The sequence below is a fragment of the Henckelia pumila genome, chromosome 4 (assembly GCF_033568475.1).
Source record: "Henckelia pumila isolate YLH828 chromosome 4, ASM3356847v2, whole genome shotgun sequence".
NCBI classification, from domain to species: domain Eukaryota; kingdom Viridiplantae; phylum Streptophyta; class Magnoliopsida; order Lamiales; family Gesneriaceae; genus Henckelia; species Henckelia pumila.
In genome coordinates, this window is record NC_133123.1 from 184,782,898 (window position 1) to 184,843,845 (window position 60,948).

General features: G+C 39.7%; 1 protein-coding gene across 1 annotated transcript; it reads left to right on the forward strand.

Annotated features, from left to right (window-relative positions):
• Positions 1 to 53,513: 53,513 nt before the first annotated feature.
• LOC140864560 (cyclin-H1-1) lies at positions 53,514 to 60,418 on the forward strand. Its single transcript, XM_073268818.1, has 13 exons — positions 53,514 to 53,640; positions 53,777 to 53,827; positions 55,461 to 55,539; positions 55,651 to 55,769; positions 55,856 to 55,929; positions 56,198 to 56,318; positions 56,397 to 56,465; positions 58,421 to 58,462; positions 59,265 to 59,342; positions 59,604 to 59,662; positions 59,750 to 59,834; positions 59,969 to 60,057; positions 60,142 to 60,418. The coding sequence occupies exons 1-13, from the start codon at positions 53,581 to 53,583 to the stop codon at positions 60,182 to 60,184; spliced, it is 969 nt and encodes a 322-aa protein (XP_073124919.1). The 5' UTR covers positions 53,514 to 53,580; the 3' UTR covers positions 60,185 to 60,418.
• The last annotated feature ends 530 nt before the right edge of the window (positions 60,419 to 60,948 follow it).

The window sequence follows — 60,948 nt, forward strand, 5'->3', positions numbered from 1 at the left end:
TAGCATTTGCGATGCGGAGTACCACGTTTCATTTGTAGGGAACATAGAGATGTTCGAAGCATGCAAATGGATATTCATAGGATGAATAATCGAACTACCCTATCCGGACTTTCCAAGTGGTTATCACTTATCGAGTGGATAAAGTCCGCGGTTTTGGTTGTACACCATTAGTCCTTACTACTTGAAACATCATGGAGACTCTATATGCTAGTACTGTGCTTTGACTCGTTTACCGACTCTATGGGGGTCATCAGGTGTCGAGATTGGGTACAGTTACGACACATATAGGAGTCGATGCATTGTTGTCAAGGATTCACCACATACTTGCGAGTGTGGATATCCTATGCGATCTAAGGAGATATTAGTGTGACAAATCTCTGGCCAGAGTACTTGATGTGATTTAAGAAATGGTTTCTTAGTAGCACATGCGATGTCACTAATTTGATCTTCAAGATGTATTGCATAGTTATCGAATCTTGAGCGACTCTCGATATACCAATGGTTGTTGATTCGATCGGGATATATGGATGAAGGGACCGTACTGTACGCTAACCAAAATCTACTGGTTCTTGTAGGCACTATCAGTGATACCTAGGGAATCATGGGGCGATGTTGCTAGGCGCTTTACCATGATTCGTTGGGCAAGTCGGAAAGTGTTGTTCCGAGTCACAAGGAGTTGTGAGCCCACGGCTAGCTGTATCCCTGAACCATTGAGGGTCACACAGTGTAATGGAGTTTTAATCCCCGTTGAGATAGTTAAATTTAAAGAGTTAAATTTAATGAATAAAGAAGTTGGACTTCTTAATTAAGAGTAAGGGAGTAGGATTTCCTAAAATGACATAGGGATGGGCATTTTTGGAAACCACTGAATTCGGATTCAGGAAAATTTATTTTGACTTTAAAATGTGCAGAAATGGTTTCTGTGCACATTGGTGAAATCGGTTCATCAATCGGAGTCACGATGAATTTTATATTAATTTCTGAACGTGCGGGCTTTGCTTGTCGGGCCCTAACTTATGACTAATGGGCCCTAAGGTGTTAGTGGCCTGCATTATAAATAAGTTATTGCAGTACAGAAATTACACACAATAGGTCATAATTTTGAGAGACAAAAAAAATCGAACCCTAGCTCTCTAAAAGAATTTTCGGCCGTCCCCCTCCTGCTCTGCCCGAGAAAATTTCGGTCTGTGATTTTGAATCGCAGTCAGGAATAACGAATCAGATTCGTTTAATCTCTTCGCAGAAAACTTCTGACAGATTTTCTAGTGCAATCTGTCAGAGGGATTTAAACCTCATTCGTGGACCTGATTGAAGGAGTTCATCAGTTCCTGGGAGATACAAGAAGCGCAGAGAAATCTGTGTGGTGTCCATTAATCTCGCTTTGAGATTGAAGGTAAAATTTAATTAATTGTTATTTGAATTTTACACACTTATAATTTAATCGTTGAACGGTTGATACCCACACTATGGAATTGTTCCATAACAAAATTTTTAAACTTCCGCTGCACCGGGTATCAATCGTGATTGATCTGACCGCCAGTTTTCCAACAGCTTCTTTTCAAGCACATACGCAATCCTCTCAGAGTTTACAACAATCTTTAGATTTCTTAGCCAGTCTTGATAATTAGGTCCGGTTAGCTTGTTTTGTTCGAGAATAGCAGAAAGTGGATTGCGTGTCGACATCTTAAACATACTGAAATTGAAAACAGATAATCGTTACTAATTATTTTAAAATAATTATAAGATATAAAATATGGACTTTGATTTTATAAATTTCCTCCCACTATTTTGACATTTTCACCACTCTCTGATGAAAAACGGGAAATCGTATTTCCTTAGTGAGCACGTAGAGTCCAATCTAGACAACTATGATCCCGAATAATATCAGCCAATCATAATTTCTAAAAGGTAGAGCCCAATTGCATCCCCATGCAACCTCTACGTGTTTCGTCTCACTCTTGATAAGGACCCAATAATATGACGTAGTTTATCTTCGAGTGTCAAGCCGACCCATCAATGTTGAATCGTAGTAGACGGTCGCCATGAGTTCCCTCAATAATATGAGCTGAAGTCATGGGAGTTCCACCCAATTCACATCACCTATGTCAGTGGAAGTCACAGCTTTCCGGCATCTAGGTCTCCCCAATAATATGAGCCAGACACTGACCACGGGTAGCGTTCAACATGCAACCACCGTTGATGGAAGACAAGAATAAATTAAACTCTTTTAATTTTTACTTTTATGGCTTGATATAAATTTTGAATCATATTCAAAATGAGGGATTTTAATTTTGAAATTGTCTCATCATTTTATTTAAAATCGCGTGCCATGAGTTTGTATGTTTGCCGGATTCATGCAACTATATTATCGAATAATATACATACATGCATATTACTATATATCGCATATATCATAATATGACAATTAAATAAGGATGATCGATTGTCAATACTATTTGATCCATGCGAGCCAAGCATGGATCAAGGTCCAAATCCTAGGTAAATGCAGGGATGCAAATGCAACTTATTACATAAGCTTCCAATATTTTACATGTCGCATCTTGATCATCGGGTCCACCATCTTCCAATCTTGATCTCCCATTATTACAAATATTTACATTTGAATAGCCATGGCACATAAGGGATACATATCAAGGGATGGGAACGAGCCATAAACCAGGCTCACTTTAATTTTATCAAATAAAATTATACAAGTTGAGACATGAAAAATATCCTAACATACACCTAGCACATTGGTCATGGCTCTCAATCATCCTTCATGCATATAATATCACATATTATATAATTCATCAATTTCATGTATCTTGTAATTTTATCACTAACCGCCACAATTATTAAATGAATTAACAAATTAAATAAACTCTTTTATTTAATTTCTAATTAATTCAATAATAATTGATTTTCTTGTAAAACTCCTTTTACTATAAATAATTAAAATCACATTCTAATTATTTATTTAATAAAAAAATATTTTATAAAATCGCATCGGATCCGAAACTCTTTTCGAAAAATATGTATATGTGTAAGGCTGCCGGAAACATTTTCAGACTCACCCCTACACCTACTGATCGAACACTGCCCGAATTAAATTCGGGCAGTCAGCCCAATTGTTGTTTCGGCAATCATGCTTTGCATTTAATGCAAAGCATGATTACTATTATTATATTATATATATATATATATCTATATATATAAACATAATAATATATATAATAACAATAATGCATATATATATATATATATATATATATATATATGTATATATATCGTAATAAATATATACATATATCTATACATATATATGATAATAATAATATATATCCTTATATATATTATTATAATATATATCTATATACGTATATATATATAGATACCGTAATATATATATATACATACATATATCTATATATTTTATAATATATATATTTATATTTGTACATATATATATCGTAATATATATATACATACATATATCTATATACGTATTTTAAATTCTATAAAAATAAATTTTATGGTGTAGCGATATTGAAATATTTTCTTATGCGGTTAGAAATTAAAAATACTCAACATGAAATAAACCATACGATATAGAGAACCTGACTCTGATACCACTGTTGGATCTCGGATCTCTATCGTGCCCAAAACGCAGCGAAAGTTTAAATTTAATTTTGACGTTCAAAATTTTCTCGGACACTCGTATAGTTTAAATAAATGTTCACGTAGGGTGTTTCAAGAATTTATACCTATCAATCTTAAAAGATTGACGATGGCTCCAACTATTTCGAAAAAACGAAAATAGCTCTTGTTGTATATCCCTACGAACAATCAACTGGATTTTTCCTTCTTTTTTCAAATCAGGTCCACGACCGGATTTCCTGTTCCTCTTCTAAATTGCACTTAAAAGAAGAAAAAATTTATCGAGGAGAAAAAGATGACTGGAGAAGAGAGCTTGCAGAGAGCTTCGATCAGAGAGAACAAAAACTTTTCTGTGCATCTAATGCACTGCTTTTCTCCATTTTCAATCCCTTCAATCAATTGATTGAAGGGAATAAATGAGTTGTCGGCAATAACAGCCGACAACTCATTTAAACTTTTTTTTTTTAATATTATAATAATATAATATATATATATATATATATATATATATATATATATATATACATTTATATATATATTGAGTGAGTCCTTAAATCCGAGTCCAATTCGGAAAAAATTAATTAAACCCTTTTAATTAATTTTGCTCTCAAAATTTCTATAAGCTTTTATAAACCATTTATAAAGCTTATCTATCGATCCAGTCAAATTTGTTTATCATAAATTCTGTAGTAGCCCGTAACCAAAAATCAGTAATTAAGGAATTAATCATAATTACTTGGGTAGAGTTCGGAAGCTTCGAAGGTGAGTTCGGAAGCTCCGATCAGGATCGGAAGCTTCGAACAGGATCGGAAGCTCCGATCGGTATTACGTCAGGCATGACGTGTGGCAAGATCGGAAGCTCCGATCAGGACCGGAAGCTCCGATCACCCCTATCCGGAGTCAACAAGTGATATTTTGACACGTGGCAGATCAGGATCTTCGGAAGCTCCGATGGCAGGATCGGACGTTCCGATCGAGGTTCGGACGTTCCGATCAAGGATCGGAAGTTCCGATCGTTGTCTATAAATAGAAGGCCGAGGCTTCACTTTCATTTGCCAATTCCGAGTTCTCCTTTCCATTCTAGTCCTTTTGGAGCTGTTCTAGTCTTCTTAGGCTTGGTCCGGAGGTCAGCGAGGCGTTCGGTAGTCGTAGCGGAGTTGTGCCCAAGTTCTGGAGGCATCGACATCAAAGGGCTAACGACGGACGAAGGTATAGCTTTTGCTTCCTATAAATATTTGGGAGTATGCAATAGCTTAGTTAAGGCTTTTAGAGCACTTTAATGATAGTAGTATCATTTGGCAGTGTAGAGCAGACTATAGGCGTGGACCTAGAGTTGGTAGATCTTGCTCTGTTTTGAGGTACGAAAGTACTGTTCGAGATATCCTGACTGAGTATACATGTATTATGTGACTGCATGATTTATATGTCATGATATTATGCTGCATTCATTTGCATCTTGCTGTATCTCTTTCGAGATGTCTGTTAGTAGGGTTGTACCCTATCCTGTTAGTGGATGGACTTCCATCGATTTGGGTCCGGCGTATCCACGGTTATCTCGGTATGGGAGCCACCTCCTGAAGCGACGGCACAGCATGCTACATACCAGGGCCCGGTCTGTCTCTGTTATCTGATCCTTGACCTCGAGTCTATAGGGAGTTCACTTTGCATGCATGTATACTCATACTCTTGCGCTGAGCGTTTTATGCTCACGTCTCGTACTCTGTATTTTCTGGACACCCTATTCCATGGGGCATGTTTGCGATTGGACGAGGAGGGTGGATCCAGGAGGGGCTAGTCAGTGGTTGGCCAGCTGGAGCTTCGCTTAGTTTTTATTACTGTTGTTTTGGGTTTTTACAGCTATTCGATTTGGTTGAATATTATTGGATAAATTACAGATTTCTTTACTTGGGATTGTATAATGTTTATGGATTCCGCAGTTTTATTCTGATATCTATTTTATTAAGTTAATTGCATGCCTAAGTTCTGTTTAGTAGGTGATCCGGGTAAGGGTCACTACATTTATGGTATCAGAGCATGCAAAAGAATTCTTGGGATTTAGTCTCATCTTGAGGTATTTTTGTAGATGTCAAATCGTGACGACCAGAGTTCTCATGGCAGTGTTGGTGGGCGTTGGGGTGATGCCGACCGGGAGCCTCGTCGAGAACGGCGTCATCGTCACCATGACGACGAGCGTTTCACTGTGCGTCGATTCTTAGCTATGGGTCCTAAGCCCTTAGTTGGAGGTGAGTCTCCGGAGGATGCGGAGAACTGGTTAGACCGCATGGAGACGACTTTTCAGACTTTCCAATGCACCGAGGAGCAGAAGGTGGAGACCCTTGGCTATCTTCTAGATGGGCGTGCGCGCAGGTGGTGGAGGTTTACTTCTGCACCTTTTGTTGCGGCGAGAGGAGTGGCCACCTGGGCCGAGTTCCGCACAGCTTTCCAAAAGCGGTATTTTCCTCCTGCACTCCGTCAGTCAAAGGCAGGCGAGCTACTGAGTCTGCGACAGGGAGCCATGTCTATCGATGAGTATCAGCAGAGGTTCTTTGATCTGCTATCCTATTGCCCCGAGATTGCTGATAGCTCAGAGATGAAGTATAATCTGTTCCTTCAGGGCCTTAACCCTGAGATCCATGACCGTGTGGCGGTTGGCGACGACATGTCCTACGAGGGTTTGGTGAGCCATTGTCACCAGGCGGAGGACAGCATTCGACGGAACAAGTCTTTCTCTCAGTCAAGACCTGCTAGTTCTTTGGGTCCTCGTGCCCAAACTTTCAAGAAGTCTGGATCTTCTTCTTCCTCTGGTTCTGGAGGTGTTGTCCGTTACGGTAAGAAGGACAAGTGTGATCACTGTGGGAAGAACCATCCATCCGACAAGTGTCGTAGAGCTTCTGGAGCTTGTTTCCGTTGTGGAGAGACTGGTCATATCCGGAGGGATTGTCCACTGTCTGGGGGAGGCGGTTCTGGTATTGGTTCAGGATCGGGTTTTTAGGCCACCGTACAGCAGAGGTCGCAGGGACAGTCTGCTGGGAGTTCTCATTTGAGGCCACGAGCTTCTGGCCAGGTGTTTGCCCTGAGACATGATCAGGCTGTGGAGGAGAATGAGAAAGTCATCGCAGGTACATTTCTGCTTTATGGTATACCTACTCTTGTACTTATTGACACTGGTGCATCTCATTCCTTCATTTCTGCACGTTTTGTTAAGAGGCATAAGTTACCATGCATTGCACTAGACGTAGTGATGTCTGTTTCTACCCCGACGGGCCAATCTGCTTTGGCTAAGCGTCTAGTGATGGGTTGCCCTTTAGAGTTCGAAGGGAACATTCTGTTAGCGAATCTCATGGTCCTGGCGATGGACGACTTTGATTGCATTATGGGAATAGATATGTTGACTACCTATCGAGCTTCAGTGGACTGCTATCAGAGATTAGTACGCTTTCATCCGGAGGAGAGTGAGAGCTGGTTTTTCTATGGTGAGGGAGCGCGACCCCCGATGCCTTTGGTATCAGCTTTGAGAGCCTGTCGAGCTCTAGAGTCTGGCGGGGAAGGCTACCATATCTATGCAGTTGATTTGTCCGCTAAGAGTATTGGGATAGAGAGCATTCCTGTTGTGGATGAATTTCCAGATGTGTTTCCTGATGAGATTCCGGGTTTTCCTCCTGCTAGGGAAGTCGAGTTTGGCATAGAGTTGATGCCGGGTACTTCGCCTATTTCTAGAGCACCGTATCGTCTGGCTCCGTCAGAGATGCGTGAGTTAAAGAATCAGCTACAGGATCTTTTGGACAAGGGGTACATTCGTCCTAGTGTGTCTCCTTGGGGAGCTCCTGTTCTCTTCGTAAAGAAGAAGGATGGGTCGATGCGGCTGTGCATTGACTATCGGCAGCTGAATCGAGTCACTGTGAAGAACAAGTATCCGTTGCCTCGTATTGATGACTTGTTCGATCAGCTGCAGGGCCCGTCAGTTTACTCCAAGATTGACTTGAGATCTGGGTATCATCAGTTGAGAGTCCGTGATCAGGACGTAGCCAAGACTGCATTTCGTACTCGCTATGGGCATTACGAGTTCCTAGTGATGCCATTTGGTTTGACTAATGCGCCGGCTATATTCATGGATTTGATGAACCGTGTCTTCAGGGAGTACTTGGACAAGTTTGTCGTGGTCTTCATTGACGACATCTTGGTGTATTCACATAATACGGAAGAGCATGTTTCTCACTTGCGGTTGGTACTGCAGACTCTTCGAGATGAACAGTTGTACGCCAAGCTGAGCAAGTGTGAGTTCTGGATGGATAGAGTGGTCTTTCTTGGCCATATCATATCCAGGGAGGGGATTTCTGTTGATCCAAGCAAGATTGAAGCGGTACTTAATTGGTCGCGTCCGACGACAGTTGCTGAGATCCGTAGTTTTCTGGGTCTAGCAGGGTATTATCGTCACTTCATTCTGAATTTCTCTCAGTTAGCTCGACCGTTGACGTAGCTTACCCGCAAGGGTGTGGATTTCGAGTGGTCCTCCGAGTGCGAGGAGAATTTTCGTGAGCTTCGACGGCGGTTGACTTCTGCGCCGGTATTGGCATTACCGTCAGGATCTGGAGGGTATGTAGTTTACACGGATGCTTCTCTTCAGGGGTTAGGCTGTGTCCTGACTCAGAATGGGCATGTGATCGCATACGCTTCTAGACAGCTGAAGCTTCACGAGGACAACTATCCAGTCCATGATTTGGAGTTAGCAGCCATTGTGTTCGCTTTGAAGATCTGGCATCATTATCTGTATGGCGAGAAATTTGAGATCTTCACCGACCATAAGAGTCTCAATTATTTGTTCACTCAGGCAGAGTTGAACATGAGGCAGAGACGTTGGATGGATTTGCTTAAGGACTATGATTGCGAGATTAAGTACCATCCGGGAGCTGCTAATCTCACCGCTGATGCTTTGAGTCGCAAGGTGCGACTATCCGCACTTCAGCCTTGTTCGATGTCTAGTGCGATCAGTGACTGTTGTACTTCAGGTTATAACTTCAAGCATAAGAAAGGTATGCAGAGTATCCAGATGTTTGCGATATTATTTGAGCCAGCCTTGTATTCGCGGATCCGAGATGCTCAGATGTCTGATTCGAAGACCCAGCGTTTAGCCCGTCTAGCTAACGAGGGTAGCTCGTCTGGATTTCATTATCAGTCAGATGGCTTTCTGTGTTTGTCTGGTAGGCTTGTGATTCCGCAGGATGAAGAGTTGCGAGAGGAGATTTTGTCTCAGGCTCATCGCACTAAGTTGAGTATTCATCCTGGGAGCAACAAGATGTACAAGGATCTACGTACTCGTTTCTGGTGGAAGGGAATGAAACGCAGTGTTTATCAGTTTGTTTCGAGATGTTTGGTGTGTCAACAGGTCAAGGCAGAGCACCGACGACCTGGAGGATTGCTTCACAGTCTGCCTATTCCTGAATGGAAATGGGAGTTTATCACTATGGACTTTGTGACCCATTTGCCGGTATCCCCGAGGAACTGTGATGCTATCTGGGTTGTGGTGGACCGACTCACCAAGTCAACACATTTCATTGCTTATAGCCGAGAGTACTCTGTGGATCGCATGGCACGGATGTACATTCAGGAGATCGTTCGACTTCATGGAGTGCCTGTGAGCATTGTCAGCGATCGGGACCCCAGGTTTACTTCTAGATTCTGGGGGAGTGTTCAGCGTGCGATGGGTACTACTCTCAGTTTGAGTACTGCCTATCATCCGGAGACTGATGGTCAGTCAGAGCGCACTATCCGTACGTTAGAGGATATGCTTAGAGCGTGCGTCATGGATTTTGGTTCAGCCTGGCAGGATCATTTGCCGTTGATCGAGTTCGCTTACAACAACAGCTATCACACTAGTATTGGGATGGCACCTTTTGAGGCGTTGTATGGGCGACATTGTCATACTCCACTCTTCTGGGAAGAAGTGGGGGAGAGACAGGCTGAGGGACCGGAGTTTATCCAGCAGGCGATAGATATTGTTGATCAAATCAAGAAACGGATTAAGACTGTACAGGATCGTCAGGCCAGCTATGCTAATATCAAGCGTAGGCCTTTGCAGTTCGAGGTCGGGGAGAAAGTGTTTCTGAGAGTGTCACCTTTCCGCAAGATTTTCAGATTTGGCCTTAAGGGCAAGTTGTCTCCCAGATTTATCGGTCCGTTTGAGATCTTGGAGAGCATTGGCGATTTGGCTTATCGACTAGCTTTGCCACCGCATCTGTCCAGTATTCACGACGTGTTCCACGTATCTCTGTTGCGATGGTATGTGGCGGATGAATCTCATATTCTGCAGCGGTCTGAGGTTCAGATAGACAAGGAATTGACTTATGTTGAGAAACCTCTTCGTATCCTGGATTATAAGGATAAGGTTTTACGGAACAAAGTCATTCCTTTGGTTTTAGTTCAGTGGCAGCGCCGAGTCACTGAGGAAGCTACTTGGGAGCTCGAGGAAAGGATGCGTAAAGACCATCCTGAGTTGTTTTGATTTCATTCTTTAAGATGTATTCAGTTGCAAACTCTGTAAACATTTGATTTGAATAAAGAATGTTTCTGATTCCTGTATTTGCATTCGGTACTTAAGATCTGATTTCGAGGACGAAATATCTTAAGTGAGGGAGAATGTAGTAGCCCGTAACCAAAAATCAGTAATTAAGGAATTAATCATAATTACTTGGGTAGAGTTCGGAAGCTCCGAAGGTGAGTTCGGAAGCTCCGATCAGGATCGGAAGCTCCGAACAGGATTGGAAGCTCCGATCGGTATTACGTCAGGCATGACGTGTGGCAAGATCGGAAGCTCCGATCAGGACCGGAAGCTCCGATCACCCCTATCCGGAGTCAACAAGTGATATTTTGACACGTGGCAGATCAGGATCTTCGGAAGCTCCGATGGCAGGATCAGACGTTCCGATCGAGGTTCGGACATTCCGATCGAGGTTCGGACGTTCCGATCAAGGATCGGAAGTTCCGATCGTTGTCTATAAATAGAAGGCCGAGGCTTCACTTTCATTTGCCAATTCCGAGTTCTCCTTGCCATTCTAGTCCTTTTGGAGCTGTTCTAGTCTTCTTAGGCTTGGTCCGGAGGTCAGCGAGGCGTTCGGTAGTCATAGCGGAGTTGTGCCCAAGTTCTGGAGGCATCGACATCAAAGGGCTAACGACGGACGAAGGTATAGCTTTTGCTTTCTATAAATATTTGGGAGTATGCAATAGCTTAGTTAAGGCTTTTAGAGCACTTTAATGATAGTAGTATCATTTGGCAGTGTAGAGCAGACTATAGGCGTGGACCTAGAGTTGGTAGATCTTGCTCTATTTTGAGGTACGAAAGTACTGTTCGAGATATCCTGACTGAGTATACATGTATTATGTGACTGCATGATTTATATGTCATGATATTATGCTGCATTCATTTGCATCTTGCTGTATCTCTTTCGAGATGTCTGTTAGTAGGGTTGTACCCTATCCTGTTAGTGGATGGACTTCCATCGATTTGGGTCCGGCGTATCCACGGTTATCTCGGTATGGGAGCCACCTCCTGAAGCGACGGCACAGCATGCTACATACCAGGGCCCGGTCTGTCTCTGTTATCTGATCCTTGACCTCGAGTCTATAGGGAGTTCACTTTGCATGCATGTATACTCATACTCTCGCACTGAGCGTTTTATGCTCACGTCTCGTACTCTGTATTTTCTGGACACCCTATTCCATGGGGCAGGTTTGCGATTGGACGAGGAGGGTGGATCCAGGAGGGGCTAGTCAGTGGTTGGCCAGCTGGAGCTTCGCTTAGTTTTTATTACTGTTGTTTTGGGTTTTTACAGCTATTCGATTTGGTTGTATATTATTGGATAAATTACAGATTTCTTTACTTGGGATTGTATAATGTTTATGGATTCCGCAGTTTTATTCTGATATCTGTTTTATTAAGTTAATTGCATGCCTAAGTTCTGTTTAGTAGGTGATCCGGGTAAGGGTCACTACAAATTCAACTCTTTGAATTTATTATCTCAACGGGAACAAGAAAACCAGTACTTGTGTAACCCTCAATGGTTCAGGGATACAGCTAGCTGTGGGTCCAGGCTTACCCTTATTAGCCTCATTCTATGAATCAACTCCTTGATCATAAAATTTCAGAACTCATTTCTGATTTAACCCATCGAATCATGGTAAGAGCGTTAAGTAGCACCTCCCCACGATTCCCTAGGTATCACTGATAGTGCCTGCAAGAACCAGTCGATTATGGTTAACGTACAGTACAGTCCCTTCATCTCATATATCCCGATCGAAACTGCAACCATTGGTTCATCGAGGGTTGCACGTGAATTTCGATAACGATGTGATGTCTTTGAGAATACATAGTGGCATCGCATGTGTAACTTGGTAAACACTTTACTCTACTACACATCTTACACTCTGGCCAGAGATTCCATGCACTATTATCTCATTTTATCACATAGGATATCCACACCCGTAGGTGAGCGGTGAATTCCCGACTACAATGCACTGGCTCCTACATGTGTCGCAACTGTACCCAACCTCGCCACCTGATGACCCTCATGGAGTCGGTAAACGAGCCAAAGTAAAGTCCTAGCATGTAGAGCCTCAGTGTTGTCCCAGGTCATAAGGACTAATGGTGTACAACCATAACCACGGACTTATCTACTCGATGAATGATAACCACTTGGGAAGTCCGAGGGAGGGTAGTTCAGTGAACTCATCGTATGAGCACCAATCTGTATGATTGAACATCTCTATGTCCATACCAATGAAACGTGGTACACATCATCACAGATTTTAGTCTCGAGCTCGAGCGATCCTTATCCTTATTTCGGACGTATCAATCGACTAGGAACTTGATTTAGAATATACAGTAATTAGTAATATGTGTTTCATGATTGCCATCACATGTACAACCTCATATCTTACTATAGTATATTCAAGGTCACTATCTATGCAACTTCAATGGGTATACAGATAAAGAAAATGCCAGATAAAAGATTAATTATATTAAAATAAAGATTGTTATTACACTTGAGTCAATAAAATCTCTGACCAACATTTGGCTTGCAGGGCATCTACTCTAACAGGTTTGTATTGATTATAGAAAGCTGAATGCCGGAACCCGAAAGGACCACTTTCCTTTACCCTTTGTTGATCAAATGATTGAATGTTTATCATGTCACCCTTATTACTGTTTTCTTGATGGATATTCTGGTTATTTTCAGATTGCTATTGCGCCAGAGGATCAGAAAAAGACGACATTCACTTGCCCGTTTGGCACCTTTTCATATCGACGAATGCCTTTTGGACTTTGCAATGCACCGGCCACTTTTCAACGGTGTATGGTTAGTATCTCTTCAGATTTCATTGAGCATATCTTAGAAGTTTTTATGGATAATTTTACTGTCTATGGTGATTCATTCGAAAACTATCTGTCTAACCTTGCGCTTGTCCTTAAGAGTTGTGTCGAAACCAACTTGGTCTTAAATTCTGAAAAATGTCACTTTATGATTGGGCAAGGTGTTGTATTGGGGAATGTCGTTTCATCTAAGGGAATAGAGGTAGATAAGGCTAAAATTGATATTATTCAGTCTCTCCCTTATCCCACATGTGTGCTGGAAGTGCGTTCTTTTCTTGGACATGCAGGTTTCTACAGGAGGTACATTCAGGATTTCGCCAAGATCGCATCCCCCATGTGCAAATTGTTGCAAAACGATGTCCCGTTTGAGTTTGATGAACCATGAAAAACATCTTTTGACAAACTCAAAGAATCATTGACATCTGCACCAATAATCCAACCACCGGATTGGAGCAAGTCATTTGAGATCATGTGTGATGCCAGTGACTATGCAGTTGGCGCTGTTTTAGGCCAAAAAGTTGGGAAAGCATCGCATGCTATATACTATGCTTCGCGTATTCTGAACGATGCCCAACGGAACTACTCCACCACTAAAAAGGAGCTTTTAGCTGTAGTTTTTGCATTAGAAAAATTTTGCTCTTATTTACTTGGTGCTAAAGTCATTGTTTATTCTGATCATGCAGCTCTTCGCTTTCTGATGGCGAAGAAGGAGGCAAAACCAAGGCTGATAAGATGGATATTACTTTTGAGCGAATTTGATGTGGAAATCAAGGACAAAAGAGGGACCGAGAATCGAGTTGCTGACCACTTGAGTCACCTAGTTCATGTTGATGAGGAGCTGAATTTGCGAGAAGAATTTCCTGATGAGCAATTATTTTCAGCAAGCGCCGAATTACCCTGGTACGCAAATATTGTTAATTATTTAGTGACTAAAGGGTTTCCTTCTGAATTTTCTAAGGCGCAAAGGGACAAAGTGCGGAGCGATGCAAAGTATTATGTATGGGATGATCCATAATTGTGGAAACACTGCGCTGATCAAGTTATACATCGATGTGTACCCGCGAGCGAGATAATCCCTATCCTCACATTTTGTCATTCGTATGCATGTGCTGGCCATTTTGGAGCGAAAAGGACAGCAAAAAAAGTGTTAGATTGCGGATTTTTCTGGCCATCTTTATTTCGAGACGACCATTGAACCAGGGGAGTTTCGTTTTACATTTTCGCATAGAATTTTGTTTAAGTTGTTTTGTTTGTGTTTTGTGTTGGAATGCATTGGGGACAATGCTTAGTTTAAGTGTGGGGGGGTTGCATTGCATGCATTTTGTTTCCTTTGTTTGTATTGCATTTTTCTTGTTTTGTTTTTGCATAGTGTTGTTGTTGTTGTCGTTTGTATGATTGTGTCTTGTATGCATGTGTTGAGGATGAAATTGTTAGCCTATGACGAGGTAGTTGAAAAATTATGAATTTTTGAAAAATTTTAACTCTTGATCGGATTTGAGAAACCGTAGGTTGTTTGTTGAATATTCTTAAGCACGCATGTTTAAACCGGTAAAGTGTAGCGATGTATTAGATATCGTGGATGTCTGTTGGACCATTGCACGATAATAGGTATTTGTGGAACTTGATAGTGCTTGAATCTTGATGATTTTTTTGATATGGCATACACTTTCTTGGGCGCACCTAAAATATTTTGTTTTGAAAAAAAAAGAAAAAAACAATTTTTGGAAACCAATTAACTCCATCCGGGTTGCAAGAAAGATGTTTGAAATCCTATTCATCTTGTTTGTGGCTAAGTTTACGGACCAAATGAGATTGTAGTTCCATCCGGGCTATAGATGTAACACCCGGTATTTTTAATACGTAAATTCGCATGCATAATTAGGAAATTTATTTATTTGAAATTTTAGATTATGGGTTAAATATTTATGTGAATTATTTGTGCATGATTTAATTGATTTTCAAGAATTTAACCCATAATTAGAGATTTTCATGATTTATGGTAATTGAATTATTTTATCGCGTTGACGGGACCGTGGACGGACGAGATGACAACTTTCTATCCAATTTATTTCATGAGCATTTTAGAGCCCAAAAATATTATTTTGATTTTTATTTCCTCAAAATTATTAGTATTTAATTTTATATAATTTTAGGAGTCCATTTTTATTCAAAATAAGCCAAAATAATAAATTTTTATTATCTTTAAAATTCCCTTAATTATTTATTTCGGGATTTTTAAATTAGTTATCAGATTTTAATTATTAGTTAGAGCTTTTAAGTTATATATTTCATAATTAAAAAACTTTATTAATATTTTATTATCCTAAAAACCTATTTTTAATTAAAACCTTACCCTAAACCTACCCAACCCTCACGCCTCCAAGCTCTCAGCCGACACCTCCACCTCTCCTTCATCTTCTTCATTGATCAGCAGGCTCTAGGACTCCATAGCCGATTTTCTTCGAAGCTTCAAGGTTGCTCGTCGTCCCGTCGTCTCGGATTCGTTCTACACGCTCCTATCTCTTCTTTTAACGGTGCAAGGCATGATTTCTTCCCTATTTTTCATACCTATCAGATATTATGATGTGTGTATTATTGTGTATGCATCGAAAACTTTCAAGATTTTCAGAAAAATGTTTCGGCTTTCATGGAGATTGTGACTTGTCGTGTGTTTTTGATTGTCATGCTCATGTTTCTTAGCCATGGTTGCGTGTGACTGCTGGTAGATGTTCAGAGGGTGTGTGTGAGTGTCCTGGACTCGAATGGCTCGAGTGGTTCGAGCCAAACGAGCCCAGGAAAGCCACAAAGTCGGACTGCCTTCCATGGTGCGCAGAATAGGGTTCACGGGAAGGGCTTGGTTCGGCTAGGGGCTGGGCTGCATGATTTGGGTTCAGGGGCTAGGTTCGAACCGCCCAGACATGGGCTACGTCTGGGCGGCGGCGCTCCGGCCAGGGGCGGCCGAAGCTGGCCAGCAGCAGCCAAGGAGCGGCTGCTGCTCTCGGCCGCAGCAGAAACGGGAGTAGGGTGGATCGGGCTAGGGTTCCAGGGTGGTTTCCGGGTCGGGTTGGTGGTCCGGGTCATGTCAGTGGGTCATGGGTTAAGTTAGTTGGGTTCGGGTCCGGGTTAAGTTAGTTGGGCTCGGGTATTTTATTTTTTTAAGTTAATTAATAATTTTAAGTGTTTTAATTGGGCTAATTAGATTAATTAAATTAATGGGCTACATTTAATTTTCTTAATGGGCTTAGATAATTAATTTAAGTTAGTCCAATAATTTTCATGGGCTTTAGAGCCCATGGAAGTTATTGGGCCAGTCTTTAGGCTTTTGGGCCCATTGGGCCGGAATAGAATGTTATTGGGCCAGGATTATTTTAATGGGATTTAATTAATTATTTGGGCTTAGAATAATTAATTATTGGGCTTAAGTATATTAATGGGCCAGTCTCAGGATTAATGGGCCAGATTTAAGAAAATGGGCTTGAGAGTTAGGGCCAGCAGTTCAGTACAACCCATGAGAAATTGCAAGTGTCCTGAATATATATTTAATTATTTTTATGCATGGAAGTTATTTTTAATATTTATATGTTAGTATGAATAAATTAAATATATATGAAGGACACATATTTTATTTAAGTACATGCATTCATGAAATAATTTTTATGCATGATTTAATGTTTAAGGTTGAGCAAAAGAAAATAATTTTTATGTTGAAAGTTGAAGTAGTGTGACAATTTAAGGGGGATTCGTCCCCATATGTGAACTATTGAAGGGCAGTTTACTGCCAATTTAAGAGGTGATTCGTCACCGCCACGTACGTTGGTTTACCACGCTGATCAGTATTTAATGTATGTATGGTTACACTATGGAGACGACCTTTCGATGTTAGAAAATACTTTGCTCAACAATGTTTATGTATTATTATGATATTTAATTTTATGTTATGTTCATGATATTTTTAAGCATGCTCATTCATGTATATGTTATGTATTAGTATTAAAGTGATTTAAATTATTTTAAACCCTTGTTATGTTAGCATGTTGGGCCTCTAGGCTCACTACACTGATATGGTGCAGGTGAGTACGTAGAGGAGGATGTAGTACCCACTGGCGGCGAGGACCTATGAGCGGATATGCAGTAACCCCGTGACCGTTTTGTGAGTCTATATGCATGTTTTGAATATTTTTATCATGTCATACATTTTATTTATTTTCAGTGGTGGATATTATTACTCGTCTTATTTAAATATTTTCAGTGCATGCAAATTTTATTTATTTTGCATATGTCAGTATTTTAGTAAATGTTAGACTCAGATATTTAATTTATTAAAGGTTGCATTTTTATTTAAGTTATTTGTTTTTAAATCTATTTATTCTGTGCATATATGTATGGGCATGTATGTACATATTATTATTTAGTAAGTATATAAAAAAAAATTTCCGCATATTTATTTATATTTAGAGAGTTAGGGTCGTTTCAGTTGGTATCAAAGCCAGGTTCCTTGGAGGGGTCATTACTGCTATGCGAGCTCAGAAATCCACGCTACCGGTCTGTAAGTTTTAAGTGTTTATAGCATGATTTACTTTTAAGAATTTAAGTTAGCATTAATGTTAAAACACTTAGTTGTGCTTGGCGATTTACGTAAAGAAATATGTGGTGGTGCAGAATGCCTCCGAGACCTATGAACAGACGTGGGGAATCTCCACCTCCGTAGAACCCACTTGCAGCATTGGAGCAGGCCAATGCTAATATGATGGCAGGGATTACTGCTCTGCTGGAGCAGCAGGCTTCACGTCCTAGACTGTCCCACGAGGAGGACGTAGCTGAGCGGTTCCAGAAGAAGGGGCCGAAGGAGTTCACTGGTACCACCGATCCATTGGTGGCTGAGGGGTGGATACGCTCTTTGGAGTCCATCTTTGCATACATGGGGATTACTGACGTGGACAGGGTGAACTGTGCGACTTATATGATGAGGGGAGATGCAGCTCTTTGGTGGGAGGGTGCTGCCAGGGGAGTACATCTTCCTACATTGAATTGGGCGGAGTTTAGGCGTATCTTCTACGCCAAGTATTTCCCGGAGGATGTGCGCAGTCGCATGATCCGGGAGTTTATGAGTCTCCAACAGGGGGACAGGTCAGTGGTTGAGTATGTGAGACAGTTCGAGAGGGGCTGTCATTTTGTGCCTCTGATTTCAGATAGTCCACTGGAGAAGATGAGGCAGTTTGTTGAGGGACTGAAGGTGGATATCAAGCATGACGTACGTATGATGGACGTCGCTACATATGAGGCGGCAGTTAGTAGAGCACTAAGGTCAGAGAGGGTAGGAGAGAGATACAGCGAGAGCAGCAGGGGAAGAGACAGATTCAGTCTGGATTTCAGCGACCATCTTCGCAGCCTCCTGCGAAGAAGCAGTATACTGGGCCGTCTAAGGGCCCGAACCAGCAGCAGAGGCCACAGCAGCCGAGGGGCGGGGCCCCTAATACTGGAGGTTTTCCTACTTGCCCGAAGTGTCAGAAGATGCATTCGGGACCTTGTCTTCTGGGAGCAGGAGTTTGTTTCCACTGTAGAGAGCCAGGGCACCAGATAGCTAATTGCCCGAGGAAGAAGAAAACTGCTGGTAGAGTGTTCGTTATGCAGGCAGAGGAGGCAGACCCAGACACCTCCTTGATCACCGGTATATCTTACCTCTAGTATTTTATAATTTCATCCTTTGGTTAAGAATTTTGATTTTTCATTGTGAAATAATTTATATTTGGGATTTTTCTATCTGCATGTTAGAATAAGAAGCATGTTTACTTGTGATTAGAATTAAGGGTTATTAGTGACTTATCTTTGGGGGAAATTTTAGTAGTGGTATGAAATTGTTGGGATTCTTCTGCGTGCAGGGAGAATTTTAGTTGGAGGCAACTCCACGTTTGCGTTGCTAGATTCAGGGGCTACGCATTCGTTTATCTCCCTGGAGTTTATCAGACGGATAGGCATCACACCTGAGATTGTTGACAGTGGTTATGATGTCACTATGCCGTCAGGACAGATTATTTCTACCTCTAGTGTCATTCGAGAACTGGAGTTGGAGCTTCAGGGGCACTCCATTCGCGCAGATGTGGTGGTTTTGCCGTTGAATAGATTTGATTTGATATTGGGTATGGACTGGTTGACAGTCAATGGAGCTTCGATTGATTTTCGTCGGAGGACAATGTCAGTGAAACCGCCGAGAGGCGACCCATTTACTTTCCATGCATCTCAGAGCAGTGATATTCCTCAGGTGATATCTCTTATTCAGGCGAGGAAGCTGTTGAAACGGGGTTGCCAAGGTTTTCTAGCAAGTATTGTCACGGCCTCAGAACCATCTAGCAGATCATTATCAGAGATAGAGGTGGTTCGTGACTTCTTGGACGTCTTTCCGGAGGATGTTGCAGGAATTCCACCAGTGAGAGATGTGGAGTTCAGCATCAACTTAGTGCCAGACACCGTGCCTATCTCTAAGGCACCATACAGACTTGCTCCTACCGAGATAAAAGAGTTGAAGGAGCAGATACAGGAGTTATTAGAGAAAGGCTTTGTTCGTCCTAGCTTTTCTCCATGGGGAGCTCCAGTGTTGTTTGTGAAGAAGAAGGATGGCAGTATGAGACTGTGCATCGATTATCGAGAGCTCAACAGGGTCACAGTGAAGAATAAGTACCCATTGCCGAGGATAGAGGACTTATTTGATCAGTTTCAGGGAGCTTCAGTGTTCTTGTAGCGACCCATCCCGGATCCACTACCTAATCAGAGTTAAGAGCATAATTAAGCATGCATATAAATAAAATCGCTGCGAAAGACTTAAATACAAGCAGACCGGCAGATTACAACCGGCTAACAAACTCGATTTATACAACCCAATCGAATTATCTTAGATAAAAACCTACAGCTAAATACTGTTGTCTTCAAGGTCGCTGGCTCCTCCAGGCTCCTGGTGCTCAATCCTGCACCTACACCTGGCCCATCGAAATAGGGTATCCAGATACACAGAAAATACTGGACGTGAGCTCTAAGCTCAATACAAAAGCACGGATAAACATACAAATATGATGCATGCAAATGACAGGGTATCCGTATCTGGGATAACTGTATACGAACTGCTCAGACTGGCGCATGGGATATAAGCTCGTCACATCGGGGTAGCTAACCACTGTGTGCGACCACTCATTCCCGAATCAAGGATGCGGACCACGGAGTCCTCGAGGTATCAGTACCTAAGGGTACTCGATATCAAACGTCCTAATAGGGCTAAGCAACCCTAACTGGCTCATCTCGAAAGATATACAGATGTATAGGCACAAGATGATATGCACATGCCGCATAACAATAATAACATGCAAACACATAAATGCAACATATAAGCATGCATATCCTCTGGCAATCTCAGTCAGTACTTATGTACCTTTCTAAGGCAGTCCTAGTAGTCCCACTCTAGGTTCCAAGTCTATCATCAAGTCTACAATGCAAATACTCATGCATCATTCAATAAGCGCTAAAAGCCTTAACTAAGCTATTGCATACTCCTAAATAATTTAAGGAGAACATAGCTATACCTGCGTCCGTCGTCAGCCCACTGATGGCGACTATCCCGCAACTAGGGCACTCCCCTGCTGCAAATCCACAGCCTCGAACACGGCTCTACGACACGAGCACTGCTCCGCTACTATGTCAGACACTGTCTGACTATACTAAAACAAATATCCTACTCCAACTCTAAAATAAGAGTACCCAAAGCCCTAAAATAGAGCCACGAGTGCGAAGGAGAGAATTCGGAATTGGCAAGAAATGAATGCCTCGGACCTTATATTTATAGGCATCGATCGGAACCTCCGATCCTCGATCGGAACTTCCGATCCTTGATCGGAACGTCCGATCCTGCCATCGGAGCTTCCGAACATCCTTATTTGCCACATGTCAAAATCTCACTGGTTGACTTCGGATAGGGGTGATCGGAACTTCCGATCCTGTTCGGAGCTTTCGATCAACCACACGTCATGGATGACATAATTCCATCGGAGCTTCTGATCGTTCATCGGAGCTTCCGATCACCTTCGGAGCATCCGATCCTAACTTCGGAGCTTCCGATCTCTCTGACCCTCCGGACCATTTCTGATCATTTTGGGTCTATTTCCGGGCTCCATTAATCCATTTAGAATTCTCCTTAATCATGTTTTACTAAATCTAACATGATCACACGATAATCAATCATTATCGTTAATTCTGGATATGGGCCACTACATTCCCACCACCTTAAAAGGATTTCGTCCTCGAAATCTAAGGTAAACCTCGGGACTATAGTATAAAATCTATCTGTATAGCTCACCCCTTGCAATTTAATTAGGACAAGGTCTTGTCTTGCCCAAAAACTTTATTTATTCTCATTGGAGAAAGACTCTCCCGCGCCATTCGTCCAATTCATTAGTAGTTCCGGTTCAAAACATCTGGTCAAATAACCTTCGACAATACCAAACCTCGCTAAACCTGCAGGGTCTGTTCATTCACTGAATCACATCAGAACATAAACTCGATTTATAATTCGCTCTGATTTCAAACTCGCACGCTTTTAACGATCACTCTGAAAATCACTGCCTTCTTATCAGCAATCCTGCGAGAATCAAGTAACACTACTGACTATCGTCAGTTATCCATCGATAACCGCAACAACACGGCACCTTCGGTCCAAATTGCCGACTGTATCAGTCACACTGCCTACAAATCTTAGCGATGACACTCCTGCTAAGATTGTAACTAGCCATCAGCTATTGTCTAGACATGCACGAACTCCATCGCTGCCCACGATAAAACCAGATACAACACATTGTATTTCACTGGTCTAACGGTAACATCGCATCCCTTGACGTTATCGCAAAGTTCTAAACAAATTGATCTAGATTTGACTTTCGGTCAAATCCTAGATATCCTTCTTCCAAGAACTCATGTGAGTTACTCTTTATCACTAAGGATAAAATATTTCTTCCCAAAAAAGTACCTTATGCGAATAGAAATGGCAACTACCGGCCACCAGTTTGCAAAGCAATCGCATCACTGCCACCACTCTAACCATCTGAAATCCTTAGACTGATTGCGATAAACCTTGATCTGAATCCCGCTATCGTAGATAGCATCTACTCAATCGTATTAGTCATCCTTCCATGGATAACAACAAAATCCTGACAATTCCTGGCGTCATAGTACGTACTTTCAGTACTCACTCTGCCCGATGAATGTTTTCCAAAGAACACCAACTAAGTAACCAGATGACAAAATCTTTATACACAATTTCTTGTCTAAATGTATCCTTCGAGGTCATCGCCTCGAAATTCACTATCATCCTGCTGAAACTCCCAGATGGACTAACACCATTCTCAGCAGTAGTCTTATATCAGATGCTTACTTCTATCTCGGAACTAGAGATAGTATCGACGAAAACGATTCCAATTATCCTGTTCCAGATAACCAAACCTTTGGCTCACTAGCGGGGATAACCAAACTGATTCACCTTGATCCCGCACAGAATCTATCAATACTAGTGGCAATTACGTTATCTAATCCTTTCAATGACACAGCATATCAAAACGCACTGGGATATCAGTGACAACAATCCTGCCAGACTCAGAAACACAAGTCTCAGCTGCTGTCTCGTCCCATGAAACAACTAATGCTAACCTGTTAATGTTCATTGAAATCCATGAGCACTTGTCGAATCGCCTCTCAACAACAAATCTTGAGAAATCTGCTGGAAGCACCCCAAGCAAAACACTCTGACTAACAGTCTTCAAAATTCGTCCACTGACAAACCTGGGACGATCACTGAATCATATTTCCGTAAATTGAATAATTCATTGCTAACACCAAGCAATGCTCAGATCAAAATCCGTCACTGGTAGCCAAAGCAACGTTACCAACATCTACGATCACAAGAGCCAACTAATGATCACTTTCGTGATTCGCAGAATCCAAAAAGTCTCGATTCCCGCATTCCTGGAGATCCCTTAGCGACTAAAGAATTTCCTAAATGCACGTGAATCGTTATATCAAAGCATACCATACTTAAAGTACCATTCCCAGTACTTCTTGATTCACTATATCCCATCTGTACCGATTGGAATAATCTGATCAATCAAATCGATATACTGTAGCTCTCGCCATGCCTGATGATATCAACCCTAATCAGACAATCACTGATCAATGAAACTCTCATGGCTCGATCAATATCGATGATCTCACTGCCACACGTCTGCATATCCCAAATACTTGGAATAAAAAGAATCACAGCTGATTCAATCACTCATCTTTGACAGAGTCAGACAACAGTTACAAGTAGTCACTAGCGCTAAACATGCACCAGTCTAGACATACTATCACTGTCTATCTTCATCCAAGATGATCATAAGGACTTGTTCAATCCAAGCCGCAATACAAGTCCGAAAAGATTTCAACTATCGTTGAACATGCTCCTAATAACTATATCCCTTGCTAAGACTGCAACAAATCGAGACTGAGGTTACTTGTCGCGGTGTCCCACCTGAAAAAACCACCAAGTGTACACTGGCATAAATCACGCTATCCTCACGCCTCAAATAGTCATGTGCAATCCTTAGCATCGGATATAATCTATCACTGAAGGAAACCATTAATGCTGAAAACTACTCATCCCCGAGTCAAATGTTTCAGGAATTTCACAAACCCATCTCCTGGATAGCCCCTATCACAAGAGCATCCAAACCCCAACTAGATCCACCAGTCTAGCAGTTTCCAATAGCTTAAAACTATCTGCTCAGAGTACGCACTCGTCAAGGAAAATCCCTTCCAAGACTGGTCCTTATGACAAAACTACAAACCAATATCTCTGACGACAGTCAGTCGATATCTAAACCGCTGATACCTAACCAGGCATCTAATCCAATTTCATACCCCGTCGTGACTGTTACCAAAACTCTAGACTAGGTAGCCTTCCTACCGCCAATCCTGAAGCACGAAGGCTTCCAGGTATTCTCCGAAGTACAAAAGACTCCCAGAGTAACACTGGCATAGGGTCGCGCTCCATTATGTCTATTCATGATCATAGTCCACAACTTTCGATATGTACTCAACTGGTTCCTGATGAAATCCTATCATCACGAATTCCCAACCTATGAAGGTCAATCAGGCTGCTGTTCTACGGAAACAACCTAGAACGAGACTCAAAATTTCAAACAAGATCAAAATTCTCATGCCCCCAGATGAATTACCTCGTCACTGGAATTAACCCAGTTAAACAACTTATTAGGTCAGCCCTAGGAAGACACCTAGACTAGCCCTATGTCAATTCGTTACCACTGGCTTACCCAAAATCCATGAGTTAACATAGTTGATCACCAATCAACTAATTCCAAGCCAAACTTAGTAAAATTACTTGTAATCAAACACGAATCTTTGAATAAGTAAAACATGTATCATTACTTTCAATTTATGTACAATTTCCTTTATTACAATCCCATGTAATACATACAGTATTCAAAATACAACAAAATGTACCTCCAATAACTTGAACTGATACAACCAAATTCTGATGATTCATTACAACTGAAATACTGTTTACAAATACATCAATACAGTATTTAAAATCGTCGAACTTGTCTTCACTCCTTGAGCATGAAGCTTCCAATCGACACACGCATCGATACAAGCATACTTCCGTCCAAGTCTCTCTACATATCCTCCAGCGAAGAACTCCGGAGAAATGGCACGTGATAGCTAACCAGCTATGCTCTGCGTCAGTGCATGTCAGTCGACTTCTTCTGCTCATGATCTACCATCGGCGTTCTTCTTGTATCCAAATCATGCTTTTGAACATGAAGTTTTCCGTATGCCTACCAAAAGCATCGATACAAGCATACCGGCAAAACCATGTTATGCATGAGTTTACAGACCTTACGTTTGAAACCTGTCATGCCTTAGGCACTCAAGGTATCTCCTGTGAAGGTCTATCTGACAATCTCTCCAGCTACGAGTGGAGAATCTTCAAGGACTGGAACCACATGGATTACTAAACACCATTCGTTCCAAAAAGCCCTCAGATGTATCTGACGCGATATACTCGATCTTCCCTTCCAATCTTCCCTGGTTGCAATCCATATATTTTTCGATCAACATCCCAATGCATCAAATGATGAACCATCCACAGCAGTCAGTCTATCTATTGATATGCTACTATTGGTGTTCTCATCACTGCTGCATTCCTTATAGTAAAGACTTATGCCGCAAACCTCGGCAATGAAAAACCAAATCTTCTTTCGCTAGGCCTCAATCAATCCTACAAGGATAATCATGAAGTCTTATTATCAATTTCCTAAGTCCCTTGCATGCAGCTCTGATACCAATAAATGTAGCGACCCATCCCGGATCCACTATCTAATCAGAGTTAAGAGCATAATTAAGCATGCATATAAATAAAATCGTTGCGAAAGACTTAAATACAAGCAGACCGGCAGAATACAACCGGCTAACAAACTTGATTTATACAACCCAATCGAATTATCTTAGATAAAAACCTACAGATAAATACTGCTGTCTTCAAGGTCGCTGGCTCCTCCAGGCTCCTGGTGCTCAATCCTGCACCTACACCTGCCCCGTCGAAATAGGGTATCCAGATACACAGAAAATACTAGACGTGAGCTCTAAGATCAATACGAAAGCACGGATACATACAAATATGATGCATGCAAATGACAGGGTATCCGTATCTGGGATAACTGTATACGAACTGCTCAGACTGGCGCCTGGGATATAAGCTTGTCACATCGGGGTAGCTAACCACTGTGTGCGACCACTCATTCCCGAATCAAGGACGTGGACCACCGAGTCCTCGAGGTATCAGTACCTAAGGGTACTCGATATCAAACGTCCTAATAGGGCTGAGCAACCCTAACTGGCTCATCTCGAAAGATATACAGATGTATAGGCACAAGATGATATGCACATGCCGCATAACAATAATAACATGCAAACACATAAATGCAACATATAAGCATGCATATCCGCTGGCAATCTCAGTCAGTACTTACGTACCTTTCTAAGGCAGTCCTAGTAGTCCCACTCTAGGTTCCAAGTCTATCATCAAGTCTACAATGCAAATACTCATGCATCATTCAATAAGCGCTAAAAGCCTTAACTAAGCTATTGCATACTCCTAAATAATTTAAGGAGAACATAGCTATACATGCGTCCGTCGTCAGCCCACTGATGGCGACTATCCCGCAACTAGGGCACTCCCCTGCTGCAAATCCACAGCCTCGAACACGGCTCTACGACACGAGCACTGCTCTGCTACTATGTCAGACACTGTCTGACTATACTAAAACAAATATCCTACTCCAACTCTAAAATAAGAGTACCCAAAGCCCTAAAATAGAGCCACGAGGGCGAAGGAGAGAATTCGGAATTGGCAAGAAATGAATGCCTCGGACCTTATATTTATAGGCATCGATCGGAACCTCCGATCCTCGATCGGAATGTCCAATCCTGCCATCGGAGCTTCCGAACATCCTTATCTGCCACATGTCAAAATCTCACTGGTTGACTTCGGATAGGGGTGATTGGAGCTTCCGATCCTGTTCGGAGCTTTCGATCAACCACACGTCATGGATGACGTAATTCGATCGGAGCTTCTGATCGTTCATCGGAGCTTCCGATCACCTTCGGAGCATCCGATCCTAACTTCGGAGCTTCCGATCTCTCTGACCCTCCGGACCATTTCTGATCATTTTGGGTCTATTTCCGGGATCCGTTAATCCATTTAGAATTCTCCTTAATCATGTTTTACTAAATCTAACATGATCACACGATAATCACTCATTATCGTTAATTCTGGATATGGGCCACTACAGTTCTCCAAGATCGACCTGCGATCTGGTTATCATCAGCTGCGAGTTAGAGATGCAAATGTGTCCAAGACAGCTTTCCGGACACGTTATGGGCATTACGAGTTCTTAGTGATGCCATTTGGGATGACCAATGCTCCAGCGGTTTTCATGGATCTCATGAACCGGGTTTTTCAGTCGTATCTTGATCAGTTCATCATAGTCTTCATTGATGATATCTTGATCTACTCTAGGAGCGTTGAGGAGCATAGGCAGCATCTACAGACAGCCTTGCAGACTTTGAGAGAGCATCGTTTGTATGCCAAGTTCAGCAAGTGCGAGTTTTGGCTCAAGCAGGTGGCATTTCTTGGCCACATTATTTCGAGAGATGGGATTTCAGTGGATCAGTCGAAGGTTGAGGCAGTGCAAAAATGGGGTATTCCGAGGAATGCTTCGGAGATTCGCAGTTTCTTGGGTTTGGCAGGATATTATAGGAAGTTCATCAAGGGTTTTTCCTCTATTGCAGTACCCTTGACTTCCTTAACCAAGAAGAACGCGAAGTTTATTTGGAGTTCAGACTGTCAGAGGGGCTTCGATCAGCTGAAGGAAGAACTCACTACTGCACCGGTTTTAGCGATGATAGTACCACACGAGGAGTTAGTGGTGTACACCAACGCGTCTAAGCTAGGTTTAGGTGCAGTACTTATGCAGTGTGGTAAGGTTATTGCTTATGCGTCGAGGCAGTTGAAGATTCATGAGCAGAACTACCCGACACATGACTTGGAGTTAGCAGCAGTGGTCTTCGCTTTGAAAATCTGGAGGCACTATCTGTATGGCGAGAAGTGCAAGCTTTTCACGAATCATAAGAGCCTCAAGTACTTCTTCACTCAGAAGGAGTTGAACATGAGGCAACGGAGGTGGTTGGAGTTAGTGAAGGATTACGACTGCGACATTAGCTACCATCCAGGTAAGGCTAATGTAGTGGCCGATGCTTTGAGTCGGAAGTCGACAGTGGTATCGTGTTTGACAGTGTAGTTACCACTGCAGAGCGAGATTCATAGGTTTGATTTGGAGTTTTAATCGAGTGGTCATGCACCGAGCTTGTCAGTGTTGACGGTGCAACCGATTCTACGAGATCGGATCAGAGTTGGACAGACTACTGATGAGGAGTTGCAGCGTTGGATACAGAGGGATGAGGCCAAGGGTGGTCTTCTATATACAGTTGTGGATGACATTGTTCAGTACCGTGGTAGGATGTGGGTACCGAACGTCGATCAGTTGAGAACTGAGATTCTAGCAGAGGCTCACACATCTCCGTACTCCATTCACCCCGGAAGTACGAAGATGTACCGAGATTTGCAGCTATTGTATTGGTGGCCCGGGATGAAGAGAGTCATCGGGAGAGTTGTGTCAGAGTGCTTGACTTGTCAGCAGGTCAAGGCCGAGCATCAGCGTCCAGCAGGTCAAGGCCGAGCATCAGCGTCCAGCAGGACTTCTTAGACCTCTTCCTATTCCGGAATGGAAATGGGAGAATATTACGATGGACTTTGTAGTTGGCTTATCAAGGAGTGCCAGAGGTTGCATAGTTATTTGGGTGATCGTGGATAGACTCACCAAGTCAGCTCATTTCTTACCGGTGAGGACTACTTACTCGTTGACACAGTATGCAGAGCTTTACATCAAGGAGATTGTTAGACTGCATGGCATACCAGTGTCGATAGTATTAGACAGAGATCCGAGATTTACATCTGCGTTTTGGAAGAGTTTGCACACTGCATTGGGGACTAGACTTTTGTTCAGTACAGCGTTCCATCCCCAGACAGATGGTCAGTCTAAGAGAGTGATCCAGGTTCTCGAGGATCTACTGAGGGCTTGTGTCATCGACTTACAGGGCTCGTGGGAGACTAGACTGCCATTAGTGGAGTTTACCTATAACAACAGTTTTCAGTCGTCTATAGGTATGGCTCCTTATGAAGCTTTGTACGGGAGGAGATGCAGATCTCCTGTGCATTGGGATGAGGTTGGCGAGAGGATTTTACTTGGTCCTGAGATTGTGCAGCAGACAGCTGACATTGTGACTCAGATTCGGGATCGAATGAGGACTGCTCAGAGTCGTCAGAAGAGTTATGCAGATACTCGACGACGAGATTTGGAGTTCGCAGTAGGTGATCACGTGTTTCTGAGAGTGTCACCTATGAAGGGAGTGGTACGATTTGGCCGGAGAGGGAAGCTTAATCCGAGGTATATAGGGCCATTCGAGATCTTAAAGAGAGTTGGCACGTTGGCCTACCATTTAGCTCTACCGCCAGGGCTTGCAGCAATGCACAGCATTTTTCATGTATCCATGCTTCGGAGATATGTCTCTAACCCGTCGCATGTGTTGGATTTCGAGCCCTTACAGTTGCCACCTGATCTAGTTTATGAGGAGAGGCCAGCGCGGATCTTGGCTAGGGAGGAGCGGAGACTTAGGATGCGAGTCAAACCGATGGTCAGAGTCCAGTGGCTGAATCACTCAGAGGAGGAAGCTATTTGGGAGACCGAGGCAGAGATGAGGACTCGTTTCCCGGAGTTGTTCGGGTAAGTACTTTAATTTCGAGGACGAAATCCAATTTAAGGGGGGGAGAATTGTAACACCCGGTATTTTTAATACGTAAATTCGCATGCATAATTAGGAAATTTATTTATTTGAAATTTTAGATTATGGGTTAAATATTTATGTGAATTATTTGTGCATGATTTAATTGATTTTCAAGCATTTAACCCATAATTAAAGATTTTCATGATTTATGGTAATTGAATTATTTTATAGCGTTGACGGGATCGTGGACGGACGAGATGAAAACTTTCTATCCAATTTATTTCATGAGCATTTTAGAGCCCAAAAATATTATTTTGAGTTTTATTTCCTCAAAATTATTAGTATTTAATTTTATATAATTTTAGGAGTCCATTTTTATTCAAAATAAGCCAAAATAATGACTTTTTATTATCTTTAAAATTCCCTTAATTATTTATTTCGGGATTTTTAAATTAGTTATCAGATTTTAATTATTAGTTAGAGCTTTTAAGTTATATATTTCATAATTAAAAATCCTTATTAATATTTTATTATCCTAAAAACCTATTTTTAATTAAAACCTTACCCTAAACCTACCCAACCCTCACGGCCTCCAAGCTCTCAGCCGACACCTCCACCTCTCCTTCATATTCTTCATCGATCAGCAGGCTCTAGGACTTCATAGCCGATTTTCTTCGAAGCTTCAAGGTTGCTCGTCGTCCCGTCGTCCCGGATTCGTTCTACACGCTCCTATCACTTCTTTTAACAGTGCAAGGCATGATTTCTTCCCTATTTTTCATATCTATCAGATATTATGATGTGTTTGTTATTGTGTATGCATCGAAAACTTTCAAGATTTTCAGAAAAATGTTTCGGCTTTCATGGAGATTGTGACTTGTCGTGTGTTTTTTATTGTCATGCTCATGTTTCTTAGCCATGGTTGCGTGTGACTGCTGGTAGATGTTCAGAGGGTGTGTGTGAGTGGCCTGGACTCGAAAGGCTCGAGTGGTTCGAGCCAAACGAGCCCAGGAAAGCCACAAAGTCGAACTGCCTTCCATGGTGCGCAGAATAGGGTTCACGGGAAGGGCTTGGTTCGGCTAGGGGTTGGGCTGCATGGTTTGGGTTCAGGGGCTAGGTTCGAACCGCCCAGACGTGGGCTACGTTTTGATGGCGGCGCTCTTGCCAGGGGCGGCCGGAGCTGGCCAGCAGCAACCAAGGAGCGGCTGCTGCTCTCGGCCGCAGCAGAAACGGGAGTAGGGTGGATCGGGCTAGGGTTCCAGGGTGGTTTTCGGGTCGGGTTGGTGGTCCGGGTCATGTCAGTGGGTCATGGGTTAAGTTAGTTGGGTTCGGGTCCGGGTTAAGTTAGTTGGGCTCGGGTATTTTATTTTTTTAAGTTAATTAATAAATTTAAGTGTTTTAATTGGGCTAATTAGATTAATTAAATTAATGGGCTACATTTAATTTTCTTAATGGGCTTAGATAATTAATTTAAGTTAGTCCAATAATTTTCATGGGCTTTAGAGCCCTGACCAGTCTTTGGGATTTTGGGCCCATTGGGCCGGAATAGAATGTTATTGGGCCAGGATTGTTTTAATGGGCTTTAATTAATTATTTGGGCTTAGAATAATTAATTATTGGGCTTAAGTATATTAATGGACCAGTCTCAGGATTAATGGGCCAAATTTAAGAAAATGGGCTTGAGAGTTAGGGACAGCAGTTCAGTACAACCCATGAAAAATTGCATGTGTCCTGAATATATATTTAATTATTTTTATGCATGGAAGTTATTTTTAATATTTATATGTTAGTATGAAATTAAATTAAATATATATGAAGGACACACATTTTATTTAAGTACATGCATTCATGAAATAATTTTTATGCATGATTTAATGTTTAAGGTTGAGCAAAAGAAAATAATTTTTATGTTGGAAGTTGAAGTAGTGTGACAATTTAAGGGGGATTCGTCCCCATATGTGAACTATTGAAGGGCAGTTTACTGCCAATTTAAGAGGTGATTCGTCACCGCCACGTACGTTGGTTTACCACACTGATCAGTATTTAATGTATGTATGGTTACACTATGGAGACGACCTTTCGATGTTAGAAAATACTTTGCTCAACAATGTTTATGTATTATTATGATATTTAAGTTTATGTTATGTTCATGATATTTTTAAGCATGCTCATTCATGTATATGTTATGTATTAGTATTAAAGTGATTTAAATTATTTTAAACCCTTGTTATGTTAGCATGTTGGGCCTCTAGGCTCACTACACTGATATGGTGCAGGTGAGTACGTAGAGGAGGATGTAGTACCCACCGGCGGCGAGGACCTATGAGCGGACATGCAGTAACCCCGTGACCGTTGTCTGAGTCTATATGCATGTTTTGAATATTTTTATCATGTCATACATTTTATTTATTTTCAGTGGTGGATATTATTACTCGTCTTATTTAAATATTTTCAGTGCATGCAAATTTTATTTATTTTGCTTATGTCAGTATTTTAGTAAATGTTAGACTCAGATATTTAATTTATTAAAGGTTGCATTTTTATTTAAGTTATTTGTTTTTAAATCTATTTATTCTGTGCATATATGTATGGGCATGTATGTCCATATTATTATTTAGTAAGTATAAAAAAAAAAATTCCGCATATTTATTTATATTTAGAGAGTTGGGGTCGTTTCAATAGACGAGGGGATTGAAATTCAAATCCTATCTAGTTATAGCTAAGTATGCGGGTAATGATTGGGACTTTGAAAATGTCGGGTGCAAAATCCGACGGTGCGTAATTATTCTCAAGGAAGTTGTGTTGTATTGAAGGATTGTTGAGAGGAGGATTCTTGATTGTGAGACTTACACTGAATTGTTTTAGGTCGGCGAACAGTCTTGAAACTTTGTTTTTTGAAGTTGCATGTAGCTGGAATAACATGACACACACACACATTTGCATTCGACTGAAGGTGTATCATTGATGATTGAGAGTAGCTATGAACTTGTTTTGGATTAAAGTGGTTTTCTCTGAGGCTATATTATGCATGATCGTCCTTACTTATGTGTTTGTTTGTTATTTCATTCTGTTTTTTGCATGACTTGCTAGAGGGCGAGAAAGGATTAAGTGTGGGGGTATTTGATAGTCGTGTTTTGTTTGCATATTTTGATGTTATTTTTTTTTATTTTTTTTTTTTTAAAAAAAAAAAGAAAAGGTGGCAGCGCCACTTATTTTATAAACACAGCAGAACAAACACCAACTAAAGAGGGGGACTAGGCCAAGACCTCTCCAAAGAAAACAAAAGAACATCAGAGCATAAAACATAAAAGACTACAAGAGTCCAAAATACAAAATATAACATCAGTGGGCAAAGATAAACCTGCAGAAATCACCCACCTAATAAAACCAACATAAAAATAGCTACTCAAGGAGGACGCCCTGAGGGAGCACGCTGTCGACGCTGCTGAGTCAAAGATCCATATCGCTTCTGAGAGCGCGTGCGAACAGATAGGAACGGGGAATGACTCAAAGAGGCAGCAGGAGTCGTCGAAGTCTTTGTCTGTCTTCTACTATCCGTGGAAACATCCAACACTGGAAGACATAAAGGATCTGTTATTTTGTTAGTAGTTTGCATACATTTATTTGCTTGTGTTCATGTTTTATCTTAGTTTTGTCTTTTGCATGCATTTAGCTTCATAACATGCTCTCGGGTTTAATGTGTAGGAGATATCAAGTTGAAGAAAGAAAGGCAGAAGGTTGGTGAATTTTCATGCCCTCGATCGCACGTACTCATAGGATCGAGCGCGGCATCTGGATTTTAAAGGCAGTGGGCAAGGCATTTTCCATGCGCTCGAGCGGATGAATTCACGCGATCGAGCGCGGGCATCGGAATTACAAGACAGTGAGGTCGCATATTTTAGTGTGCTCGAGCGGACATACTCATGCGCTCTAGCGCGCAAGTCTGTTCGGGAATAATTTTTTAATTTTGGAAACTTTGTTATTTTGGACTCTAGATTTTATTAGGCTTTTAATTCCGTTTTTGAGGGAATTATCAGACTTTGACATTCTCTCTTGGAGGCTAGGTTTTATTTTCCATCTCTTTTCAAGTTTTCTTCTCTTCTTTTGAATTTTTCTTGAGTTTTTGGATGAATCGTTGTAGCTAAACTTTTATACTTGGTTGAGGGAGACGAAACTTTGATATAATTTATTTATGAGATTCGATTTTCAGTGTTTAATTCTTATTGAGTATCAATTTTTGATCTGTTTTATTTCATGTTTGTTTCCGAGATTTTAGGATTGGCCATCTTAGGATTTTGTTTTGCAAACTATGCTAAATTAGAACTCAAATCCGTAATTGTTTGAATTAACTAATTTGCGAAGCAACTACGTTTGATATTTTCTGATGTTGAATTTATCAAATCTTAGGATCAATTATTGACTAGGTTAAATACATCCGCTGGTGCATGTGTTGTCTAGATTCATAAGTTTCACTCATATGAATGCTACCTTAGATTTAAATCTAGATCACTGGAATCCGGGTTAATTTATTGGTAAGGGTTAATTAAAATGATGTTTTCTAATTAGCTAAAATTAAGGTGAAACAGGAATTTGATTTCCAATGATGAATATTTGATAGGATTGATTATTTTTAGGGAATCGATGATTGAATGAATGAATATCAAGGGTGTAGTCGACCGATACCAAGTCTCGTCTCTTATTGATTTCTCTAGTTGAATTTTCATTCTTGCATGATAGTGATAATTTTAATTTTAAATAAAATTTTCAGTAGTTAATCTCAAATCTCAAAACCCCATTTTTGTTTATTTAGAACACATTAAATTTACCTTTCCTCGTGTTAACGATCCCTACTCGCACTACTACATTTTTCATTGTTTAACCTGAGTTCGGTTAATTTGGGCGCGACACGACTAAGCGTTACCACATGGCCTTCTCAAGTCTAACATTGCCTATAGTGCATGGGATAGAAAACATACCTGGATCCTTGCATTTGGCGGGTAATTTTTGTTGGATCACAGCAGATACATTCTCACCTAACTCCACTTTCTGAAAATCCTTCAGTGTTTGCTTCCTCTTTGTTGTGCACAATTCCTTCAAAAACTTCGCGTATCGAGGTACCTGCTTAATAGCATCTAGCAACGGAATATTCACCTCACATCTACGAAAAATCTCATAAAGTTCCTTTATCCCTTCATATTTTCTAGACTCCTTAAGTGCTAAGGGAAAAGGGGCAACATACTTATATTCAGAAAGGGGAGGAAACTTACCTCTTGGCGCTTTTTCCGTGGATGCTTCTCCATCATTCGCCGTCGGTTCTTCTTGTAGCTTCTCCTTGGGCGAAGCATCCACTTCTTTCTCCTTGATCTTCAACTCCTTTCGATTCCTTAGAGTAATGGAACTTGCATTCTCTCTTGGGTTCGGAATTGTTTGTGATGGTAAAACGTTGGAATGTTGTGCTTCCAACTTGTTGATTGCAGTGGTGAGCTGCCCCATTTGGGTGTTCAAGTTCTCGATGCTTGCTCGGGTTTTCTGTTGGAAAGACAGAGTATTAGTTTCAAGATCCTTAACTATGTTTTCAAGAAACTCACCTGGTGTTGGGATCTGTGGACGCTGCTGTGGTGGAGGATAGACCTAGCCACGGGCCGGGTCCGGTCCGGGTCCGGGTCGGCAATAGGCCGACCCTTAACCAGCCCGCCCATGGCCGGTTCCGGTCCGGGTCCCGGAACCGCCGGTCCGGGTCCGGTTAACCGGCGGTTCCGGGTCCGGTTCGACCCTTGTTTTTTTAAAAAAAAATAAAAATAAAAAACTTGTAAAATTGAACTTTAAAAACTCTATCAAATATTTCATTATCTCAATAAAAATCTAATACATATATTAAATAAAAATATATTATATTTCAATTTTTAACATCTTATAATATTACATTTATTCAATAAAAAATATATAGCATTTCAACTTTCAACATTTTATATTAAAAACTCTATATAGTTCAATAAAAAAATATATATTTATTTATTAAATAAAAAATATATTGCATTTCAACTTTTCACAACTTATATTAAAAATTATATATATCAACAAAAAATTTATTATATTTATTCATAAAAATATATATTATATTTCAACATCTTATATTAAAAACTCTATTTATCTAAATTAAAACCTCTATTTATTTTAATAAAAAATATATTACATTTAAACTTTAAACATCTTATATAAAAAATATTATTACATTTAATTATATTCAATCACAAAATATTAACAAATTAACACTTGGCCTAGTGGCAAGAATGAAGACCCAAAATCATTTGGTTTTGGGTTCAAATCTTACCCATGTATGAATATCAAATATATATTATTTAAAATAAAATTAAAATATTATTTGAAAAAGGTAAATGCGCTGGGTCAACCCGACGAACCCGGAGGGTCGGACCCGCCGGGTTGAACCAGCCAACCCGCCGGGTCGGCGGTTTTCCAAAAGGAAAACCGGGACCGGACCGCCTAGTGGCCGGTCCGGTCCCGGTTTTGGGTTGGACCAGTTGACCCGGTTAACCGGCCCATTGACCACGGGCCGGTTCCGGTCCAGGTCCGGGTCCAACCCGGCCCTTGGCCAGGTCTAGTGGAGGATACGGTGGCCTATACGCTTGATTGTGCGGTGGTGCTTGAGGTCCAGGTTGATTTGCCTGAGGGTTTTCGTATCTCAGATTTGGAGATCCTTCCAACCATGATTGTACGTGTTGGAATATGGATCATACTTCCGCTGTGGTGGTCCAGAAAATCCGCCAGTAGCATTAACCTGTTCGATCGATTTCTCTTGAAGTGTAGGACACATATCAGTGGCGTGTCCCATTGAGGCGCAGATACCACATGCCTTTGCAGTCTGTCCATTCCCTACAGCCATCTGACGCACAAGAGACGTCAATTCAATTAATTGTTGCTCAAGGGAAGAGACATTTTACCTCACTGTTCTTCTTTGGTACATGATCATTCCTGTTGGTGCCAAATTATTGAGAATTTGCAGCCATGCTCTCAATTAAATTCCTTGCTTGCGCTAGAGTTTTATCCACAAATACTCCTCCACTGGCCGCGTCTAACATACTCCTGTCATGAGGTAACAAACCTTCATAGAAAAATTTAATCAATTGATTTTCACTTATCTGATGTTGCGGACTAGCACACAACTTTTTGAACCGCTCCCAGTATTCATGCAGTGATTCCCCTGAGTATTTCTTGATGCCTTAAATTTATTTCCGGATGTTCGCGACCCTAGAAGCTGGGAAATATTTTTCCAGAAAGATTTTTTTCATCTCCGTCCAAGTCGTGATGGAACCAAAGGGTAAATAATACAGCCAATCCTTAGCAGCACTCTTTAAAGAGAAAGAAAAGACACTCAGTTGAATCTACTCCTCTGTCACTCTATGGGGTTTCATACTTGTGCAAACCACATGGAATTTCATCAAGTGCTTGTTTGGGTGTTCACCTGCAAGACCATGAAAAGAAGACAATAAATGAATGAGTCCAGATTTAAGCTCAAAAGTAGCATTATTTTCTAATGTAGGAAAAGTAATGCATAAAGGTTGTTGATTGGGATCAGGAGTGCCCAATTGTCTCAGGCTCAGATTCGCATTAGCAGCCATTGTTTCCTTAGGAATATCTGTTCGAGTAACTTCTTCTTCCTATTTCCTACGAGCTTCTCTCATTCGCCTGTGTAAAGTTCTTTCGATCTCCAGGTCGTAGAGAAAGTCTTCTTCAGCAAAATCACCTGAAAGCATGAACGAGAGAGAAACTAGAAACAAAGAAAAGAGAAGAGAGTGAGATTAAACAAAACAAAATAAAAAGAAAAAGAACACAATAAATTAAACACCGTATCCCCGGCAACGGCGCCAAAATTTGGTAGCGCTAAGTCGTGTCACGCCCAAATTACCCAACTCAATCAGATAACTAAAATATGTAGTAATGTGAATAGGGATCGTTCCCACGAGGAAAGAAAAATTTAATGTGTTCTAAAATAAAAGAAAGGGGGTTTTTTGAGTTCTGAGGTTAGCTACTAAATATTTAAGCAATTAAAAATAAATATTATCACTATCATGCAAGATTAAAAATACAAAAAAATCAATAAGAAACAAGCCTTGGTATCGGTCGACTACACCCTTGATATTTATTCATTCAATCATTGATTCCTAAAAATAATTAATCCTATCAAATATTCATCATTGAAAATCAAATTCCTGTTTTACCTTAATCTTAATTAATTAGACACTAGCGTTCTAAATTAACCCTTACCAAAAAATCAACCCGGATTCTAGCGATCTAGATTTAAATTTAAGGCATCATTCAAACGAGTAAAACTGATGAACCTAGACAACACAAATACCAGCGATTGTATTTAATCTAGTCAAGAGTTGTTCCTACGATTTAACAAATTCAACAGCAGAAAATATTAAACGTAGTTGCTTCACAAATTAGATGGTTCAAACAATTACGGATTCAAATTCTAATTTAGCTGTAGTTTGTATAGCGAAATCCTAAGATGGTCAATCCGAAAATCTCATATACAAACATGAAATAAAACATATCAACTATTGATACTCAATAAGGATTAAACATTGAAAACTTCAAATCTCATGAATAACAAAATCAAGGGCTTGTCTTCCTCAACCAAGTTCTAAGACTTAGCCACAACGATTCATGAAAAATTCAAGAAAAATTAAAAGAAAGGAAGAAATCTTGAGAGAAAGTTGAAATACAAAACCTCGCCGCTAAAGAGGGATGCAAAAGTATGATAAATAATGTCTCCAAAATGCAATAATATTAACCTAATAAAACTAGAGTCCAAAATAAAAGAGTTTCTAAAATTAAGAACTCTTTCCCGAATAGCACCTCGTGCTCGATCGGTAGAGAATTCCAGCTTCTACTGTTCTTCATAATTCTTGGCACCGCTCGATCGGTTGAATGGTGCAGATCGAGCGGTAGAAACTTTCTTTAAAATCTTCAGCATGTCTCTTGCTCCACATTTCCATCCATGCATCCGCCAAAACGCACAACCTACACACAAAACCGGGAAACAAATCACGCAGACACAGAATATGCAATACAAACAAAATACTTAATTAAAACACATAAACGAATGCAAAACAACAACAAAATGACATTAAAATATGCAACACAAACACAACTATCAGCACGGTTGTCAAGTTTTAATAAAAAAAAAATAAGTAGAGTATCGTTCCCACGAGGAGTATAATTGAAAATAATATCAATGCTTGTAATTAGAATTATCTAAACTTTATCTAAAAAATTAAATAGAGAATTTTGCTTTCAAATTTAAATAATTAATGAAAAGTAGCAAGCCTACCACACAATTTAGAGGATTATCAATGAGAGAAAAATATCTAGAGGATTTGATTTCACCTGTTTCAACAACGACTATTTCTAATTAATTAATGCTCATGAATTCCTTTCATTTAATAGCCAAGAACACTTAATTGTTTTTATTTCCCTCTCTCGAGCAACAAATAAAATATATCAATTAAGATTCGATTTCAATATCCCTATTAAAAATCTAGCCTTAATGATGTGTGATAAACTATGTTCTTTCAAAAGCTCCGTTAAAATTATACACTCTCTCGAGCTATATAAATATTAACAATGTATTTTCTAATGATCCTATTCAAAATACCATCTCCCGAACATCGATTTCAAATGAATATAAAAAATCAATTTATGGCTAGTAAATTGAAAGACAATCAATTCTAGAAAGCACAATTAAATTAAGAAAATTCAATCACATAAAATCAAAGAGTTGTAGAAGTCATCTACACCAAGCTACATCATCCTCTAGAATAGAAAAGTTTAGTTCATACTCAAAATAACACAAAAACAAATCATGTTTTTTAAACTAAACATCAATTCAATAATTAAAAAATAAAGAGTAAGAATAACAAATCCAAATATGCGATGTCGTGTCCGGTTGATGCAATCTTCTTCTTTGTTCCAGATTTTCCTCACAAGTTCCTTCAATTTGTGTGTGCGATGCTCCTCTATGCTGCGTGCGGCTCTCCCCTATTTGTGTGCTTCAAAATCCCTTTTAAACGTGTTTAAAACCCAACAAGTAAAAGCGCCCAAATATACAAAAGTTTCCATCCCGATAAATCAAAATTCCTAAAATTTGCGATGGCGCGGCCACGCTACAACATCAGCGCTGGGGCGCAGCAGCTTTGCACTTTTATTTTTTTTCTTCAGCCTTCTCCTAGCGCGTGTGTCAGCGCGGGGGCGCTTCTTGACTGGTGCAGGGGCGCTGCACCTTCTAATTCCAGCTTTGTATTTCCTTCTTTTGATACATTCTTTCTTTCTACCATTTTTTCCACGTTCTTTTGGCTCCATATTCAACATAATACATTATTTTCTTCCTTGCCTGCTCTTAACAAAAACAACAACATACTGCACGTAATACTGCTCGATAGATCACAAAAATAAAGTCAAATCATATGCAAATTAAGTGCATAAAATGCACTTATCAGAGATCGATGACTAGATCCTCCCACTGACTGAATTGGCAGCCTCTGTTGCACTATAGCCTGAGAACCAGCACCAGATAGATGTCCTCGACCTATATGTGGACAGTATTTCTTGAGATGACCAATATCTCCACAATAAAACATGCTCCGACGGCTTTACGACATTTATCAGTTGGATTATTCTTAACACAATGATTACACTGTCCCTTATTTTGGCCAAAGTGGTAGACTCCTCCAGACCCAGATATATGAAGTATTAGAAGAAGCGAAATTCTTAAAAGACTGGGCTCGTGGAACAAGTTACTAGAAGGTCGAGTATAATGCAGAGTCCTACCTCGTTGTAAATTGATCTTGATCTATTGACATCGGTTCACCAACCACTCGTACGATGTCGGATCCTCATAGACTGACACTCGATCAAAAATATCTTGATTAAGGCCCTGAAGAAAGTGATCATATGTTGCCTCTGACTGGAGTGAATATGGGTGCAGTACAACAAGAGCTCGTTCTGCTGATACTCATGCATCAACATACATATTCCCTTGCTTCAGAGACAGGAGATCGATGGAATTGGCATGGAGAAGTGTAGGAGGAAAATACAGTTTCAAGAAGGCAGTGCAGAAATGAGTCCAAGTAACCCTACCATGTTCCTACAGTATCGGAGTATAAACAAACTTCCACCATTTACGAGCACGCCCTTCCAGAAGGAAATTAACAACTTCCAAACTTTGCTCCTCGGTGGTATGGAAAACACGAAAACATCCCTCCACGCGTTCTAGCCAGTCCTCTACTACCTCAGCTGTCTCTCCATACACCAATGGTTTAGGCCCTATCTGAAGGAATCTATGCATATCAAAATGGTGGCGCCCCTCATGGTGGTGGTGGTGTCGTTTCTCTCCATGACGTTTGTGGCCTGCATCATCGCCCCAACGTCCTATGCTACTATTGTTGCTCTCATTGCCATGTCTTGTCATCTACAAGACGCAACAAAATGTAACCCAAAGCAAATTTATATATCCCAAAAATCTTAAACATGCTCTGATACCATAAATATAGTGATCCGCTCCGAAATCCCATATTAATCAAACTCTTAAGCATGCAATTAACTTAAATAAACATAAACAGATAAACAGCAAAAAAACAAATGCTACTAAACAAATCTCAGACTAGAAATTTGAAGTATTAGTTTAATACAATCGAATCAAAAATTGTAACATACTGAAAAAACCAACTACACAATAGGACCAACTCAAACCATCAGACGCTGCTCCATGCCTCAAGGTCCGCTCCTGCCGGGATCATCCAACCTAAGGCCTGCCTCGTGGGATGGGGTGTCAAAGATGAAAAAAAAAAGATGTGAGCGCTAACACCCAGTACATAAATATTGTTGGAAAACGCGGCTCTCAGATCAATCACGATTGATACCCGGTGCAGCGGAAGTTTAAAAATTTTGTTATGGAACAATTCCATAGTGTGGGTATCAACCGTTCAACGATTAAATTATTAGTGTGTAAAATTCAAATAACAATTAATTAAATTTTACCTCCAATCTCGCAACGAGATTAATGGACACCAACAGATTTGATCTGCTCTTGTTGTCTCTCCCTGGAACCGATGAACTCCTTCAATCAGGTCCACGAACAGAGGTTTAATCCCTCTGATAGATTGCACTAGAAAATCTATCAGAAGTTTTCTGCGAAGAGAATAAACGAATCTGATTCGCTATTCCAGACTGCAATTCAAAATCACAGACCGGAAAATCTCGGGCAGAGGGGAAGGGGTCGGCCGAACAGAGAGAGAGAGCTAGGGTTCGAAAATTTTCTCTGTCTCAAAAATTATGACCTGTTGTGTGTAATTTCTGTACTGCAATAACTTATTTATAATGCAGGCCACTAACACCTTAGGGCCCATTAATCATAAGCTGGGGCCCGACAAGCAAAGCCCGCTCGTTCAGAAATTAATATAAAATTCATCGTGACTCCGATTGATGAAACGATTTCACCAATGTGCACAGAAACCATTTCTGCACGTTTTTAAGTCAAAATAAATTTTCCTGAATCCGAATTCAGTGGTTTCCAAAAATGTCCATCCCTATGTCATTTTAGGAAATCCTACTCCCTTACTCTTATTTAAGAAGTCCAACTCCTTAGTTCATTAAATTTAACTCTTTAAATTTAACTATCTCAACGGGGATTAAAACTCCATTACACTGTGTGACCCTCAATGGTTCAGGGATACAGCTAGCCGTGGGCTCACAACTCCTTGTGACTCGGAACAACACTTTCCGACTTGCCCAACGAATCATGGTAAAGCGCCTAGCAACATCGCCCCATGATTCCCTAGGTATCACTGATAGTGCCTACAAGAACCAGTAGATTTTGGTTAGCGTACAGTACGGTCCCTTCATCCATATATCCCGATCGAATCAACAACCATTGGTATATCGAGAGTCGCTCAAGATTCGATAACTATGCAATACATCTTGAAGATCAAATTAGTGACATCGCATGTGCTACTAAGAAACCATTTCTTAAATCACATCAAGTACTGTGGCCAGAGATTCGTCACACTAATATCTCCTCAGATCGCATAGGATATCCACACTCGCAAGTATGTGGTGAATCCTTGACAACAATGCATCGACTCCTATATGTGTCGTAACTGTACCCAATCTCGACACCTGATGACCCCCATAGAGTCGGTAAACGAGTCAAAGCACAGCACTAGCATATAGAGTCTCCATGATGTTTCAAGTCGTAAGGACTAATGGTGTACAACCAAAACCGCGGACTTTATCCACTCGATAAGTGATAACCACTTGGAAAGTCCGGATAGGGTAGTTCGATTATTCATCCTATGAATATCCATTTGCATGCTTCGAACATCTCTATGTTCCCTACCAATGAAACGTGGTACTCCGCATCGCAAATGCTAGTCTCAAACTCGAGCGATCCTTATCCTTATTATCGGACGGCTCAATCGACTAGGAACAGTTTAGAATATACAGTGACTATAAGATGTATTTCATGATAGACATCTCCATGTTCTACCACATCTTACATACACTATGGTATATTCAAGGTCTTTATCAAAACAACAATAGTATATCACAATATAACAATATGAAGTAATATAAAGTCATTGCCATTAATAAAAGTGTAAATTACATTAAACAAAAGATTGTTTTTACAAAGAGTCATCAAAGCCCATAGCCACAAGTTGGCTCACTGGGCACCCACTCTTTCAATCTCCCACTTGCCCTATAGCCAACTAGTCATACTACGTAGACCCATTGCTTCGCGATGTTTGTCAAACAATGGTTCTGGCAAGGGCTTAGTAAGCGGATCAGCGATATTGTCTGCAGAGGCCACTCGTTCGACAGTGATGTCTCCTCTTTCCACAATCTCCCGGATGATGTGGTATTTCCTCAGTACGTGTTTGGATCTTTGATGAGACCTTGGTTCCTTTGCTTGAGCAACGGCACCCGTGTTGTCGCAGTACACCGGGACTGGACCAACAAATTCAGGAATGACGCCCAACTCTTGGACGAAATTCCTCATCCAAACGGCCTCTTTAGCAGCAGCTGATGCTGCAATGTATTCAGCCTCAGTGGTGGAATCCGCTGTGGTGTCCTGCTTGGAACTCTTCCAAGAGACAGCACCGCCATTGAGCATGAACACAAATCCAGAGGTTGACTTCGAGTCATCCACGTCACTTTGGAAGCTAGAGTCGGTATAGCCTTCCAATTTGAGTTCTCGTCCTCCATAAACCATGAACATATTCTTAGTCCTTCGCAAGTACTTAAGAATGTCCTTCACGGCTTTCCAATGCATTTGACCAGGATTAGACTGATATCTGCTCGTGACACTCAGAGCAAATGCTACATCCGGTCTAGTAGATATCATCCCATACATGATACTACCTATAGCTGACGCATATGGTACATGTGTCATATTCTCTATCTCTGCATCAGTCTTGGGACACATAGACTTGGATAGAGAAACTCCATGACACATGGGTAGATGTCCTCTCTTGGACCCATCCATTGAAAACCGTTTCAATATGGTGTCGATGTAGGTTGATTGTGTGAGTCCTATCATTCTCTTAGATCTATCTCTATAGATCTGTATCCCAAGAATGTAGGATGCCTCACCCAAATCCTTCATCGAGAATCTACCTGATAACCATATCTTTGTTGACTGCAACATCCCTACATCATTCCCAATGAGTAGGATGTCATCAACATAAAGTACTAAGAATGTCACAGCATCCTTAACTACTTTCTTGTACACGCACGGTTCCTCCGGGTTCTTGATGAAACCAAAATCATTTATTGTTTCATCAAATTTCTGGTTCCAACTTCTTGATGCTTGTTTTAGACCATAAATTGATCTCTGAAGCTTGCATACCTTATGCTCGCTTCCCATGGATGTGAACCCCTCTGGCTGCTTCATATAGATTTCTTCCTTAATGTCTCCATTAAGAAAAGCAGTCTTCACATCCATTTGCCATATCTCATAGTCATACCATGCAGCTATGGCAATAAGGATTCTTATGGACTTGAACATAGCAACTGGTGAAAAGGTTTCATCATAGTCAACTCCTTGCCTTTGAGTATAACCTTTCGCCACCAATCGCGCCTTGTAGGTCAATACCTTACCATCAGGCCCAAGCTTTCTCTTGTAGATCCATTTACACCCTATTGGAACAATTCCATCGGGAGGATCTACTAAAGACCAGACTTGGTTCGTATGCATCGAATCCAATTCTGACTGCATAGCTTCAAGCCATAAATTCGAATCCGCATCAGAAATTGCTTCCTTGAAGTTTCTTGGATCACATCCAATTTCGGGTTCATGTTGATCCCCTTCAAGAAGAAGACCATATCGAATAGGAGGTCTAGAAGTCCTCTCGGATCTTCTAGGTTCAGGCGTGTCCAGCAATGGTTCCTGAGGTGTAGGATCGTTATTTTGTATTTCGGGCTCTTCTCGAACTTCTTCGAGTTCCATCATCTCGCCTTTCTTATCCAATAAGAATTCCTTCTCCAAGAAGGTGGCATTCCGTGAAACAAACACCTTTGTTTCAGCAGGATAATAGAAATAATATCCGATTGAATTCTTCGGATACCCTACAAAATAACATAAACTGGATCGACTATCCAACTTATCTCCCACTGTCCGCTTCACGTAAGCGGGACATCCCCAAATCCTCAAGTACGAATACTTAGGAGCTTTGCCATTCCATAACTCGTATGGTGTTTTGTCCACTGCTTTAGTGTGGACGTTGTTCAACAACAATACCGCCGTTTCAAGCGCATAGCCCCAAAACGAAGGTGGAAGCTCAGTGAAGCTCATCATAGATCGAACCATGTCCAACAAAGTTCGATTACGACGCTCCGATACACCATTCAGCTGTGGTGTCATAGGAGGAGTCCACTGAGAGAGAATCTCATTCTCTTTTAGATAGTCCAAAAACTCGGTACTTAAGTATTCTCCACCTCGATCCGATCGAAGTGCTTTAATACTTTTACCTAGCTTGTTTTCTACTTCAGCCTTGAATTCTTTGAACTTTTCAAATGCTTCAGACTTATATTTCATTAAATATAAATACCCATACCTTGAATAATCATCAGTAAAGGTAATGAAGTAGGTGTGGCCATGTTGAGTCCCTACTCTAAATGGACCACAAACATCTGTATGGATCAAATCCAACAGATTTTGACTACGCTCAGGCTTCCCCTTAAAATGAGATTTAGTCATTTTTCCTTTTAGGCAGGATTCACAAGTAGGTAGAGAGTTAATATCAGACATATCAAACATGCCCTCTCCCACTAGCTTGTTCATCCTCCTTGAGGAAATATGACCTAGTCTAGCGTGCCAAAGGTTTGCCGGGTTTTGACTATCGATTTTCCTTTTGTTTGTTGTCGCCGGTTTGTCAATACAATTCACTGGAACGTCTTTTAGTTTTAAATTGTATAGATCGTTTTCAAGTTGTCCATTTCCAATTAAACATTCATTCTTGTAAATATTGCAAATCCCATTCACAAAATTACAAGAATAACCATCTCTATCAAGCATAGAAATAGAAATAATGTTTTTAATTAAATCTGGCACAAATAAAACATCTCTCAACAATAATTTAAAACCATTCTGCAAAATCAAACAAACATCTCCAATGGCCGTAGCTTCAACTCTGGAACCATTCCCGAGCCTCAGCTGGGTCTCACCCATTCTAAGCCTGCGACTTCTTGTCATCACCTGCAAATCATTGCAAATGTGAGATCCACATCCGGTATCCAATACCCAAGAAGTTGTATTAAGTGACATGTTTATTTCAATATAGAACATACCCTTTGCAGTTCCTAACTGCTCAAGATACTCCTTGCAGTTGCGCTTCCAATGACCCGGCTTCTTGCAGTAATGGCAAACATCCTTGGATTTTCCATTGTTTGAAGCCTTTGTCTTTTGCTTCTTCTCGGGCTCGACTTTCTTGGGTGGGGTAGAACGTTTCTTGCCCTTCATACTTGGCCCCTTCTTCGCAGAAGATGAGGAGCCCACCAAGAAAGCTGGCTTATCCTTCTTAAGTGTGGATTCATATGTAACGAGCATATTGACCATCTCTTCAAGGGTGGCCTCTATCTTGTTCATATTAAAATTTATCACAAATCCATCAAATGAAGAAGGAAGAGACAGAAGCAATAAATCCACATTGAGTTCATGCTCCAACACCAAATCTAGGGTCGCCAACTTCTGTATGAGCCAAATCACTCGTACCCCATGATCACGGACCGAAGTCCCTTCACGCATGCGGCACGTCATCAACTTCTTAACAGTAGCGAACCTTTCAGCCCTCGACTGAGCCCCAAAAAGTTCCTTGAGTTGCGCATGAATGTCAGCAGCATTCACCGTGTCCTCAAATCGCCTCTGGAGTTCATCAGACATCGAGGCTTGCATATAGCATTTGGTCTTGATGTCATGGTCACACCATGCATCAAGTTTGGCCAATTCCTCCGGACTTATGTCAGCTGGTGCTTCCTTCGGAGGTGCTTTCTCTAACACGTAGAGCATTTTCTCCGAAGTTAAGACAATCTTCAACTTCCGGAACCATTCCGTATAGTTGGCGCCAGTCAATTTGTTTTGTTCGATGATCGAGAATAATGGATTTCGCGAATTCATTGTATGAAATACTGAAAAGAAAAACAGACATATATCAATGATTGTTTAACAATTTACTAAGACATAAAATAGGCGAATTTAATTTTATGAATCTCACTCCCACTATTTTAACGATTTCACCACCCTCTAGTGAAAACGGGAAACTTTTTCCTTAGTGAGAACATGGAGTCCAATTGACAAACTTATGGTCCCGAATAATATCAGCCAACCATAATTCTCAAAAGGTAGAGCCCAATTGCTTCCAAAGCAACCCCCATGTTTTTACCTCATGTCCAATAAGGGCCCAATAATATGACGCCGTTTAAAGTGACATGTCAAGATGACCCATCAATATTAAGTTGTGATGGACGGTCGCCATGTGGATCCCCCAATAATATGAGCCGATCCCATGGGAGTTCCACCCAACTTACAACATTTGTCGATCCAATGTACAGCTTTCCGACGGACGGGCCCCCCCAATAATATGAGCCGGACCGTATCCGCGGGTAGCGTCACATACATTGACCGTTGATGGAAGGTAGGAACATTTAAACAATATTTAAATTTCCTTTATTTATCTTGATATAAATTTTAAATCATATTTAAAATGAGGGATTTTATTTATAAAAATATTTGTCTCATCATATTTAATTTATTGCATGCATTGCCGGATTCACGCAATTTATGTCTAAACATGCATACAATCATAATATCACATATTATATAGGATGATCGATTCCATTTCTAATTGACCCGTGGTTGCCAATCACGGGTCTTAGTCCAATCCTAGGTAATATGCAGTATGCAAATGCAATCCTATTACATATGCTTCCAATTTACATTTCTTCAGTCTTCATTGTCTGCTGGGCCCACCATCTTCAAATCTTGATCTCCCACTAAATCTAATGTATTTACAATAAATAACAATGACAAGTAGGGGATACATTTTTAGGGGGTGGGAACGGGCTATAAACCAAGCCCACTTTTATTACATATGACATTCATATCGGGCCATAAACCAGGCCCATTAATAAAACCAACAATAATAAAGACAAAATGTAAATTCCTAACATACACCTACAAAATTGGTCATGGCAATCGATCATCCTTATCCAATAACATTTAATTCAAAATTAATTTATTGGATAACATGCTGTGGCAATTCAAATTTAAACAAGATAAAATCATATTTTATATATAAAATCTCATTTCACATATAAAATCATATTTTATCTCTATATCAAATAAAATCATATTTTATCTATAAAATCCAATTTTACAAATAAAATCATATTTTACTTAATATATCATAAGATCATATCTTATCATCAATTGTACCAAAATAATTGATTTCAAAATTCAATTTACGGATAAAATATTAAAATTTTCCAAAAATTCAAATTTATCCAAAATCAATTTTAAAATTTACGGACTCGAACAATTCGATCCGAAATCTCGTGAACCAATCAAAAACAATTTTTGACCGGACCAAAAATAAAATTTTAAATATTAAAATTAATTTTTAAATAAAAATATAATTTTTCCCGCGGGCCGCCCGGGACACTCCCGGGCCGGCCCGCACCCGTGGCGCGGGCCGGGGGCAGCCCGGCTGCCCCCTTAGGGCAGCAACAATTGCTGCCCTGGCGGCGCCTGGCGCCGCCGCTGGGCGGCGCCGTGCGTCGCCCTGGGCGGTGCCGAGCGCCGCCCCTGGGCGGCGCTGTGCGCCGCCCCTGGGCAGCGCCGAGCGCTGCCCTGCGCAGCGCCCAGCGCTGCGCTGGGCAGCGCACAGTGCTGCCCTGGGCGGCGACGGTCGCCGCCCTGGGCGGCGACGTGCGCCCCCTTTGGGCGGCGCCGTGCGCCTCCCCCGGGGGCAGCGACCATCGCCGCCCCCTCCGGGCAGCGATCCAATCGCTGCCCGGGTTTTGCCCCGAAAAATTTTTTTTTTTTATTTAAAAATATTTATTTTGTTTCAAAAACAGAGACTCAAAAATTTTGTACAATTGATTAATTCAATCGTTTGATCTGAGCAACCTGGCTTTGATACCACTGTTGGAAAACGCGGCTCTCAGATCAATCACGATTGATACCCGGTGCAGCGGAAGTTTAAAAATTTTGTTATGGAACAATTCCATAGTGTGGGTATCAACCGTTCAACGATTAAATTATTAGTGTGTAAAATTCAAATAACAATTAATTAAATTTTACCTCCAATCTCGCAACGAGATTAATGGACACCAACAGATTTGATCTGCTCTTGTTGTCTCTCCCTGGAACCGATGAACTCCTTCAATCAGGTCCACGAACAGAGGTTTAATCCCTCTGATAGATTGCACTAGAAAATCTATCAGAAGTTTTCTGCGAAGAGAATAAACGAATCTGATTCGCTATTCCAGACTGCAATTCAAAATCACAGACCGGAAAATCTCGGGCAGAGGGGAAGGGGTCGGCCGAACAGAGAGAGAGAGCTAGGGTTCGAAAATTTTCTCTGTCTCAAAAATTATGACCTGTTGTGTGTAATTTCTGTACTGCAATAACTTATTTATAATGCAGGCCACTAACACCTTAGGGCCCATTAATCATAAGCTGGGGCCCGACAAGCAAAGCCCGCTCGTTCAGAAATTAATATAAAATTCATCGTGACTCCGATTGATGAAACGATTTCACCAATGTGCACAGAAACCATTTCTGCACGTTTTAAAGTCAAAATAAATTTTCCTGAATCCGAATTCAGTGGTTTCCAAAAATGTCCATCCCTATGTCATTTTAGGAAATCCTACTCCCTTACTCTTATTTAAGAAGTCCAACTCCTTAGTTCATTAAATTTAACTCTTTAAATTTAACTATCTCAACGGGGATTAAAACTCCATTACACTTGTGACCCTCAATGGTTCAGGGATACAGCTAGCCGTGGGCTCACAACTCCTTGTGACTCGGAACAACACTTTCCGACTTGCCCAACGAATCATGGTAAAGCGCCTAGCAACATCGCCCCATGATTCCCTAGGTATCACTGATAGTGCCTACAAGAACCAGTAGATTTTGGTTAGCGTACAGTACGGTCCCTTCATCCATATATCCCGATCGAATCAACAACCATTGGTATATCGAGAGTCGCTCAAGATTCGATAACTATGCAATACATCTTGAAGATCAAATTAGTGACATCGCATGTGCTACTAAGAAACCATTTCTTAAATCACATCAAGTACTCTGGCCAGAGATTCGTCACACTAATATCTCCTCAGATCGCATAGGATATCCACACTCGCAAGTATGTGGTGAATCCTTGACAACAATGCATCGACTCCTATATGTGTCGTAACTGTACCCAATCTCGACACCTGATGACCCCCATAGAGTCGGTAAACGAGTCAAAGCACAGCACTAGCATATAGAGTCTCCATGATGTTTCAAGTCGTAAGGACTAATGGTGTACAACCAAAACCGCGGACTTTATCCACTCGATAAGTGATAACCACTTGGAAAGTCCGGATAGGGTAGTTCGATTATTCATCCTATGAATATCCATTTGCATGCTTCGAACATCTCTATGTTCCCTACCAATGAAACGTGGTACTCCGCATCGCAAATGCTAGTCTCAAACTCGAGCGATCCTTATCCTTATTATCGGACGGCTCAATCGACTAGGAACAGTTTAGAATATACAGTGACTATAAGATGTATTTCATGATAGACATCTCCATGTTCTACCACATCTTACATACACTATGGTATATTCAAGGTCTTTATCAAAACAACAATAGTATATCACAATATAACAATATGAAGTAATATAAAGTCATTGCCATTAATAAAAGTGTAAATTACATTAAACAAAAGATTGTTTTTACAAAGAGTCATCAAAGCCCATAGCCACAAGTTGGCTCACTGGGCACCCACTCTTTCAAATATGAGTATAAAAACTATACGTGCATGCATATGACGTGAACTAGGACTGGATCGACAAGGAAACTCATGCTCAGACTAGAGGAGACAGAGAGCATAGTACCAACTCGGAAATACCCCTCTGGATAACTAGCATACTCATCCGAAAGTGGATCTGTAATGTCCTGGAAGCATCATAGCCCTCCCGACTCGTAGGCCACTGTCACTCATGATGTCCCAACGTCCACAACTAGGACTGAGATACCCTACTATAAATGGCTATCTCGAAGGAGATACGGCTCAACGTGATATATGAACATGCAACATATGAACTTAAATGCATGCATATCATGGCAGGTAAAATGCAACACATAAAAATGCATACTCACGTGGATATCTCAGTTAGTGCTTTCGTACATCTATAGATCAAGTCTAGATGTAACGGTCTAGGATCCAATCCTATAATCAAATGCAGATTGTATCACTTATACACTTTTAAAAGTATTAACTAAGCTAATAGGTACTCCCAAACTTGTTAGAGATCTCAGAGTATAACTGCGTCAATCATCAGCCCACTGATGTCTAATGCCTCAAATCTAGGAACAACTCTGCTACTACTCTGGTAGCACTTCGATATAGCCCGACCATCGAGAAGACAACTAAAAAGCCCCAAGAAAAACACTGAAATCGGAACTATCTCCCTCAATTTGCATTCTGAAATGAGGGTCTCGACTTCTATTTATAGACATGGGTTCAGACCTTTCGATCTCAACTAACCATACACGTGTAACTGTGATTGAACAACTCAACAAACCGACGAATTTCGAACCTTACAATATGGGGGTTCGGAGATTCCGAACTGTCCCTCGTTCAATCACCAATCAGAAGCTCATACCTTGTCTGTCCAACATAGTTCGGACGTTTCGATCTCAAGTTCGGATCTTCCGAATTGCTCGATGCTTTCAAACTGACCCTTGCCCTCCCAACTTCCTAAGCTCAAGTTTGGACCTTCCGAACTACTCGAACCCCCGATACCCTCCAGCCCATTTTCAAACGTCTTGAATTCGATTTTTCACTTATTTTCCTCAAAGAACGATTTTTTTAATCATGTTTTTTTCCATTTAAACATGCTTAGATATTTTAATTACTGAAATAGAAGTCGGGTTACTACATATATACTTTCTTTAAATTATAAAATCTTGATTATCTAAAAAAATTCTAAATATAAAATGTTTCTAGATTAACAACTTAAAACTTTATTTTTAAAAAAAACAACTAAAAATTTTATATCATAAGAAATTTCCATATTTTTTATTATAAACAAATAAAATAAAAATTATACCAAGATACATAAAATTTTGGTTACTTTTTTTATTCAAGATATATAAAATTATGAAATGTATAAAATTTTGATGTTCCAAAATTTTGCTAATCTAACACGATAATAAGAAGATAAATTTATATTATATTATTTAAAATTTCATAATAAAGTTTTTCTAAAATAAATGTTTCATAAATTTTCTAATTTTTAATTAAATTATATTTTTACCTTGTTAAAATATATAAACTTGCAGTTTTTTTTCCAGTTAAATAAAATTTATTCATATTCAAAACATCTTTTTAGAATCAATGTTTATTACACAAATTTTTAATCTCAATAATCGAAATTGGAAAATTAAATATTTAAAATATGTACAATATAATATAAATATTAAAACATTGATATATTTGACATATGTAAATTTTTAAATAACTATAATATAGTTAAATTTTAGAAATATTTTCAAAATACTAATTGATATATATCAACTATATTTAACAACCAAAATACAAAATTAAATGGTTAAATTAACTATTGAAATCAAATCAAATTTATATGTCATATCAAATCTAAGGCGTATTTTAAGAATTGTTAAATAATGAGGTTATTATTATTATTATTATTATTATTATTATTATAAGATAAACTAATGAGTAAATCTTAAAATATAGTTTTTATGGCTAAAACTTGTAATTTATTTATTAATAAGAGAGGTCCTTCATTATAAGATTAATCAACCAAAAAAATTTATATTATTCTAAATAAGACGAGTGAGAAAAAAAAATAGTAAAATCGGCAATCGAGTGACCAACTCAGCAGCCTGATTCGTCGACCTCCTAACGTGACTGAGGTTAATAAGGTGTGACTTATGAGACTCCAGAAAACCTGATATCTAATGCAATAGTTCTCACATTGCTGAAATCTTCTTCTAGTCCCGTGACTACTCTATAGAGAATCGCATCAGTAGAGAATCTGATGCGATTTGACGAATCTGAAAATTAACTAATATTTAGGAAGGATAATGTTGACAATTGAATATTAATTAGGTAACATTGTAAATCAAAGTGTGAGTAACAAATTTTGAAATTGAAATATCAATCCCTCGAAAACAATTCGAAAACAATGAAATTATTTAAGCAAATTTTTAATATTAATTTAGTTCGCGGCCGCACAGTATCCAATCGCCGCCTTCTGTTATATTTCATCTGCAATTTGCTATTACTTATTCCAATATCCTTCAAAGTGTAAGAAATGGCGGACTTTGCAACTTCGACTCATAGAGCAAAGTGGATTTTTACTTCTCAAGACCTTGTAACGTTACTGTTTCTAAATACCCTTTAATTTTTGTCCATGTTTATTGATCGGCTTCCCTGTATATTGGATGCTGGCCCCTTACTTCACCTGAAACGAATTGTCCCGCGATTTATTTTATGCTGATTCTTGGCAGAAAGACAAGTATAGGGATGCTAATCAGAGAGCGAGGCAAGCGCTGGAGAGGGTTTGTTTTTATGCACATCAATTTGCTTTTTAAATTTATGTCTTCCAAAGAGCTGACTGGTTATGATTCAGGGGCATTGCATTTGTAGCTGTAGATGGAAAAATCTTTCTGCATCTTGTACTTTCCTTTTTCTTTCTTAATATTGTATTATAGGAGAAGGATTTGATAAATTCGAACCTGAACAAGAAAGAATTTTTAAGGTGTGATTGAGAATTCCTTGTTAAAAACACTGGAAATGATGAGAAGTAATTATTGGATTTGCTGAGTAAATATTAATCTTGATCTTGAAAAACAAATACATTGAATAGTTGAAAAAAAAATTAATGAAAGATGGTCCCAAATAATCTGATTTGCAATTATTTTTATCGAAGGTAGCGAATAAATATTGAATTTCTGAGGTATCAAATAGATTTCTAGTTGTCTATAGTATCGTCACAAGTTTAGACATCAAAGGTCTTTCTCAAAAGCAGGAAAGAGGACCAGAAGTTAGATTTTTTGGTAGAGCTAGCTTGTTCTCTGGTAACACTTTGTGGTCAGCCTCACATTTAAGTTTTTATAACTGCAAACTTCCTTTACAGAGGAGGCAGTCCAGGATAACAGGTTTTGGATGAATGAAGTAGATTACATGGTGATATAAACAGATGCATCAAGTTGATGCCAATTATGGAAGACACTTATTTATGTTACACTGTAAAGCTTAATTTTATTTTGTTACAGGATTCTAATTTTTTTCGTTGTTTTTTTAATGCAAACCAATTATTTTTAGGTGCAGGGTTGTATAGGCTAAGAATTATAAAAATGAAATAGGTTGACCTTAACACCTTTATGGCATTACTCTACTAATTAGTAACTTTGTAGATGAAACAAGAGAATGGAAGAACATTTGTAAATGATTATAATATTGGCAGTTTGTTTTACCATACCCTGAATGATAGACTGGTGGAGTATCTATGGCAAAAAGGTGTGTCGTTTTTTTTACTACAGTGATTCGGCACAGAATTTTTTCCCAACTGTCACCATTTGATTATATAATCTCTCATTATCATCATGTGTACACATGAATATATGGTTATAAAAAGTTATTGAATAGATTTTGAAAAAAAAATTTCTAGAATTCATTTGATGAAGAAAATTTTAGAGTCCTTACCAAATTACAGTCCGTTTGGTTTGCAAAAAAGAAAATATTCAGAAAAAAACTGAAATTTTTTATGATTTGTGAGAAAGAAACTGTGAATATGCATTAAGCATAGATCATTTGGTAGCCAATGGGGGATCGAATGGGATAAGGAGTTTTGCAGTTGACGACATCTTGTACATTGAAAGAACAATATGAAGGTTTCTAAGGGCGAGCCTGAGTTTTTAGGGTTGATTTACAGTTGTTAAGTTTGCTTGTTTTTGGACCTGCTAGAAGTGACAGTCAGATTTACAGTTAGTCAAAAAAGTGTTTAACCTGGATGAACTCGGAAGAAAGTAGATATGTTTCATATTATGTCGATGAAGGCCTACAAAACTGATATTGTTTGAATCTCTGCCTCATCACTATTACAATTATCTGCTTGAATACTCATAAAATGTTATGGCTTCACGAACTCATCAATGAATATGATACTCTAAATTTCAATGCATTGTGAAGTATGGAGCAACGAGAATGGAAGTGGATATTGATGGGTCTTTCTCTTATGCGGAACCTCAAAATGATGTCAAAGATAACAGTAATTCCCTCACCTTGGAACGGGCACATCTGCATAATTTTGTTTGATTGCATGAATGCCATCAAATCTTCTTGTCATTTTCTTACTACAAGTATTACTGCTGAAATTTAGCTGAGAAGCATTCTCGTGCAAAGCCACTGAAGACTGAAGAGGAACAACTTCTGCGGGCTTTCTATGAGTTTAAAATTCAAGATGTTTGTGATGCCTTTAAGTTTCCGCGTAAAATACAGGTTAGCTGCCATGTTTCTTGGAAATGATAATGATCATTGAGTTGTACTTGGACATTTGTATTAACTTCTTTCTATTCACTTTGCAGGCAACGGCTCTTATTTACTTTAAAAGATTTTATTTGCAATGGTCTGTGATGGAGCATCACCCAAAGAATATCATGTAACTTTGTCTTTTTATGATGAGTTGGGTTTGGATTTGTTATTTAGTGTCTTCTGACGCCAAAGTTAGAAAACACCAACATCAAATATAATGTGCAAACATTTGCATTGATGAGCATCTTATTGTCCTTGCACTTGATGTTTTCGAATTTAGTTCACGCATGTGAAATTAATTGTTCTTTTTCCTGCTGTCCTTGGCCACTTGACCATGAAATTTTTAATCATTCATAAATAGGTAACTTAAATGACTCACTTCACACCCCTTTCAGGTTAACCTGCATATACGCTGCTTGTAAGGCCGAAGAAAACCATGTCTCTGCGGAGGAGCTTGGTAAAGGTATCGAGCAGGATCACCAGATGATCCTAAATAATGAAATGTTGGTTTTTCAGGTATGGATCATGCATAACTTCATTTTCTTCTCTATTGCTTTTGTCTAGCATTTATACATAGTTTTGATGTCTTTTCAGAGTCTAGGATTTGATCTTATTGTTTATGCACCATATCGTGCACTTGAAGGCTTTGTCATCGACGTGAAGGTTCGTTAACAACTGAATTAATGATGATGATTGTTGTATCTATACTAAAGTGGAGAGTTTGTTGCCTTACTAATGTGTGCAAAAATTGAAGGAGATTCAAACTTGAATGAAGACGTGGAATTTATGTGAACGTTTTTCAAAGAATCATGCCTACAAATTATATACATGGTTGAAAGCTGGACAAAACCTCCAAAGGAAATATTTGTATCTTGCAAAACAGTACATAAAATCAGATATCTTCAACACGATCTTATCAAATAATCCACATAACTAACTTATTTGTCAATCCCTTTTCTCATGTGGCAAAGTCCAGGATTTTTAACGTTCCTGCTCAAGCTGGTGCATAGATATTGATTATTCTTGACTTGCCACTCGGCTATGTAAAGTTCTTGTAGTTGTCTTCCTTTTAAGAATATGTCACTTGTAACATTAGTTGGAAGATTAGTCATACGCCTGCTGCAATGCACAACCTTCTCTTTGATAAAGTGACGTCCTTTTCTTTTCTTCTACCCTTTTGACTACGGTAAAACCCTTTCCCTGGGGGGTGTTCCAGATACCAAAAGATTCTGATCGCCATCCTTTGATGTCTCTCTGCTAGAATTGCATGCATTGGCTGACAGCACTTGCAAGTAGCGACCTAGTTTATTAAAATTAACTAAAGATCAACTTGTTTGCTTTTCCTTTTCTCTTCTATTTCAAGGTTATGATTGGGCTCCCCTTATTTCCCAGTTTTTTGCAGCAAATCCATTATATGTATCTGTTTTGGAAACTGAAAGTATATTGCTAATCAAATGGAAATGTTTTCCCAGAGCAAACTCTATTAAAAACCCAAGCTAATAGCTAGTATTTCCCTAGCCTAAGCTAGTCACAAAACTCAATAATTTTCCTCATGACTAGATTGTGACTTTTGCCCATTCTATTCTGGCCCAATTCACATGAATCTTTTACAGATGGAGATACCATACTAACTTCTGCCGCATCTATTTCCATATAATAGCGGAGAACTAAGAGTTACAATTAAAAGCATTCGAATTAGTTAATTTGAAATGACATGTCTTTTGAGATCATCGCAAATCCTTTCAAAATGTAGGGGGAGAAAAAACGTTAGAAGAGAAATAAAATTTGAAATCCTTAATTAAACTATTTTATCTAAAGGACTTGAGTTGCGAATATGAGTTCTGTCATTTCAAATACACCTATACAAACTTGGAGTAAGATAGCTTTTTCAGCTCGCCATATGTTTGAGTAAATCCCCTTGCATAAAATCTTGCTTTGTATTGATGAACACTCCTAAGTCCTATCCACCTTGTATTTAGGAGCGAATAAATGTATACAATCAACCACTTTCTTATCTAAGGTAAATCAGTAATCTTCTTGGTACAATTTTGCTTGAGCGCATACGTCTCATCCCTGCTGATTTTTCTCTCCTCTAAACTTTCTGAAATCATGTGAATGTTTTAGAAGGATTTTGAAATATTGCTAAAAAAAAGGCTCAATAATGTGGAGATTGTTTATCTTAAAAAATATATTGGAAATTGTGATACATGAGCTGACCTCATTCCTAAGTCCAATTGGATAAAGTTTCTTCACATTGGAAATTCTGAAGGGTTCGTTGGTGATTTTTATAAGCTAATAGCATCCATTCCTCCCTGTATAGAAATTTTTAGGGTTGGAGCAACTTCTTGATTTGAATTCTCAGAAGGGCTGAGTGTTTCGCCCCTCCAATCTTTGTTGGAGACACCTTTGAAGATAAACGTGCTAGTTTGGACAATTAAATAGAGATTGAACTCCTCTTGTGTCCAGTTTTCCAATTATTTTCCCTCTTTTACCATTCCTCGTCTGTATTTTCTCCTCCTCTGTTTTATTTTTAATCACTGATATTTTTTCTTCAATTGTTGCCTGTTTATGTTTGATAAATTTGCATTGCACGTTGACAACAACTCTTGCCCATATAGGAGCTCTTCGGGGAAAACGAGGGGCAGTTGGAGATCATAAAGGTGCCTTGTGAACTTGCCCATGGTATTTTTTGTAAATGCACTGCATGTTCTTTAACAATGGGTGAATAATTTTAACTTGCATTTCACAAGGTCGGTATATTTTCAACATAGTTCAGTTCATCACTGCCTAGTGAATGATTTCTCTACTTTGGTGGTCATTTGACATATGTTCTGTCAGTGGTTTCTTTTTCCCTTTGGAGTTTTAAATGATAATTTCATTTGGCCAGAGTACCCTTTTGTTACATTTTAGAAAAATTTCTCCATTTGAAAACTATAAATTGCCAAGACAGCTATAAATTGCTGATGATAGGGCTTCAAAGTCCGTCAATTAGCCTGTTGGCACCTGATGCACTCTATGGATTTGTTTTTGAGTTTTTTTGAAGGTGTAAACAAGTGTTTTTGAGGTGCTGAGTATGTTATGAAGGTGAATGGCGTAGTGTCTAATGTCCGATGTTGTTCGGTGCTGTGGCTTTTCTTGTCGGCTTTGTCTGCTGATGAGATGAGCAATGCATATGACATGAGGTTTTGTCCACCTCTATGGAAGTCTAAGATTCTAGCATTCCACGTTTCTAAGACATTTATGTTAGATGTTGAGCTCTTCGCTTCAAACTTCGAAGTGTATCTCGGTATATCCATGGGCTGGTGAATGGACCATAATCTAAATGAAATAACATAAATATCCTTCCTCCACAAACCAAAAGCATGTCTCCCCATCTTACCGCATACTCTTTCCAATTTTGTATGGAGATATTAAGTGTTAAAGACAAATATACTTCGTTGAAATTATAATTATTTTCTGCAGGATTTACGTGAATCTGCTACAGCAGAAGTAGATAAAATTATGCGGACAGATGCTCCGCTATTATTTCCACCTGGACAGGTATATTTTCTGAATGCGAAGCATTTTCTTTCATCCACTTTCTTGTTTTCCCCATCGATTTTGTGAAGAAGTTTATAAACTTTGAACTTTAATAAAAGTCATTTTCAAGGTACTTAGTGCGTTTTCCGGATCTTATCAATTTGAATTTTCATTCCATCATTTTCTTTTCGCGTATTTTGTGCCTCGTTCTTTCTTGGTTGATGATTACATCCCATACATGCATTCAAGCACTGGAATTTCAACTTTCTATCACATGTGCAGCTAGCGTTGGCAGCTTTGCGCAGGGTTTCCAGTTATAATAAATTAATCGACTTTGAGAGGTTTGAATACCGCCAACCTTTAAGTTAGTATGCACATCTCACTTACCATTTCTGGTATCAGATATCTGAGAATCAAACCTCTTGCAGATACCTAAAAGGCACGATCTCAAGGTACCATCCTTCTCATGCCATTTCCGAGCTCCACCTTCGCTTGAGTGAGATTGATACACTGGTATGCTTATTTTTCGCCTTCCTCTCTGACTTGAGCACAAAAATTTATCATAAGTTTTGTATATGGGACGATAAATATCTCATCTTTGTGTTTTCACCACTCCGAGGAGTTCAATTTAACTGGTTGTGCTACAGATTGATACACTTGAGACCCCTACCTCCAAAGATGTAAAGCACATTGATCGGAAACTCAAATCGTGTTTGGATCCAAGTTCACACGACAAGTACTTGCTAAACATCGTGCCTTTCTCCCACGTCACTTCCTCTGACCACTATCTTGTGTTAAAAGCATGCTTTCTTCGATGCAGGAGTAAGAAACGGAAGCACAAATCAAAGGAGAGTTCAACTTAAATGATGATGTTTTCGAGAGCGGAGATGCTTACATGTATCCACCATTGATTCCTTCATTTTCAGGTTTATTCGAGCATCGGAAATATTTGTATGTTGTAAGAACATCAGTGGCATTTTCATCTTTACTGCGATTGCCACATTTTACCTTGGGAGGCCAAAAATATGGCCTTTTTAAGTGTTTTTCTGAAACTTTTTATCTTCTTACTATCCTTTATATTTTTATTTTTTTTTTGCCCCCAGTTACGTAATTAATCTTAATTACATGTTAAATACGATCAGGATATGTTTTTTTCGCATTTACGTAATTAATCTTAATTACATGTTAATAAAATACGATTAGGATAACGATTAACGGGCAAACATATATATAATGATATACACTGTACAGAATGGAGATGTGCATGTTTTTTGTTCAGTCCACAATACACATAGTACTAAGAAATTCAATTGAATAATCAGGTGAAATGGAGAACTCGAATAACTTAGAATTATGTACGATAAAATTTTATTTCCCTAATTTATTTTTATTATCAAATTTTTATTTAATTTTGATGTATTTTTGTTTTCAAATTTTCTTAAATGTATGTTGTAACCAAATTTTATTTTTCTGTTATATATTTTTTTTAAAAAAAACCACTTTGATGCTCACGTGTTTTAAATTTTGTTTTCTTAAATTTATAGAAAATAATTCAAATCAATTCACTTAAGATGTAGTTTTATAATTAAATAAAATGTGAATTAACACAATGTATTTTTAATAACAA

Excerpts from the sequence above, each read along its gene's own strand:
- LOC140864560 (XM_073268818.1), top strand. The coding sequence starts at position 53,581 with ATGGCGGACTTTGCAACTTCGACTCATAGAGCAAAGTGGATTTTTACT. Across the intron at positions 59,663-59,749 it reads AAATTAATCGACTTTGAGAG|ATACCTAAAAGGCACGATCT; the intron begins GTTTGAATACCG and ends AACCTCTTGCAG. Across the intron at positions 60,058-60,141 it reads GATCCAAGTTCACACGACAA|GAGTAAGAAACGGAAGCACA; the intron begins GTACTTGCTAAA and ends TCTTCGATGCAG.